General features: G+C 39.2%; 1 protein-coding gene across 1 annotated transcript; it reads right to left on the reverse strand.

Moving 5' to 3' along the window:
• Positions 1-11343: 11343 nt before the first annotated feature.
• Positions 11344-39748, reverse strand: LOC130904449 (RPA-interacting protein A-like). Its single transcript, XM_057817198.1, has 7 exons — positions 39452-39748; positions 39168-39350; positions 38996-39068; positions 23960-24074; positions 23808-23871; positions 16614-16754; positions 11344-16429 (listed from the first exon to the last, which is right to left on the reverse strand). Exons 1-7 carry the CDS (start codon positions 39521-39523, stop codon positions 16400-16402), a joined length of 678 nt encoding a protein of 225 aa, XP_057673181.1. The 5' UTR covers positions 39524-39748; the 3' UTR covers positions 11344-16399.
• Positions 39749-70004: the final 30256 nt, after the last annotated feature.

Genomic DNA, 70004 nt, shown 5'->3' on the forward strand with positions numbered 1-70004 from the left:
CTGTGGAAATCACGGGTCGCAAGGAGGGGTCAAAAAGGGCAAGTGCTGGACTGCTTACAAGAAGTTGTTTTACTTCTTCAAAACTGTGTTGTGCTGCAGGAGTCCATGTAAACTTGTCCTTATCGCTAGCACAGGCGCGCATAGGGGCCACAACTGTAGCAAAGTTAGGCAGGAACTTTGAGTACCAGGAGACTAGACCCAGAAATGATCTCAAAGCAGCAGCATCAGATGGCGGCGGAGCTTTCAGAACTGCATCGATGTGCTCTTGATCAGGAAGGATGCCATCTGCCGTAATAGTGTGACCCAGGAAGCGTAGGGAGGTCTTCCTGAAGTGGCATTTAGTCTCATTGAGCACCAGCCCAGCCTCTTTCAGCCTTTGTAGAACAGCAGTGAGGTGCTGGTCATGCTCTTCAGAATTGTTGCCGTAGACGATCAGGTCATCCAAATAGTTTTGGACGCCGGGTTGACCACTGAGGATGTCAGCCATCATTTTCTGGAAGGCTGAGGGGGCAGATGCAAGGCCGTAAGGAACCCTGCGGAATCTGAACAGTCCCTCATGTGTAATAAACGCGGTGAGGTCTCTGCTATCTTCATGAAGCGGCAACTGGTAATATGCATTAGCCAGGTCGATGGTGGAAAACATCTTTGCACCCTGTAAGCTTGCAAACAGTTCATCAACATGAGGTAATGGGTAACAGTCAGTAACAACAGCTTTGTTTGGCTCACGTAAGTCTGTACACATCCGGATTCCACCAGTTCTCCGTTTTGTGACAACAATGGGCGACACCCACGGCGAAGCATCAATTCTTTCAATTATACTTGCTTTTAGTAAACGGTCCAGTTCAGCTGTGACAGAAGCTCTCACAGCGAAAGGCAGGCGGCGTAGTTTTTGGCGCACTGGCTTCACCGCCGGATCAATTTTCACTTTATGCACATAATTTTGTGCACAGCCAATGTCTGGAGGTGCAGGAATGCAGGAAGCAGGTGCAGAGGTCGTGGACAGCACAGGAGCAGGCAAGACGGCAGCGCAGCTGACAGCAGGAGAAACAGACATGGAGGACGCAGATGCAAAGTGTGTGGATTCAGGAGGCAGGACAGCATCACCTTGAATGTGAATGCTTAATGCTTTCATAATGTCTCTACCCAAAAGAGGAGTGCCCTTTTTTACCACGTAGAATGTAGCCGGAGCAGTCAAATTTCCTCTACTCACTTTAACTTGCAGGCAGCCACTCACAGGAATTCTTTTCCTTGTATAAGTCACTAGTCGACTTGCAGGTGGAAGCAGTGGCGTGTCTTTAAAGTGCTGGACGTATATGTAGTGTGGCAAAATAGAAACTGCAGATCCCGTGTCAACAACAAGTTCATGTTCGTTGGTGCTGGTAAGAGAAGCAGGTGGGCTGATGTAGATTTTGCACTTCAGTGTGCCTGGTGCACAGCAGGGATCGCTCAGGTAGAGTACTGTCATTTCAGGTACTAGAATCTCACTTACGTCGCTTGGCGTAGATGAGCGGCAAACACGAGCAAAATGTCCAACTTTATGACACGACTTACAAGTTGCTTTGGCTGCAGGGCACTGAGAAGAGTTAGCCAGGTGTTTGTCGGAACCACACCTGAAGCAGCTGCGTGAATGTGCAGTAGTGGCAGCAGGGGTTTTATTTGGGCGAGCATGCTGTTTCTGTGTCTTTTTGCTGAAACGCGAACGGGGCTGTATGGCTTGCACTGGAACACTGTCATTTGCTGCAATTGTTTTGGCTTGTTGAACTGCTGATTCCACTTGTGATGCAATTGTCAAAGCTTTTTCCAGTGTCAGCTCTGGTTCAAGCAGGAGTCTCTCTCTTATGTTTGAATTAGCCACATGTTCAATCAACTGGTCACGGATCATTTCATTTGTACGATCGTCAAATCCGCATTTTGAAGCAAGATCGCGCAGCGCGGCAACATACTGAGCAATAGTCTCATGAGGCGCTTGTTTTCGCTGTCTGAAGACATGGCGTTCCACGACGACATTTACTTTTGGTGTGTAGTGATTTTCTAGGGCAGCGACAGCAGAGTCGAACGAGTCACCTGTTTCCGGTAATGAGTAGAAAGTCCTTTGTCCCTCGGCTCCGAGACAATGGAGTAATGTGGCTCTTCTGCGAGCTTCAGGCCAAGCAGCACCCGTTGCATTAATCACCAGCATGTAGTTTCTGAACATCCTCATCCACATTTCGAACGGTATCGATGGCTCTCCCGGGCAAGGTAAAAACGCTGGCGGGGCAGGCACATGTGCGGCCATGACGACTCACGAGCAGTCCGGTGGGTAAAAAAAAGTGTAGAAAAATATCCTTCTCGTCGCCAAAAATGTGGTGTCGGTATGGAAATAACGAGCACCGATTGAACTCAAATGGAACGCTTTACTGAGCAGTTAATGTCCCACAAAACAATACAGCAGTAGCAGCTTGTAGGCAGCATGCGTAGCACTCACAACATAGCATAGCAACGTAGCAGACTATATTGCATAGCATTTCAGACTCTTCCTTGCGTTTCTTACTTCTACGAAGGCAACATTGCCACCTAGTGTTACTTTCAGGGAACACAACAATCATATTTTGAGACGATTCGACTATATACAACAATTTAACAAAGCACAGATGACGAGAAATTAGTCTTTTAATCTGCCGGTTAGCCACGCCAAACATTATAGGGCTTTAGCGTCCCCAACAGGTGGATGACGTCAGCGGTAGACTGGGCTCATCAGTTTTACGATTCAGCCCATTGAAGGGGAATTATTCAGAACGAGGAAAACGCGACGAAGACAGCCGCAAAATGTCATTGTTTCAGTCTCTCTACTCCAATATTTTTACAGGATATTCTTTTTATCCAAGTATTTTTCCCCAATAGCTATATAAATGGCTTGAGAAGGACCAGTCAGCCCGTCAAGGGGGAACTATTCACGAGGAAAACGCGACGAAGAGAGCGGCAAAATGTCATTGTTTCGGTCTCTTTACTTCAATATTTTTACAGGATATTCTTTTTATCCATGTATTTTTCCCAATTGCTAAATAAATGGCATGGTCATGATAAATAACAGTCTTGTGCTGAATGGAATATGAAATAATAAAAATGCATTAATTCAGGACGACATAGCAAAATTACTCCATAATGGTCAAAACTGTCGATGTCACCTTTACTGTTGCACCTCCCGAACGATATTTTATGACACCTAAATCGGACATATGTCATTTCCCTTCCCCGGCTTCGGAGAATGTAAACAAACCAGAAGGCGTGACAGCTAGCCGACATGCTAACCCGAACCGAGTGATGTTTCAAAGTCTTCAAAGCGGAAAATCACACATAACTAGCCTGGATTATTTGACATGACGACCCGGTTGTCTAATGTCTTAGCGGATCGGCAAACCGCCCGGCGGAGAGCAAGTTACAGTTTGTTCCCCGGAGGAGGGTGGCTGCAGTTGTTGTGCAGCTAACGTGCTGCTGCTAATGAGCATTAGGAGAGCTTTTTACATGCCTATCAATGATCAAACGTAAGTAGTCCTTCATTTAAAGGAAGTTTGTAGTGTTTACTTTGTAACCGCTGTATTCGTATTTGACATAATACAAAAGAAGATGTTTACTCACTTCCTCGTAAATTCAATGGTCCCACAGTAAATATCCACGGTGAATGGGAACCTTTTGAAACTCCAAAAAGGCGCATACGCCTCTCCCTCATACAGAATGATTTTTCTGCAGCCGTTTGGCTGGCGTGATTCGAAAAATAAACGTATTAATCCGCAAAATCAGCTAAATCCTTAGTCCTCATACACAACAGTACACTGTAGCGTGAAGAGGACGTCTTCTACCGTACACGTCACAGCGCCCTCCTCCTCAATGCAAGACCGAAGCCGGAAGTCACTCATTTTCATGGCGTGGGATTCAAAAAACTAAATAAAAATAGCGATCGCTTCCACACACATCCAAGCAGCCCATATCATTCAGGGGCATAAAATACCACGTGTATTATGAAATAAACATGCTTTTTCGTGTCACATGCAATTTAAAGTCTTGATGAGCTTAAATTGGCTGCAGTTACGAAGTCGGAAATGCTCCCTCTGGGAAAAAAACCCCACAATTTGAGCAACATTATGCTTAACAAACTTTTCCTGCGTTATTTCATTGTGTAAATGCATTTATAATTGTCATAAAAATATGTAGACTATTTAAACATTAAGAAAATGTGCGTTTTTTTTTCTGCCAACTGAAAATTCGTCACAAAAGACAGTTAAGACATCGGGAACGCTCCCTCTGGAACAAAACGCAATATGACCAACATTGTGACAGCCGATGCCGACCATAAATGACGTAATATCCAAAAGTGATCACCAATGGACTCATTTGAAGTACATGAATGGTGGTCTGTTTTGGTGTTCAGAATCCACAATAGTTCGTTACTTAGTTCGTCGTTCCACCGACAAACGGATGCATTCCGGATGCAGAGGTGGATGGATTCTCCGTTTTGCCGGTTATGGTGGTTTGGCACGCACGAGTTGCATTTCAATTTGTAGTGCAGTGCATCGTAAAAATTTTATGCGTCATCTTTTTTATGGATTAAAAAAAAAAAAAAAAAAAAAAAAAAAAACTTTGTCACGGATATAATTTAGGTAACACTGAGATGTTCTTGAAAATTAAGACCACGGTGAAAAAAATTCCAGACTTACAACAGCTAATTTAATACTTTTAATACCTTTAATTAAAACTAAATTTAAAACTAAATTCAATGCTTTTTTAATACTTTTAATAACCCGCGGGTACCCTGTCTTTTCTCACTGAGTGACGCAGGGTTGGCACCTGGTCAAGCACATAATACTGGCAGGATCTACCAGGTAGTCGAAGATCTCGCCACCCTAAGATACGGGCTGAGCCGCGTAGCTAGTTAGCATCCGGAGTCTCGTTCGTTATCGGAATTAACCAGAAAAATCGCTCCACCAACTAAAAACGGCCATGCACCATCACCCATCATTTATGGTCGGAACTACGACAGTATCAGATAGTCTTTCGGGACTTTCGTTATTTGCGAGTGCTGTTCTTCGTCTTGCGCCAGTCCAAGAATTTCATCAGAAGGACTCGGGCCCACCCTTGTAATTTGCGAGTGCTGTTCTTTGTCATCAGGTCTTCCTGTTGACGACTCTCGTTCTGGGTTAATGAAAACTTTCTTGGCAAATGCTTTTGCTCACGCCCGTCTTGCGCCAGTCCAGGAATCTCTTCCACCGACCTTTCACCGTCCATGGACAGAGCCTCCATCAGAAGGACTCGGGCCCACCCTTGTAATTTGCGAATGTTGCTCTTCGTCATCTGGGTCCTATTCCATTATTCCTAGCTGCGGTATCCAGTCGACCGGGCCTGCTTTGAATATTCGGGAAAAAAGCACTTTTAATAATGATAATAATGATTTTCTCTCCAGCTGAGATGGGGGGGGGGGGGGTATATTTTAAATTCCTGAAAGCACACAGAAAGACATTGTTTTTGAGATTTGGACACTTCAGGTAAAGAGCTTTCCTGCAATATAGAACGCTGTTGGAAAAGTCTAAAAATAAAAATAAATTACCATATGGGGTGAAGTCTTGGATCGCGACACAATAGGAGTTACCACAGAAAGTCAAGTCCAAGTTCCAAATGATGATTATTATTCAAAGAACTGTTGAAATTACATACACAGGTTTTTTTTTTGGTGAGTTCTGAAGGCCTTGGTAAATGAGCACATATTCCTGTTTGACATTTCTGGGAATAAAAAAAAAGCACTTTTAACAATGACTTCCCCTCCAGCTTAGATGGGGGGGAGGGGGTATTTAAAATTCCGGAAAGCACACAGAAAGAAAATGTTTTTGAGATTTGGACACTTCAGGGAAAGGGCTTTACAGCAATGTAGGACAATGTTGGAAAAGTCTAAAAAAATATATATATAAGTTACCGGATGGGGTAAAGTCTTGGATCGCGACAAAGTAGTAGTTATAACAGAGAGTCAAATCTCCAGTCAGAACTCAATGCAAGAACAACATCTAAGACCTAATTTCCAAATGATGATTATTATTCAGCAATGTTGACCAATGCAAATACAATTTTTCACTCACTGTTTTTTTTAAGTAGGACATATTTGTGTCTTTATAATCTGTTTTAGTTTGCATCAAAAATAGACCATTTCAGAGTCAGTAGAGCCAAGATATGTTTTTGTCACAACTTGGCTGACCATTTTTATACACAATAGAGCCAAGATATGTTTTTGTCACATCTTAGCTGATCAATGGGTGATTGAAACTGAAATTGTAACGACTGTGAATAGTCCATTTCAGAGTCATCAGACCTAAGATATGTTATTGTCACACCTTAGCTGATGAATGGGTGATTTAACCCGGTAACGACTGAATCGATACCCGAGCGTCCAATCCCAAAACACGAGTAATCAAAAGATGCGCCCTTATCGCTGCATAAAAGCCCAACACATGGGAGGCAGGCCTCATTTCTTCCCAACGCCGAGACGTTCAGACCTTCTGCGATTCCCTTCTGCTAAGAACTTTGTTCCATCGTCATGCCTTCTGAACGGTAAGAACTTTGGTTGTAAACTGAGTTAAAATACAGCGGATTTTTTTTTTTTTTTTAATAACCCCCACCTGGAAAAAATTATTCATTTGTTAGGGTGTGCGACGAGAGGGGATCCAAATGCAGACAAGCAGGGGTTGTGGCGAATAATATTTTATTGGCGAGCACAAACAATAGCATGGCGGGCGTAGGTCGTTCTGCTCGGGGTAGCTGAGCCGACGTGGGGAGTGGAAGCTCGGAAGAAAGGCAGGCGTGGAATCCGACAGGGGCGCGCAAAGTCAGGACCTGGGGCGAGAAGATAAAAGTCGTGAGCCGGGGATCAGATAAATAATTAAGTACGCGAGATGCAAATGACGTGGTAAACAGACTAGTTGATCGGGCGACGAGGTGGTGGCGTCCACTGGCTTATGAAGATGGCTGATTGTCATTGCCAGCAGCTGTGGCCGCTCCACCCGTCTGGCGTCCAACCTGCAAATCAATAAAAACACTCACACCTGCCCAAGGTGGGCCAGGGCTCAGGAGGGAGGGGCCGAGGCCCTAACATCATTGATTTTATTTTGCCAGCGTATTCATTTTGATCATTTTAACTTTCATGAGATTGTTTATTTTTTTTAATGGAAACAGTTAGTGCAAAGAGCATTTTAATAGTTAGTTTATTTACACCCACTAAATGCTGTTTTTTTTTACCTGCATTGAAATATATCAGAGAGTGTTTTCATTTGTCACGTTTGTAATGTGGAAACCTGAAACTTTGGATAATTTTTATGTCTTAAAATGTATTGAGCTGTATTTTTTATATTGTACACTGTATTTTTCCAGTGGTAAAGAATGGGATTGATTCATTTCAGTTTGTCATTTTATTCATTCTTTGGATGAAGACTTTGTGCAAGGATCACATTTATCTTTTATTGATACTAACTAAAATTATTTTCGCAGTGACAACCACCGACACTTCTTGGAGTGCCCCTTCTGCCCTAAAAGCCAGCAGGGCCTTTTGTGCCATCTCCGGAGGACATGCATGAAAGATGCTAGTCAAAAGGACATTCAGAGGATTGTGGAAAAGGCCAAGGATTATGTGTACCATCTTCTGATGACTGGGCGGTACATGAGTTACGAGGAATACCAAAAGATTTTTGCCTCTGAGGATCCCTTCAATAGGTAATTGAAATGCACAAAAACCCACAAAATTGGAAAAATGCTAAAAGGACCACTAACTATTTCCTGTTTTTATATTTCATAGCATGCTTGAGGAGCTTTTAAAGCGGAATATTATTGTGACCGGGATACCCCCCCGAGAGGCTAGACACACCACGCCTGATCCTACAGGATCTTTAACTGCTTCGGGCCAGCCCGGGGTGAGTGAGGAGTCCACTGAGGATGGGAGTGAAAGCAGCACCGAGACATATCAACGGTAATAAAAAGCCTAATTTTCAGCTTGTGCTTTCTCACCAAATTTGAGTTGATTTAATTTAAAGACGTGTAGGTGAATTTTTATATGTTATAAATTGGAAATACAGTGTGTGTGTTTTTGTTTTGTCTGAAGGACTGCATTCAGAGAAAGAGTGGACACAGAAAAACAGAGTCCGGATGAGACAGATGGGTCTCTACAATAAACATTCTTTGGACCATAATCTGCTCAATGCATTTGCCAAACATCTCAGGGAAGATCTTGGTATCGACAATTATAACCAGGAGGTGAGAACAACTGATTTACACATGTTGCAATATCCTTCAAAGGCTAGAGGAGACTCTCAAATGAATTTGTAATTCATGTATTTGTTATACATACATATATATTATAACTACAATACTTTTTATTAATAGTGTGACCTTTGACATGGCCTCCATCCACCCCAGCAACGTGTGTTTGATCATTCCTTGTATGGTAACGTGTCTAACAAAATCATTTTTTTGGCCTTCATCGAACAGATTCCTCATACACCACACTACAAACACAAACCTCTTCAATATGGACGAGATGCTGTGCAGTAAGGCCACACCATACACTGAATACCTAAGCCAACTGCAGAAGCAACTAAGCAAAGGCGTGGCCAAGGAAATAGTTGCAAAGCGGTAAGTAACGCCTTCTGACCAAACATGTACAAAAACCTTGAGCATTTTCAAAAATGTATTTTGTCGGCCCCCCACAGAGAGATCATCCACGATGACATGGGTTTAACAATGTATGCTTGCACAGCAGTGTTAAGAGCCGCCAAGCAGGACTTCCTGGGTGTGATGGCGAAGACCTATGATAAAGAAACAAACTATAATTTACATCTGGAGAAATCATAGCAATTACTGGTGCTTTACTACCTGGAGGTGCTCATCACATTGAAACACCTCCAGAGGCCTGGCGTTGTTGAAAATATGACAGTAAGTGTCGTCGTTTGTGATTTTTTTTCCCTTTTCTTTTGAATGAATGTTTTTCATGTGTGACCGCAACGCAGAGATGATCAGTGAATGAAATGTGTGTTTGACGCAGATCAAAGAGTGGAAAAATCGCAGGGCGGTAGACCTAGAGCACAAGGCCGTCGCCGTGAAGAACCACAAAACTGCGGCGCACCAAGTGGCAGTATTTGTGCTGTGCCAAGAAAAGGAGTCGGTAAGTTGATAACATTTTGCAAGTTGCAGCTATAATGCGTTTTGGAGCGTGCATTTACTCCATTCTTATTTCTCCACACAGTGGTTCGTCAACTACTTTGACTACATCAGGGACATGTTGAAATATTCAAAGGAGACAGCAGATAAAGAAGAAGATGAAAAAGTGGTAGAAAATGATGAAGAAACGTTCATCTCGACAACTGGGGCTCCGATCCATAATGCCTCCAATGACCTCAGCAGGCTGCACAGAAAGTCCAAACGGCCAGGAGGACTTTTGAGTCGGCCACTAAGCACCTCTCGGACGCGGAAAAGTCAATGGTGGCTGACTACCTCACCCACTCAAACGCCACTGCTGAAAAACATTAAAGGATGAAGAAGACAGTACCTCAAGGATGCAATTGAGATCATCAAGAAGTTGGGTGCTGAGCCCAGAAGGTCATCATAACAAATGTGACTAAAACAGTATGCTTAGTTGCATATAAATGAGGATACTGTAGTCATATTGCTTTTGTTTTTATTCAGCAGTGAGCTTCAGTCACCTGGCACGTCCAGATGTCCGTCCAGAAATCCGGAAATGGAGATCCAAAAGAGTGTGGATGCCTTCATTCGGGACCATCCGGTCACGGTGGATGGGATATCCCAAAAGTTTCAATCCGCAAGAAATACAGTAACGCTGATGAGAAACGCCTGGAGGAATACCCAGAAGCAGATGAGAGCAGACGCTGCCATCTGTGAGTATAAAATCAAGCCGTTTGCGTTAGGAGTTGCCAATCTTAGCCTGCACAAAACTAACTTTTGTTCTCCACCGCAGCGCACTTTTCTCGCCGACTCCCCGCTGAGCCAGTAATCACAAAGTGGTTCGATAAACAACACTGAGGCAGTAACACGAGGCAAGTAAGATTAGGCAGGTGAACAAGATACTGACCAATAAAAAACACCACTTTTGTACAGTAGGTGGCGGTATGCACCTGATTGTTGCTTGCAATCTGCCATGAAGCTAAATTTGGGTTTTTCAGCTTGTTCAGCCTTTGTTCACAGTGCAGTTAATTTTATTGCTTGTTTTTCCCATTCTGTAGTTTTAAATAAAACTGAGCAGTCAATGACTTATCCGGTTCTTTCTTTAGATATTGACAGTGATCTCTATGTATATAGGTTACAGGTATATACTGTATATACACGTGCATTCCATTTTTGCATCGGGAAAAAATACTTTCACTTTTTACTTGCACAGTAAGTTTCAAAACATGTTCTTTTTGTACTTTTAATGAATTTTTTTTCTTAGATACTTCTACTTTTTTTTTCACCTGCATCTGTACTTTTTCTTAAAAAAGTAAGTACGTCAGTTGCAGCCAATGCACAGGCAATGAGGTAATTTTGGGCCATTTAAGGTCATTTACCTGTTGATTTTCAGTTACTTCCTGTTGATTTTGGGATATTTTATGGGTCACTTCCTGTTTGAGTTACAGAACAGGAAGTTACCTGGGAGTCATCCAAATGAATAGGCAGTGACTCAAACTCAACAGGAAATGACCTGTAAATGCTCTAAAATGAACAGCAAGTGATCTGTAAATGAACTGAACAACCGCTAACGTATCCATCAATGAGTTTCCTACAATGGTCTAAAATTCCATTCTTATTTAGCCAACTGCTCCAGGTCTCTGAGATTTGAAGGATGCCATTTTCAGATCTCTCCACAGGTGTTCTATGGGATTCCGGTCTGGACTCATTGCTGGCCACTTTAGAAGTCTCCAGTGCTTTATCTCAAACCATTTTCTAGTGCTTTTTGAAGTGTGTTTTGGGTCATTGTCCTGCTGGAAGACCTCTGAGGAAGTCCCAGCTTTCTCAAACTGAGCCCTCATTATGATGCAGAATTTGTTGGTAGTCTTCAGACTTCATAATGCCATGCACACGGTCAAGCAGTCCAGTGCCAGAGGAAGCAAAGCAACCCCAAAACATCAGGGAACCTCCGCCGTGTTTGATGGTGGGGACCGTGTTCTTTTAAGGTCTTGTTTTTTTTTCTGTAAAATCTATGTTGATGCCTTTTCCCAAAAAGCTGGCCTTTTGTGTCATCTGACAAGAGAACATTCTTCCAAAACGTTTTTGGCTTTCTCAGGTGGGTTTTGGCAAACTCCAGCCTGGCTTTTTTTTTTTTTTTTTAATGTCTCTGGGTCAGAATTCAATTTAATTCAATTCAATTTTATTTGTATAGCCCTCAATCACAACAGAAGTCTCAAATGGCTTTACAGAGGCAATATGATACACAATTAGAAATGAAGCAACAAAGATGAATAGATGCAGTTCAAGTCCTGGGTATCCCCTATCCTTAAGACCCTCCATGCCGGCAAGGAAAAACTCCAAAAACTCCAGAGTCAATTGGGAGAAAAATGAGAAACCTTGGGGAGTACCACAGTCAGGAGAGATCCACTCCCAGGACGGATAGACAGGAACCCCAGAACGGCTAATGGGAATTAGCAAGCGAAATTATAGTCCGTAAAAATACAGTGGAGTGAAGGTGCAAGAAGAAGTCCCTCTAGTCAGATGAGACGGGGGTAGCAGCGAGGACGTCTATCCAGCCAGGGGTCCGGGCAGTCAGGAGGCTGCAGCTGAAAAATAGCCCCTCCCCAGAGGGGAGGGGGGAAAGGGGACACCGGGTGACTAGTGATGAAGAGACTAGACAACTAGATATTAACATTGGAAAATAGAAATAAAGTAAGACAAGTGGTAGGTAGAGTAAGAAAAGGAGATAGAACTCAGCGGCTGTACTGCCCCCAGCATTATAGCTTCTAGTGCAGCTTAGACTAAACTGTGAGTCTACTCCGACTTCAACTAGCCTAACCATAAGCTTTGTCGAATAGGAACGTTTTTAATCTAATCTTAAATGTGCAGACTGTCTCGGCTTCTTTAATACTAGCTGGAAGCTGATTCCATAAAACAGGGGCTTGGTGGCTAAAGGCTCTAGCTCCGACAGTACTTTTATGAACCCTGGGAACCCAGAAGTGGGGTCTTTCTGGGTATCCTACCATAGAGTCCCTCATCATTCAGACGCTGACGGATAGTATGGGTTGACACTAATGTCCCCTTGGACTGCAGGACAGCTTGAACTTGTTTGGATGTTAGTCGAGGTTCTTTATCCACCATCAGCACAGCTTTCGTTAAAATCTCACGTCAATTTTTCTTTTCCGTCCACATCTAGGGTGGTTAGCCACAGTGCCATGGGCTTTACACTTATTGATGACACTGCGCACGGTAGACACAGGAACATTCAGGTCTTTGAAAATGGACTGCTTCCTCACAATTTTGCTTCTCAAGACCCGTTCTTTGGTCTTCTTTCTTTTCTCTGTGCTCAATGTGGTACACACAAGGACACAGCACGGAAGTTGAGTCAATTTTAATCCATTTTAACTGGCTACAAGTGTGATTTAGTCATTGCCACCACGTTATGTGCAACAGGTAAGTAACAAGTGCTGTTTATTACACAAATTAGAGAAGCATATAATTTTTCGAAAGGAGTTTTGTGTAAAATGATCATGATTTAAAAAATGTTAATTCTCTTTTGTGTTTTTTCATTCCAAGCAAAATAAATTTAGATATTACTACCAAAGCATTTGTAATTGCAATCATTTTCTGGGAGATATTGAGCATTATCTGACAGAATTGCAGGGGTGCAAATACTTTTGGCCAGCAGTGAACAAAGTTAAGTTTATGCGTATATTTAGCTGTTTTTTGTGGGAATATGTGTTTGAACGATTTGTTAAGAGCATTGGAAATAAAAAAGCATTTTAAAATATTTAAACTAGCGGACATCTGCTATGCAAGTTAGCCAATTGTTTCGTTATACAGGACTTGGATCATTTAATACCATTTGACACTAACGCAGGCATTTTATTTTTACATGACAGTGCAATTCTGCATAGTATGAAGAAACAATTTTATTTTGTAGTCACATTTAATGTTCTTTTGAAAGCGCAATCTTAGCAAGCCTTTATTTTACATCTCCTAAAATTTATTCTACAATGCATTAAATGTTCCTAATCGGATTACCCGATCATTCGAATTTACTTGATAGATTAATCGATTACTAAAATAATCGATGGCTGCAGCCCTCGTCCAATCCATTTTATGGGTGGCAGCAATTGTAGAAATGATTCTAGATTAGCTACAGCTTCCCGATTGAGTTTTATTAAGACCTGTAAATATGCCGATGCAGTAATTCAATTTATTAAGAACGAATGGACGGATGAAGAAGACATGACTTCTTAACTCAATGATTGCCTTTGACAAAGTGTGACCACTGTCACAAAAGACCAAATGTTCATTCGCTACTACCCTCCCACTTCAAATGGATTGGATGTATACTAGTGATAAACTCATTTAAAGAGTTCTAATTAATACAGGCCACAATATCAACTCATTGGCTGCGATGGACATGTCGTAATAGACGTCCAATCCAATTTGAAGTGGGAGGGCAGGCGGAGAATGAATGAAAGAGTCATTCTGTACCACCTTCTCAAGTTAAATGGACATCTGCTGTAGATACTCATTTAAAAGTCTAAATCGAAGCGTAGCCTTTATTTAAACATACATGAGCATAAACAAAAAGAAGTCTTCCAAAATCACAGAACGATGGAGAAGACACATGTCTGAAAACAGAGCTAACATAAAAGTACATTGGTAAAGTGGTTTAAATAAATAGATTTAAAAAAAAAAAAAAAAAAAAAAAAAACACTACACAGGGAGCCATTGGTTACAAGCAGGTAGTCGACTAGCGAAACTGACGACGCTGCCAGGGATTTTGGGCCCCATGAAAAGATATCACTTTGGGCCCCACCACCAGTGCCGGGACACACACACACATTTAGAGTATCAGCTACGTAATTTCCTGCATTCTGGTGAATCTTTACACACTAATTTGTGCATTTTCTGCATTAATTTAAGATGAAAATATATTTATGTAAACATACAGCGTATAGAGCAATAATGAATAGACTGATATCATCTTTAAGAAATGTACTGAAGCCCATCTTTTACAATCTAAATATATTTTTATTAGAAATATTCTCAAATACCACAATGAATGACTTAAGTTAAAACAAAACTTTTATTCTAACAATACTACAGCATACATTAACGCCAATCAAAAAAACAATCTTTAGAATGATATTACAAACAAAGCGAACACCACACATACACACACACACACACACACACACACACACACACACACACAAGCAATCACACTCACAATTACAAACAAAGCGAGTAGATTGCAGGTTGCTCAGCCTTAGTCACCAAGAGCCCAGCGCCGAGCCTTCTTGATAGCAAAGTCAGTGATCAAATCATTAAAGTCTAGCTTCCTAGCCAACTGACTTTCAATGGACAACATGGCAAGACTAGAAAGCCTGTCCTGACACATAGTGGACCTCATATAATTTTTTATGAGTTTTAGCTTACTAAAAGCTCTCTCGCCGCCTGCAACCGTTACGGGGAGTGTGCAAAATATTCGTAAAGCGATGCACACTTCTCCAAGAATGCTTTGCAGCTGCATCTTAAAAATTGCATTCAGGAGACCAAGAGAGGACAAGTTAGGGGGGAATGTAGCAGTATACACAGAGTTCAGGTGTCTTACTGAAGATGGTCCTGGCTCTGTAGTGTACATAAAATGACAAATATAATAATATTTTCTATATTATTCTAGTATCTTAATTTAATTATTAATTATGTATCATTAATTAATAATAATAATAATTATTATTAATTATTATTACTTATTACTATTTGTCTCTTAGCCACTGATATTTTATGTGTGGTGTGGCAGTGTTCAAGTTGATTCCTCACCTCCTTCAGTTGGGAGTAAAGATGAGGCTGGCTCATAAAGGGTGTCAGGAGACAGGGCTGCTGAGCCAGACGCAGCAAGAGGAGTTGTGCTTGTGCCTATTACAACAGGCGAGGGCAGAGACAACTGTTTTGGTGTGGAGAGCTTGCGAAAGGGTTAACCTGCTGTACTAATTAAATGTAAGCTAAAAGTGGAGCAAACACTAGCTAGCAAACAATTACAGTATTTCATTATGGAGTAGGCTTAGCCCCATTTGAAAACTTACAATCTCCACTATAGGCTACAGCTCCGAAGCCAGGTCCCTTCCTTGTTAACTAACTAAATTTAATTGATGACAAACTAAATTCAATAAATTCTTGACAAACTGGATTCAACCAGATTTAAAAAAAAATCCACACCAACTTTCAACATCTGTATGATACCAAAAAATGCCGTCATTATTTGGAATTCATGTTCTTGAATTGGTCAATGTCGCTCACTGAGGTCAGGAAAATCCCGTATTTCTTACGGAGTGAGCTGGGACCTGCTTCTGAGCTTTCTAATAGACGTCGTGTGAGCTAAAATAACAGGTTAATTTTCAGCACTACACAGACACAATTTACACTAACCTTCCTTTGTGAAGTACTTTTTCACATCCTGTTGGCCTTTTCTACCCCTCTCCTGCTTTGCTTTATTTTCTTTCCTCTTTTGATAGCCTGATATCTGTTTTGAAAACATTTTTGATGTAGCCTACCGCACGCATAGTACTCAGGGTTAAATGTGCACCGCTGCTCAGCCTGCGCGCGGTCTGATCAAAGGAAGGACGGACGAAACCAATTAATGAAAATACGCGGGGGGAGGGGTTGCTGGCAATACATATGCTCTCTGGATGTTTACTTTTTGCCAAAAATAAAACAAGAAAAAGAAACCCTTCGTTTTATACCTTTTAAAATTATAATGATTAATATTTAAATTTGCAAACGATTACCTAATGCTGTAATTTTCTTTGTGGGCCCCCTCAGGCCATGGGCCCTTAGAATCAGTACCACTTTTCCCCCCTATACGGCGCCCCTGCCTGCATGCATGATAATTTCAAAGTCTAAATCAAACAGTAGCCTTTATTTAAACAGATTTACTTGAGCATAAACAAAAAGTCTTCCAAAATCACAGAACGATGGGGAGGAAGACACATGTCTGAAAACAGAGCAAACATAAAACTGCATTGGCAAAGTGGTTTAAAAAAAATAAAATAAAAAATAAACACCAATGCAAAGGGAGCCATTGGTTACAATCAGGTAGTCGACTATCGAAACTGAGGACCCCTGCATGCATGATAGTCATTTCAGAGTCTAAATCAAACAGTAGACTTTACTTAAACAAAGATTTACATTAGCATGAACAACAATGAGTCTTCCAAAATCACAGGACGATGGAGAGGAAGTCACATGTCTGAAAACAAAGCAAACACAAAACTGAATTGGCAAAGTGGTTTAAAAAAGAAAATAGAACACCTATGCACAGGGAGCCATTGGTTACAATCAGGTAGTCGTGTAGCGAAACTGAGGACCCCTGCATGCATGAGTTTAGTTAAGAGAAGCGAATGTATTTTTTGAAGTTAGGAGAAGTGCTATACCTTGCAGCTTATCAGCAGGTTGGGAGAGGACTCGACATTGGGAGCCAATGAAAAAACAGGATTAAAGGAGCATCCTTCCATGTGCTCCAAAATTCTGGATTCCAGAAGATGCCGTAGGACATCTGGGGTGATGTTCTTCATCTGAAGTCGGGGTAGAAGATGACCACCAAATGTCAGCAAAAGTATCACATTTCTTTTAACCCTATATAGGGCAGGTGACTACTTCATGGAATGTTAAAAAAGCTTGAATTAATTTTTTGATCACCGTCGTTTTTATAATAAAAATTATTGTGTTGTTACAAAACATTTTGTTAATAAAAACTACAGTTACTCGAAAATGCACATTCTGGAGAAATTGCATGGGGACGCTTTATTCCGCTGGTCAATAAACTCTTGACTTCTTGTTGATTTTGGGTAATTTCTGGGTGACTTTCTTGTGCAGGCATGAAAATCTATCACCGTTTAATTATTATTATTATCATGTGATTAACTTAGAACGTGAACTGAGCACTTCAGAAATCGGCCCTTGGGCACGCTCGGGTAGGGGGTCCTGGTGCCGGGACTGGCGGTGGGGCGGTGTACGGTCGGTTGCCAACAGGCTTACATTCACAAGGGATTCACACGATTACTGGGTACTAGATCACAGTTGATTTGTGTACACTGTACCCCTCCCAATCACTTAGCTTATAGACTTCCCAACCCCCTCTCCTTTCCCTGGTCAACAGGCCACCCACATGGTATCAATCAGAAATACTAGTACATCTAGCTGACGATAGCACCAACATATCAATACTTAGTGTAGGTGTTCAATGTATTTCTTGTTGTTGTTTGAGTTTTTCTTTTTTATTCTGTTCCCCCATAACCCATTCCTGTTTACTGCTTTGTCATAATAAACGAGATATGCTGAATGATCACTTGGACTTCGATTCTCCGTGTCAAACAGCTGAACAGAAAAGGTTTAGAAAAAAAAAAAAAAAGAAATCGGCCCTTTAAAAATGACACATGATACGGTCAGCACATCCTTCTGGCTGCTTCGCCGACGAGAACCAATTGTAGGCCAAACTGTGTTCCATTATTCCAATTGCGCACACACTCTTCACGTGCTCAAGGAGCTCTTGGAGAGCCTTTTGTCGCATTGAAAAGCTGCGAAAGCGAAAAGCAGAGTGCAGCATACAAACTTGCTTGCATTTGCCAGCAGATTACATTTGGTGAATAATGGTTTCAATCGTTTTCGTATTTTGCGGTATAACAAAGTGACTGCCGGTCGTTGCAGCTTGCGTTGAACACTGCCAGAGCTAACCAAATCTCCGGTGAAAAAATGGCTCCCGTTAAGTTAGCGTCAAGCTTGTATATGTAACGGTAATATAAAAAACAGAAACACACTGTTAAGTCAAATTAAGCGGCATGGTCTCAGAAGGAGGGGCGTGCCTTGCATCGATCCCGCCGTCCGCATGAGGTGCGTAATTTTCGCCTGGGGCTAGAGCTGACGACCGGCCTGATGAGTGGTGGGCATGATCCTTGCTTCTTCAAGCTTTTCAGAAATGATGATCCCTCGGTTTTTCGCGGTTTCCGCCGGCAATGGCGCATTTACGCATGCGACCCTTTGAACTACCGAAATCCACGGAGAAGTCAGGAGAGCGGCAACATCAGAAGAGCGGCAACATCAGACGGCGAAGAATGACACATTGTATTATTTTTTTTGCGAGAAAATGCCCGCAAGACGGTCATCGAGAACAACTAAACCTCCACAGAGATTCAGCGAAGAGTTTGGCTGCGTTGGCGCAACGGGAGGAGCAACTTTTGGTGACGAAAGGTATCGATCGATCGATATGTAGTTGACCCCCGCCCCACTTTTCTCAAGCTAAGTTTTACTATTTTCACGGTACTTTATGTATAAAACATGTGTGTTGACCTACAGTACAATATGCAGTACAGCGCGTAAATGCGCAAATGTGCGCATGAATGTGCGCATGGCCATCTCCTATGTATGATGCGTGCCTCGTTATCTTAGTAACCATATTTGAACCGTGTAACATTGTCAAAGTCTTGTTTCAATATATTTATAAAATTATTATGTTCATGTATGTGCAGTTATCCATACATTGTTGGTACTATACAGCTTTAGTGACTACTACTCCTCTACAGTTTGTGGTGTGATAAGGGACAGCTATACTGTGTAAATGATATGAAATTACAATAAAATAAGTACTTGTCTTCTTCCTCAAGTGACAATTGCCCTGGAGAGGGCTGTGTAGATGATGGATCTGGAGATTCCAGTGTGGTCATAGACCGAAGCCGCTCACCACAGAGGCAAAGATGGAAGACAGAAGAGGAGTGTGATGATGGGGTCCCCAGACAGCCCAAGTTCATCCCAAGGCGTACCCCAGGTGTCCAACCTCCTCTCGCCACAGGAAACGCACGACCAGGTGAAATTTTTTCCCCACTTTTTTGATGCAGCAGTTTTCAAAGTTATTTGTGAAAACACAAACATCAATGCGGCAAAAAATCTGAAGAGGGGAAGAAAGTTCACCTGGACTGAAATTACGCCGGGTGAACTGAAGAAATTTATCGGCATGTTGCTATACATGTCGGTTTTGGATCTGCCTAAGATAAGTGACTTTTGGCGTCAGAATACCATCTTTCATGTGCCATTCCCTGCCACCGTCATGCCCAGAGATCGATTTTTGGCAATATTGTCAAACATTAATTTCTCTGACCCAGCGGAAAATGAAGAACAAGACAGGAAAAAGGGCAAAGAGGATTATGACCCCCTCCATCGTGTCCGACACATAATGGAGATTAAATGCACAAACTGCAAGGTCATCTACCACCCAAGACAGCACCTTGCAGTTGATGAGAGGATGGTTGGGACAAAGGCCAGGATCCGCATCAAGCAGTATATGAAGGCCAAACCGACTAAGTGGGGGCTGAAGTTTTTTGTGCTGGCTGACATGAGTGGCTACACCATTGATTTCGTACTCTACATGGGAAAGTCCAAGAAAGCATCAGGGAAGGGGCTGTCATTCGATGTTGTCACACACCTTGTCAACAAAGACTACTTGGGGTCTGGCTATATAATCTACACAGACAACTTTTACACAAGTCCTCTACTGCTCCAGCACTTGAGCCAGCAGGGATTTGGAGCTTGTGGAACATACAGGTAAAGTGAAATGACTACATATTGCTCGTCATATTCACAATTTTGCTCATCCAAATACTATGAAATAACATATATATTTTCATTCAGACAGGGAAGAGCTGGTGTCCCCACCACCCAGGAAAATGCCCTCACCAAAAAATCCCCACGTGGCAGTATCCGGTGGATCAGGGACGGGGATCTTCTATTCATAAAGTGGATGGACACCAGATAGGTTTCTCTGTGCTCCACCTTCCACCCAGTATACGGTGGAGATAGAGTGCAGCGCTGGCAGAAAGTAGGAGATGGGCCAAGGAAAAAGATCTCTGTCCCCAGACCCACTGCAGTGACAGAGTACAACAAGTACATGGGAGGAGTCGACACCTCGGACCAGATGCTCTGCACAAACTCAGGCCATCGGAAAACCAGGAGGTGGCCCATCACTGTTTTCCAGCATCTGATTGATATTGCCTCGACAAATTCCTTTGTCATCCACAAGGCCCGCTCTGCCAGCTGCACACCTCCTTGGAGTTGACTTGAGAAAGGCCCCACAGAGGTCCCCTGGAAATCACCTGCTAAAACCCACCAGCAGCGGACAGGTGAAATCGCAGAGAGCCAGCATGGGGCGCCACCGCTGCAAACTATGTCAGAGGAGCACTCCCTGGATGTGTGAGACATGCGATGTGGGCCTGTGTCTCCAGCCAGAGAGGAACTGCTACTGGCAGTTCCACCAAGGCCTCTGAGTAATCAAAGACTAAAAAATGTCTGGAGTTTTCATTTTTTGGCCCGTTTTGCACGTTTAGAGAAAAGTATCTAATGAAGTCTATTGTAAAAAGTTATATATATATATATATATATATATATATATATATATATATTTTTTTTTTTTTTAAATGTTGGTGTCCTGTAAATAACCTGATTTGACCATAGTATGTGTAAAGGCCAAAAACGCCTATGACCATACTTGCTGTTTTTGTTGAATTATCAAATATAAAACTATTCAGTCTCATTTTTTTCTGTTGAATGTTTTTCCTAACAAGTTGAATAAATATTATCACACTTCAAAACGTTTCGTCGAGCATGTTTGGTTGTCAATTGGACTTAGGTATTGCAAATTTTGACTTTTTTTTTTTTTTTTTTTTTTTTTTTTTTGTGTCTTTTTGCATTCAAAATGTGGATTATAATTATTCAGTGACGAAAAAAAAAGTTTGGACATGTATATTATAGTGACCTGAAAAAAGGGACCGAACCTGGCCATTGTGAACAATTTTTTCTTTGAAATATAAAGGCAACATCAAAGGCATGCAAATTCGGCCAAAATAGGCTTAGGTGTTAAAGGGTTAAATACTTGTTCATGTGCCCCTTTTGATCTATGAGCACCTGCCCCTCCACAGGTCTCTGCACGGCCCTGCTGAAACGCAGCGCGGGTCAACAGAGCTCAATATTTTGTTGGGTTGTACAGTGTACCGGAACATATTTCCTCCACACCCTTCTCACTTTAACCCCTGACCCATTTTCATGCCTGCTTGTGTATTTTGGTCATTTCCTGTTGATTTTGGATTATTTCTGAGTGACAACTGGTTTTGGACACTTCCAGTTGATTTTGGTTTACAGTACTTGTTCACTTCCCTATGATTTTCGGTAGCGATGTCCCCGATCCGATCACGTCAGACCCGGCGGCATAGGCGGGCATTAGGGAGCCGGGCTCGCCCTGAGAGACTGCTGTGCCCGCCCTAGCTCAATTAAACTGTACTGTGTAATTTTTTGTTTTGTTTTAATCTTCCACAAAAACACAAGCACACACACTGAGAGGACGAACCCTCTATTCATCCTATCTTGATCTGTCGTCAATCAATTCAACCAATCTGAGCAGCAAATGAAGGCAATTTCTAGCCAATCACAGATAAGGGGGGCGGGCCGAGTATCCGGCCATTGGGTGCTCATGTTTATCAGATATGTTATGTTTACGCTGAAGCACTTAAGTTGAATAAATGCACACAGAACTGCACCATTGTTTTTCACATACCTGTCAAGTTGTACAGTTTTGGCGTAATTTGTACAGGTGAGCACTGATTTTTAAATGTGTACGGCGTACGTTCAAAATCTGTACATTTTTTTTCTCCATTCGGATTTTGTCACCATTTCGGCAATGAGACAATGTGCGTTAATATGCGTTAGGTTGGTTGAATGATGCGAGAAAAGTTAGAGACACGGCGAGAGAAGAGACTTTGCTGTAGCAAACGCGATGCTGCGCTAGGTGGCTCCAATATTTCTTTACTGTAGCCGACAGCCTACAATCTACGCCTAGATATCAAATACTTATAGAACTACATGCGAAAGGACAGACGGCGGCGTTGATAAACAGCAGCCATTTTGAAGCAGTAGATTTCTCAGAAAGGCTCTGTTGTAGTGAAACTTCCTAGCGAACTTAACTTTTTATCCAAAATACTCCTAAATCGGCAAAATCTTGACTTGAATCTATCTTTCAATGATGAAACTGTTTTAAAACTTTAACATGTCGAAACTAGACAGAAGGGAACTACTGCAAAACGGTACCAACTTCAACCACTTTAACAGTTGATTCACAACATTAAACAATTTCCAACATAGCAAAGGTTACTATGTTTTTTTTTTTTTTTTTTTAAATGAAAAAAAAAAATCATGAAAGCTAAAACCAGTTACTTTGCCAAGTAACTAATTATTCTTACATTCAGGTAACCAAGTTGGCAGTAAGTCAGTTACTAACTCAATTACTTTTTGGGAGAAGTAATTTGTAACTAATTAATTACTTTTTAAAAGTAAGATTAACAACACTGGTCATGAAGATGAAGTCTGCAGAATGAAAAGTGACGAAAGCGGAGAGGCCATTCTGACAATTTGTTGCCGAACACAATTTGCCTGCAACTATTGCTGATCACTTCTCAGAATTAGCAAAAGAAAGGTTCCCTGACTCAAAGATTGCTTCTGTAAGTTAATTTTATCAATTGACCTTTTAAATTTATAATTAGACACACTAACGAACTACCTTCAAGTCAAGCAATTGCGAGCTGAAATGCCATGAAAAGCAGTCATCAAGACATTATAGAAATTGCCAAAAGTGCTACATACAATTATGACAAAGGTCACTGTTAAATTTTAATAATCACGACGTAGCTGAAGATATTGATTGTTCTTTGATTGCACCAGGTTATACTGTATGTTACAATATTACGAATAAATTCATATTATTTTAAAAATTGAGTTTTATTTTTATTTCATATTGCACGCTATATACAACGTTTTAAGATTAGTCACCAATTTGTAAGGGCATACGTCACTATTTGTATGATTGCCAACCGCCTCAGGTTGACAGGTATGTTTTTGTTTGTCTTACAGATTTTACGATGAACTACCACTTGTGACTTCAGTAACAGAAAATATTTCAGTGCACTGATGTAGTAATGTACGGGTAATAACGCCACTGTTCAGGCTAAATTTACGTTCAAGAAATGTAACCCCCCCCGTAAATTTCTTTCTTCAGCCAGGTCTGGATCACGTGATCGGGAAGATTGGGCCATTTTTCAAAGGATCGGAATCTGATGAGAAGGATCGGGTTTTTAATTTTTTTAAGGGCTAAAAAGTAACAAAATAATCAAGAAATACAATGGCATTGCCAAAAGAAATAATAATATAAAAGTATTATACCCTGCAACACTCCCGGAAAAAGCAGAAGAGGAAGTACTGTAAACAGTACAGTCCTGTAACACGCTTGGAACTTTTGTTCCAAAAAAATATAAATAAATATAATTTCTGGGTTCAAATTTCTAGTTGGCATCTGCTTTTAGTCTCTTCCTGTGGATTTGCGGTGATTTTTGGGCATTTGTTTCATTGTAATAAAAATCTATTTTTTTTATTTTTCTACTCGGGGTATTTATTTTATTTTATTTTTTATTTTAAACAAACACCAATTTGCCTTTTCCAGTAAAAATGGATTGGACATCAAGCAATGGGACCCCTGTGAGTGCCAATAGAAGTGGTGAAATATACAGTCTATTTTTTTTGCCATAGTGTATACAAACCTCTGTATTTATGTAGAGGCCACATGAGCAGGAGATGACATGACCGTTGATGTTCAAGTAATTCCTAGCAGACATTAGATTAGACATAGATTTAGGTCAATCCTTAAAATCTCAAAAGTCCTTACAGTTCAACAAGAACATGTTTTACTTACATGTGACACATTGGACAAATCACCTGGGCTGCTTCTTCCAACCCTTCCATAACACACGATAAGTATTGCTGCTCAATTTGTTGGTTCCTCTCATACTCTTCAATGATAGACACCTCTGACACATAAGAGCAGATAATCAATATCAATTCCAACACTCAGAAGACTAATAAAAAATAATAATAATAACGCTAGTTTACTTTAAAAATCTGTATTTTCTACGGAAAAGTGAAATTAATGTAAAACAAATATTTACAAAAACTCAAAAAGGGAAAGTCTAGCAAACCAAATATATTTAGCATAGAGGTCCACTTCGAAATTTGCGGTTTCAGTTATTTGCGAGGTTTTAAAGAGTATTCATGAAAAAAATTAATATATGCGTCGTTTCATTTTGAGGCACGAGAGAAAATGTTTCGCAGCAAAACATACTGTACACTAGTGATGGGTCCCGCAACACCAATGCAATTCCTGCACTGTGCGCGTACCGCTTTGAGGAAACCAAATGACCGATGCATGAACTGCGTCGACGCAGCCAAGACGCAGCAAACTGTGTTTAAATCAGTACTTCTCAAATAGTGGGGCGCGCCCCCCTGGGGGGGCGCAGAGCGATGCCAGGGGGGGGGCGCATGTGTCCTCGGGGAACATGCTTTTTTTTTTTTTTTTTTTTTTGGCCGTACTGGAATAACGTGTACTTGCACATCCACTCAGTGGGTGGCAGTGGCGCTCTCATTTACAGAGTGCGTTCAGTATTTTTGAACTAAGGAAGAGCACTCAGCACACAGAAAACAGATATGAAGAGCAGTGCGCCGCCGCCGTTTTCGAAAGCCGTTTTCCGACCGGACTCACTCACGCAGCGACCCACGGTCTTGTCGGGTTCTCACGTTGCCGCCCGAGAAGTGCCATTTTCGGCTTGGGATCGTCACCTCGACCGCCCTCACCTACGGTTCTACCTCGGCCGCCGAGAATGCGCTTTTTTCGTGCCGTTTGCCTTTTAGCTTTGACTTTTAATACAGTGTGTGATGAGGAAAGACCACTGTTTACTGTGTCCAAAAATATTTATAGCGGACAGCCAGAAGCCAAATCAATTAAGACGCCACTTAAAGACATTCGACCCCAATCTCATTGATAAGCCGCTTGATTGTTTTTCAGCGAAAACGTGCCGAATATTGCCAACAATCGTCCTGCTTTGTCAGTGTTATATCAGTAAACCAGTGAGCATTGATCGCATGCTCATTGCAAAATAACTCCACATCATTGCAAAGGAGGTAATACTGAGTGTGAGCAGCAAAAATAAAAACTGTCCTTCTGTCCAAGGACACTCTTTTTTTTCTTTTATTCACTTTTGTTTTTTTCGGTCAAATTTTTTGGCATATTGTCCCCATGAGTGAATGTTTCTAATCAATTCGAATTTGTTATTATTTACTGATTTTATTACATTTTATTTTTCTGTATCAAATGGTCAAAAATGTAACTAGTGTATTTTTAGTTTGAACGTTGACTTTTTTTTTTTTTTAATTCAGGCAAATTGATGCTCGTCAAGTCTTCTCTGTTACAAACAAAACAACGTTAATAAAGTTATACTTTATTATAAGTTGATCTGTTACTTTTTTTCTTTATTAGAAAAAAAGGACAGTGTTAGGCAGATGCGTATTTATGATAGTAATTTTATAGACAAATGATACTATTTACAGTGGCGGCAGATAGTTCGGGGGGGCGCGAAACATTTACGTCTTGCTTGGGGGGGGCGTAACAGAAAATAATTGAGAAGCACTGGTTTAAATGGAAGCGTATCTGTCAACGCGTCGGAGCTGCTAAAACAATCCACATTTAATGGTTCCTTCCCTGTTGTCTTAGTGCTGTGGAAAATGGACCAAACACAGGGAAAACGCAAGTTGTCTGTCGTGTAGGACTGTTTTAAACTCATCAGAGAATAAGGTATTTATTTCAATCTTCACCCGATTTTGTTTCAGATTTTCGACTCCTCATGTTCCATTAAAATAAAAATTTCAAGGCAATTTAGTTTATTATTCATATTTTTTTGGAGGTGAAATGTCGAATTCGTACTTCCCATCTGTCATACACAAACAGTAGCCACCTCCTGAATGCTGAGGAATTATTGGGCCAAGCATGAGAATGAAGTTTCTGATACAACAAGGATAAACACAGGTATATAGTCGTTACTTTCTATATAGGTATGTTAATTCCCACAGTAGCTTTGTTGATAATTAAAAACCGGTAATTAAGCTAAAATTTATTTATTGTCCACTTCAGTTTCTTTTTCAGATGGCCTACGGCAGCACTTAGACAATGAAGTGGGGAGTCAAGGAGGTAATAACTGTAGATGCAACTGCAAAAGTGCAGCGATTAGAGGTGCACCATAATTACCAGTCCGATAATAGGAATTATGACATCATCCCAATAAATTCGATAACATTATATATCAGGCTTCACTAAATCCGGACCTTAGTGCCACTTTTCCTGTCATGTTTTCCATGTCTCCCTCCTCCAACACACCTGAATCAAAATAATCAGGATCATTATCAGGCTTCTGGAGAGGTTGCTGATGACATAATCATTTGATTCAGGTGTGTTAGGGGAAGGAGACGTAGAAAACACGACAGGAAAAGTGGCACCGAGGTCCGGATTTAGTGAAATCTATTATATATAATATTGGGCCTATTAATAATATTTTTGGCATGGTGTCGGATTGGGATGTGTGCATTTGTTTCCACTCCTGTTTTGCCAGTATGCAAAGTTTTGTTACTGTTCTAGAGGCCGTCTTTTTCCTTTACTGAGTTATAAACCTTACTATGGCAATTAGCAAATGTTTGCATTTTACAATGATATGTTTAGTAGTTCTTGAGAGGCCTTTGGTTATCGATAGGCTTGCTGTTCTATAATTGCCAGGTTAAGAAAGTTGTTTCATGGACCAAGACCACAAAAGTCTCCTCTCCTGTCGCATCAAATGTTGTATTTGCTGACAAAGCAATACCTATTGGGTTTTTGTCAGTTTTAGACAAGTGCTCATTGTTCAGGGGAACACATTGTCAACGATATTGACTGATTGATTGTGATGGACTCAAATTATATTTATTTGAAAAAAATCAAAACGGGCACTTTATTTCAAGTCAAAACTGTTCTTGCCTTTGTTTTGTACATTATAATAATGTTCATGTCATCATGAAAATTCTGGTTCGGTCAAAGGCAAATCTATGCTGAATCAACCACTAGTATTTTTAACCAACAGGTGTTCAAAAACTCAGGTGAATATACATTGAAAAATTATACATACATATATTATCGGTTATCATATCTGTATCAGCCTTGAGGAGAAGGAAGTTATCGATACGGTATCAGTTTCAAAAAATGGATATCGTGCACTCCTAATGGTTATGAGGCAAAACAATCTTCTATTCATTTCAGTCTGGATTTCGGCCACAAAACAGCACGGAGACAGTGTTTATCAAAGCCCTAAATGATATTCGTCGGAATACTGATGCGGGCAAATCATCTGTTCTGCTACTGTTGGATCTCAGTGCCGCATTCGACACAGTTGATCACAACATACGACTCAGCAGATTGGAACAGTGGGTAGGGGTCACGGACACTGTTCTTCAGTGGTTCACATCTTATTTACATGATAGGGACTTCTTTGTGTGAATTGGAAGCCATCAGTCAGAACAAACCAGTATGTTCCAAGATCAGGAACCAAGCAGGGTGAGGCAGCATTTAGTTATTATGCTCCTCACCTCTAGAACAAGTTACCTGGAGGTCTAAAGTGTGCTCAAACTGTTAGCTGCTTTACATCTGGGCTAAAAACGCTTTTGTTTATCACAGCATATCCATAACTGTCAATATTTTTCAAATTTCCAGCAATTTGCTTTGTATTTCATTTTATGTATAATTTTGTTTCCTGTTTCAATTATCTTTGGTTTAACTTTCTTTAGATTTAATGTGATTTTAATGAATCATTTTATCTCTGCTCATGGATGTAAAGCACTTTGAATTGCCTTTTGTTGAAATGTGCTATACAGATAAATTTGCCTTGCCTTCTTTACATCAAAATGTTTGATATACTGTATATTGTACAGGTGAAAGGTTTTGACACACTTTATTTGTGCGTTTTCTTTATTTTCATGGCTATTTACGTAGTAAATTGTCACTATAGGTAATAAAACCATGAATGAACACATGTGGTATTATGTACTGAGCAGAAAAAAAAAAGTGAAATAACTCAAAACATATATTATATTCAAGTAGGCCTGTAGCTATCGAATATTTTAGTAATCAATATTCGACTGAAAATTCTATCGATTAATCGAGTAATCGGATAAAACATTTTTTAGTTAGAGAGCAATTATAAATATACATGAGAAAACAAGGCATTTCATTAATATTGAACCATTTTCAGTCAATCAATGTCTTTATTTTCGATGTACATTTTTGATGTGACTAGATAAAAAAAAAAAAAAAAAAAAAACGTAATTCACCTCTTTCACTCAAACTTCTAAATCTAAAAAAATGTTTATTTCTTACCAAAAATGTCATTACGCATGATAACCCACATCACTTAAAAGTTCGGTGTTTTTCCCACGTGTTTCAATTGAATTTCCATTTGTGTCAAGCTATTTTTAAGTTCTAGTTAAGTTTTAAATTAATCTAAACTTTAGGTCCAGTGGCCTATACTACGAACGGAGTTCAACCTCCCCAGAAGTAATCCTGCTTACCAGCAGGTAACCGGAGTTGACAAAACCTGGTTAACAGTGCTACTTGGCGTTTTGTCCAACAATAACTACTGAGCTAAAATTGACAGGTAGCTTTATTATGTTTTTATTTTACACCCTCATCAGTCTACAGCGCCATGTTTTTACAGATTAAATAAAGCCTATATGTAAGACACGTTAGCCTTGCCTGGTATACCAGAGTCACCGCTGTTCCAGCGAAAGTCCGGCGGATCAAATTCCGAGGGCGGAGCAAGCCACAGCAAACAGACAGCAGAGTGGACCAATCAGCGACGGGCAGACGTGACGTTGTTAAAGCGATAAGTAATTAGCGTGAGCGGAGAATGGTGACGTTTATTCAACATGGCTAGCTCGAGCCATGTTGACTGTTGTCAATGACATGTTTCGATGTGTTTTTGGTAATTTAAAACTGGTTTTACCGCGGATTGGAACATATTCTTGGCTCTCCCGTTCACCATCTGTGTTGTTGTAGACACGACCTTCGGCGCGCAAGAGTGACGTTACTCGTTAAGAACAAGTCACGCAAATAAACACATCTGATTGGACGATTGATTTTGTACCTTGCTCGAGAGGCCGTTAATGGGCTGGGTCCCAGACTATTTCTCACAGTGTTTGAAAAATACAGGGAGAATAGTTAGCCATGCATCGACAGTAGTCATAATGAATAAAAACCTAACCCTCCGCAGGGCTAATGTTACGTGAGCAAGGGACTGTAACGTTATCCTGATTTATTAGCACTGAGAAGTCAACTGCTTTAAGATGGCGGCTGTTTACCAACACCGCTGAGTGTCATGTCGCATCTAGTTTTATATACATGCAATATCTATGAGACGCATCAGACACTACCTACTACCGCCATAGCATCTTGCGGGTGTAGTTTTTAGCAATGTTGGCATAGTTTGTAGCGGCTGTCAGCTACAGCATTGTCTCGCATTAAAAGTAGCCCGGGCAAAACGTGATGCTTAGAGCTGGCAAAATTAAACGGGTCAGTTTTTAAACTCGAGTTACTTGTTACTTGTATTAGTTTCAGCTCTATATTCTTGTATCTTCAAAGTAGCCATCCTTTGCTCTGACAATTTTTTGCACACTCATGCCATTCTCTTGATGAGCTTCAAGATGGAGTCACCAAAAATGTTTTTTGACTTCCCAGGTATGCCTATTTATAGTTGATTAGTGGAATTACTTGCTTTATCAATGGGCGTGGGACCTTCATTTGTGTTGCATTGAATGAGGTGTGTCCAAACTAGAAATGTGCCGGTTACCGGTTTCAAGGTTTACCGTGGTATGAAAATGCCACGGTTTCAAAACCACTAAAATTTTCCGTCATATCGCAGCACAGTATTCGCTATTTTACATGTCCCAAAAATGCAGCCAGAAGTGTCTTGGAGCGGTAGCGCTCACTCCTCCCTCTCCTCCGGTTGTTGTTGTGTGTGTGTCAGTGTCAGTAACGCTATTCTGCTAGACATCTAGCAAACCAAAAAAGAAACACTCCAAACAAAAGGCGTACTTTTCTTGAATTTATGAAGGTCTCATATCATGGTAACTGAAATATACAAAATGTATACATTTAGTATTATTAACACGTGTGAATAGCTTCATTAGCACAAACACAACAGAATGTGAGGAAGTTATCTCCATGAACGCCATGAAAAAGTTCGCTATAAATAAAACACATTTTCCTTTCAAATTCAAAATACAAACTAACCAAAATCTTACAAAGACGAATGTTAGCTTAGTCTTAGCTGGGAGAGCAACTTCGTCGAGGTTATAACCGCTGAGAAACGAGCTTGAACAAAGGGGAAAAGAATAGCGTCAAAGATTGCTAATTGCGACAGATGAGCTGGCCCTAAGCACAAATCCACGTCCGCTGGACAAGGAGAGGTCTCACTCCCAATGTTTTTTTTAAGATGAAACCTTTACACCACAATATTTATATTTTGACTAACTTATACATTTTTAAGTAACTTAATAACTTATGAATTCTTTATGTCATTTTAACAAAAAGGCATGACATGTAGACTAGAGTTGACACAATGGCTAAAAATGGTGAAACTTCACTTGAGCTCCCCCCCCTCCAAAAAAAAAAACAATAAAGTCGTGCAGTGTATAATTTTATTTAGAAGTGTTTTTACTTTTTCATAGCAATTATTTTTGTTATTGCTCTAATCTTGAGCAACCTGAGCTGTGGTTAGTCTATAAGTGCTATTTATTTTAATTTTATTTAAATATATATATATATATATATATATATATATATATTTGTTAATTAATTTATCTATTTTCACATTACATTCATGGACCAATTTGCAAATATGTTCTGAAAATTAAAAAAAAAAAAAAAATCATTTTCAATCGAAAAAGGTTTTTTAACCCATACATCTCAAAAGAACACATTTTGGAACTATAATTGCAATACCGTGAAACCGCAGTATTTTTGCTTAAGGTTATCGTACCGTCAAAATCTCATACCGGCACATGCCTAGTCCAAACGTTTGGCCTGTACTATGTAAATACTATATTTTAGAGATGTGTATAGATTGAAAAGTGATGTCAACTATGTCAGATGTCAGTAATCCACATCCACCAACAACAATAACTCTGAGCTGGTTTGCATTGTTGCAGTATGTCACTATCCACTTCTTCCTCCTCCCTGACCCTTACCCATTGGTTGACGACCAGTAGGGCTATAATTGATTATACTTGATTAACTTATCTGGGTTTTGCACTGATTTATGACTGTTTTTAACTGGTATATTTTTGCTCTGCACTTTAGCACTGACATCACCTCATGCTGCTGTGGAATCTTTGTTGTACATACCATGTCTAAAACTGTGTCAATGTTTACACTGGGTACTGAAGGGTATTTATTTTATGGGTTTTGCACTTTACCAAATTAGCTGCATGAGCTGTATGGATGCTCCAAACAAAGTTTCAGTGTGCTTTTTGTAACAATGCCAATAAATATTCTGAATCTGAATTTTGTTTGCAAATAAACCCCATTCCGTTTCAAGTAAGGGTGGGAAATATGGCCTAAAAATAACATTTCCAGTATAAAAATTCGATTTCAGACATTTTTCAGATTTTTTTTTCTCTGCTCAAATTTTTTTCTAAGGAAAACAAAAGACAAAGCGCCAAACAAAACATGTAAAAACTAAAAAAGTATATAAATATTTCATCATAAAATTTTGTGTACTACAAATGTGGATTACCGTACAACCCAAAATGTCATGTCCATGTATGTGGACGCAAAGTCTTAATTATACAATTAGTTAGAGCTGAAACGAATACTCGGGCAACTCTGGTAACTCGAGTTTAAAACTGAGCCGAGTAATTTTATTTACCTCTTTGAGGAGTTTAATTTTGCCGGCTCTAAGCATCACGTTTTGCCCGGACTACTTTTAATGCGGGACAACGCGCTGACATCACGTGCGTAGAGTAAGCGATAGGGGGGGAAAAAAAATAAAAACCTTACTGCAGCCGACAGCCGCAACAAATTACGCTGACGTTGCTAAAAACTACACCCGCATGATGCTACGGTGGTAGCAGGTAGCGTCTAATGAGTCTCATAGATATCACCTGTATGTAGAACTAGATGCGAAATGACACTCAGTGGAGTTAGTGAACAGCCGCCATCTTAAAGCAGTAGACTTCGCAGCGCTAATAAATAGGATTAACGTTACTGTCACTCGCTCTCGTAATGTTAACACTGTGGAGAGCTAGGTTTCTATTAATTATGACCACTGTCGAAGCGTGGCTAACATATTTTACATACAGGCTTTATTTAATCTGTGAAAAAAATAGCGCTGTAGAGTGATGAGGGTGTAAAATAAAAACTTCATGCTAACTGTCAATTTTAGCTCAGTAGTCATTCCTGGATAAAACACCAAGTAGCACTGGTCCCTAATGTGCGCCAATACAGCAGGTATCATACATTTATTTTGAACACTTCAAAAACTCAAAATCCTATCAGGACTTACAGTTTAGACTAACTTAAAACTTAACTGGAAATTAAAAATAGCTTTTAGGTAAGAAATATATATATATATATATATATATATATTAAGGGTGTAACGGTACGTGCATTTGTATTGAACAGTTTCGGTTATGGGTGTTCGGTTCGGAACGGAGGCGTACCGAACGAATTTCTGACGTAATGTAACCATTACTTTTCGAGGCTGTGAGTCGATCGGGTTACAGTTTCTTTGTGTAGATTATATTTACTCAGTCTTCTCTACTATAATGAGGACCAACACGGTAGGGCAGTAAGAAACATCAACGGCGCGACAACGTGGCCGCCGCGAGAACGCAGTGAAACGCGGGCGTAAAGTCAATCAGCCAATGCACACCAGTCGCAGAGCGGCCACGTGGTACGCATCCCAGAAGCGGTTCTACGCGACGCACGAGAAAAGAACGGCAGTATATTATTTGACGCGAGACGCGGCCCTCCAGCGTCAATACTGCTAGCTAGGCTCGGGCAGACCGGAAGTCACTCGTGTAAAAATACGGTGGATCCGGTCTTTTTTCAAACTAATTTGCAATCATAACCCACTTTTGAGTCCATCAGATCTCTTGAGTGGTAGATCGGGGCACAGTTGACTTGTCTTTGATGATTTACTGCTGTCTTCTCTGCTATAATAATAACCAACACGGCCCCGCGTTCAAAACAAAACTCACCTACCACAACAAAACAACTAGGAACTAATATTCACATAGGAACTTAAGTTATACAAAATAAATTATAAAATATAAATGAATACTACACCACATTTGTAAAATATAAACACATAATAAAATAAATAATAGCCCATTTAAATAAAATAAATTGAACTGAGCTAAAACATCTGTAATTAAATGATCAGAATAATATACAGATCCTGCTTACACAATTAAATTTATTAATTTCTGTGTGGCGCTTTAACTTGAGAAAATCCACCAATAAAGTTTTTGAAAACCGTTCATAAGAAAAAAAAGATTAATTGATGCATTTCATTTATAAAATACATGTTGAAATATTTGTCATTGGGATTGCTTTTCTCTTTAGCACAGGGCTTTTTTCTTCTTTCTGAAAGAAAGCTGACCAACGCACGGGGTCTGAAAGGCAAATTGTTGGTGTATTATCTTTAAATACCCGCTACTTTTTGAGCAGAATTCTAGCTTTGTATAGGCTAATGTTCCTATTGTTGAAAGCACAAAGGTGTGTAATAAACAACTAGCACATTTATATTTTGCATTTTGTTTTATTACTGCACCGAAAATGAACCGAACCGTGACCTCAAAACCGAGGTATGTACCGAACCGAGATTTTTGTGTACCGTTACATCCCTAATATACATATATATATTTATTTATTTATATGGTGGAAAACACAGACAAGGCTGAAAAAGCAGTTTCTGCACTTGCACTCCACTTTAAAAGAAACTGCTGTATTTCAAGCCAAAACAATTGTTGTGTTTCATAGAGCAATATGTCTATATGCTGCCATAGCAGATTTATGGCGCATTAAGCCGCCGAACTATTTTTAATTTGCCAGTTTTACCCTGGAAACCCCAGTTTACAGACGTCGCACGACCGTTTTTGTTTCGACCCAGCCATGAAAACAAGTTAGTAATATTTATTGTTCAAAATGTCTGTCATTTTTATCTTGGAATCATTAATTGATATCTATAATGTTTAAAAAAAAAAAAAAAATTCACTAGCATATTTTAAACAAATTACTTCACAATGAAAAAAATGGCGTCTGTAAAAATGTCACGGATATCTACGTCATAACTATCGCTAAATTGTATTTTTTTTTTGCATTTTCCCCAATATGTTAGATGATGAATAATCGATCCAAACAAAGAAAAATTTGAAAAAAAAAAAACCCAAAAAAAGGTTTAAAAGGGTAAATATATGCAAAGGAAAATCTCGACCACTCCTTGATGTCCGTGATTTCTGCATCGCGATCCTTGTTATATTACCATATTTCACCCATAAAATCCCCCCAAAAATCCGGCTGTGGCCATTCACAGTTGTGGCTTGACACTCAGTGATACATGCGACTAGGGATGGGAATCGAAATCAGATTCCAATTCGGAACCGGTTCCGAGTGTTTCGAGGCCTCGACATCACAATGAAAAAGCCTTAACGATCCCTTTAAAGATTCCTAAAGACGCGTATTGCGTCGTGACGTGTGTTGTTGTCCAGACGCATCAAACTAGCATGGCGCAAAGAACCACTCGCTCCAAAGTTTGACTACACTTCACCAGGAAAGAGTGTGAAAATGAAAGGTTACGACGGGTAAGCACGAGCATTGCAGCCATAAACATAACAATGACAGCACGTAGGTTCAAACGCTCGAAAGTGTGTCTTCACTTGACGAGGAAAAATTACAACAAAGCGACTTGCAGGCATTGCAAGGTGGAGATAACTGCATCGGGAGGGAATACAACTGCACTGTCCTCACAGAAAGGCTAAGGCTCAGTCCTGGCTATACAGTTAGCTAAACTCCCAAATGACGATGCAGAAGACGTTGGTATAATTTGCTGACTTTATTCAACCATCACTTGAAGAGTGAAACTAAGAATAGAAATGTAACAAATCAATTTCGTCCCCAATAACAAACAGGTTTGCATCAACGTAAATCAGCGATGATTAGCTGCTAATAACAGTAATAACAAATGGTTAGCATTCGTTCCCTAGCATTAGCACATCGTTCAAACCACTACACAATTGGATTTAAGTGTCCGATCGCGAGTGGAAACAACAACAACAACACAAAAGATGATACATACAGGGGCTGCCTCTGTATATATTAAAGAGCATATGACACGAGAAAAAAAAGTCTAAAATGTCATTATTATGTGAATTAGAATCATATTTTGAGACGATTCGACTATATACAACAATTTAGCAAAGCACAGATGACGAGAAATTAGTCTTTTAATCTGCCGGTTAGCCACGCCTACCATTATAGGGCTTTAGCGTCCCCAACAGGTAGATGACGTCAGCGGTAGACTGGGCTCATTGATTTGACTATTCAGCCCATTGAGGGGAAATTATTCAGAACGAGGAAAACGCGGCGAAGAAAGCCGCAAAATGTCATTGTTTCAGTCTCTCTACTCCAATATTTTTACCGGATATTCTTTTCACCCAAGTATTTTTCCCCAATAGCTATATAAATGGCTTGAGAAGGACCAGTCAGCCCGTGGAGGGGGAACTATTCACAACGAGGAAAACGCGACGAAGAGAGCGGCAAAATGTCATTGTTTCTGTCTCTTTACTTCAATATTTTTACAGGATACTCTTTTTATCCAAGTATTTTCCCCAATTGCTAAATAAATGGCATGGTCATGACAAATAACAGTCTTGTGCTGAATGGAATATGAAATAATAAAAATGCATTTATTCAGGACGACATGGCAAAATTACTCCATAATGGTCAAAACTGTCGACTTCACCTTTACTGTCGCACCTCCCGAATGATATTTTATGACACCTAAATCGGACATATGTCATTTCCCTTCCCCGGCTTCGGAGAATGTAAACAAACCAGAAGGCGTGACAGCTAGCCGACATGCTAACCCGAACCGAGTGATGTTTCAAAGTCTTCGAAGCGGAAAATCCCACATAGCTATCCTGGATTATTTGACATGACGACCCTGTTGTCTAATGTCTTAGCGGATCGGCAAACCGCCCGGCGGAGAGCAATTTAAAGTTCGTTCCCCGGAGGATGGTGGCTGGAGCTAACGCAGCTAACGTGCTGCTGCTAATGCATTAGGAGAGCTTTTTACATGCCTTTCAATGATCAAACGTAAGTAGTCCTTCATTTAAAGGAAGTTTGTAGTGTTTACTTTGTAATCGCTGTATTCGTATTTGACATAATACAAAACAAGATGTTTACTCACTTCATCGTAAGTCCAATGGTCCCACAGGAAATATCCACGGTGAATGGGAACCTTTTGAAACTCCAAAAAGGCGCATACGCCTCTCCCTCATACAGAATGATTTTTCTGCAGCCGTTTGGCTGGCGTGATGCGAAAAATAAACGTATTAATCCGCAAAATCAGCTGAATCCTTCGTCCTCATACACAACAGTACACTGTAGCGTGAAGAGGACGTCTTCTACCGTACACGTCACAGCGCCCTCCTCCTCAATGCAAGACCGAAGCCGGAAGTCACTCATTTTCCTGCCGCGGGATTCAAAAAACTAAATAAATATAGGGATCGCTTCCACACACATCCAAGCGGTTCATATCATTCAGGAGCATAAAATACCGCGTGTATTATGAAATAAACATGCTTTTTCGTGTCACAGGCACTTTAACATTAACAAAGAACGTAGGCTCGTAGAAGTGTTTCCCTCTCTCACTAACTCGCTCATTCACTTGGATGCGGCATTTCTTCTTTGGGTGTATGCGCAAGGGCGCCCCCACTTGAGCGTGTAAGCGCCACAAAAACTAAAAGGCATGCAATTCAATGTAATGGTAAAATAATACACGTTAACCCAGCAGTTCCCAAACTGCGGCCCGCGGCCAAAATACGGCCCGCCTCCACATTTGGTCCGGCCATTTTGAATTTTTTTTTTCTCCCCTCAATCGTGTTATTTACTGGCCTTTTCCTTGAAGAATTCAGAGAGGGTTATTTGGTTATTATCTATTTAATTAATAATAATTAATAATAAAAACACTATTATTATTATTATAAAGAATCCAGAAAGGGTTATTTGATTGTGGCTTTCTGAAAAACAATATTTTTTTACATTTATGCACTTCTGCAATCGTCACACTTTTTCTGTTACAAACTGACCCCGGCCCCTCATCAGAGAAGGGAAAAGTTATGTGGCCCTCACAGGAAAAAGTTTGGGGACTCCTGCTTTGACACATATTGCCAAAGGCAGAACAACAACCTATCTGCCAATATATACCAATATTTTTTATTTCTATTAGATAAATGTTTCAGTAAAATGTTACACATTCTTGTGTATTTGCCACTTATTGCCACAGTTAACATTGAGGCTTTGGGCCTCTTTTGATTTCGTGAGTTTGTAAGGTTGTGACTTCTGATTAAACAAACTCGATGCCAATCAAAACTTTTGTTCTTCTTTTTCCCCAAATTGGAATCGATAAGAGAATCGATAAAGAATCGAATCGTTAAGCAATATCGATAATGGAATCGGAATCGTAAAAATCCTATCAATTCCCATCCCTACATGCGACATGGAGTTTTTGGATCGAAACAAGTTAAGTACGCGATAATATTTCCTTAAAGTCACGCCATCTGTAATTCTGCTCTCCCTTGCTCTCAGCTCCAGATAGGGTTTTGCTGTTTAAAAAAACTTTTTTATTTTCCCTTTTTTTTTAAATGCCCTCCTGTCCCAAATTTTTCTTCCCCCAGAAAATTTAAATTTTAAGCTTCCAATGATGTATCACACATGCATATCGGACAGTTTTGAAATTTGGCCAAATTGGGGGTCTCAGAGCGGAACTTCAAGTCACCTGAGTGTTTTCCGCAGCATATATATATATATATGTTTGTTTTGTAAGTTTTTTGAATGAAAGCAGTGAATTAGTCTTTTTGCATTCTAGTCACATCTGAGAGCAATTGTTGGCTGTTTTCAACAATGTACATCGAAAATAAATACATTCATTGACTGAAAATGGTTGAATATTAGATGAAATGTCTTGTTTGTCATATTTATAATTGCTCTTTACCTATAAAAAAATGTTTTATCCGATTACTCGATTAATCGATAGAATTTTCAGTCAATTACTCGTTTACTAAAATATTCGATGGCTGCAGCCCTACAATTGTTTTCAAATTTATCATCATCATTTGTATACATTTTATGTGTATATATATAAGTATAATGATAAATAAAATGTTATAAAATACATAGCATGAAGATAACATTTTCAAAATTTCCTTTTTTAAACATTTCAAATGAATGAAAATAAAGTTAGCCATTTAGTCTTTTGTATTCAGTCTCGTCCATTTTTTTTTTCAAATAAATTAAAATATGAGAATTTTTTCTTTTTTTAATTTAAAAGAGGTATAAATGTTTTAAAGAAATGAAAATATAAGTATTTTAGTCTTTGATTTTAATCTTTAATGAATGAAAGTATAAGATCTAACGTTTCTTCTATTTTTTATTTTAAAAAATTATGAATATATATATTTTTTTATGAAGAATAATTAAAACTAATGAGTAATTACAATTAACTGTGGATGAGCTGTGAATGCTCAAAAAATATTTGGTTTTTCTCTTTATCGCTAAAGAAAATGTTAGAATTGTAGTTGCTAGTGTGCAAAACATTACCGTCAGATTGGAGCTCCTGCTGGATTTCTTCAAAAACTGCCTGTTCATCGTATTCCTTCATAACCGTGTGCAACTGTTGAGAAGAATATTAATAAGGTTTAAAAGTGTACATTTTGTAATTTGGAGGCCATCATATATGAAAAAAGACAAGCATTGAAGATGGAGTGTTTACCTCTGCAATGCCATCTTCTGAGCCCCAAAGGGATGACCATCTCCGATTCTCTGGCTGTGGAACAGTCCACTCTTTCTCCTTGACCTCCTGGGCAATGTAGGAGGCTGTGGGATCACCGTCACCCGTCTTTCGATATCTGTCAAGCAACCTCGCCCGGCTCCCATCCAACCTATCTACACAGCGCTGTTGAAAATAAAACGAGAACATTACAAAAAAAAAAAAAAAAAAAAAAACATCGTTTTTTCACAATGACGATGTAACTTAAAGATAGCAAATTATAGTACCTTGCGAAATACTTCCTTCCATGGCGGGGTTGTTGCTTTATAAAGCGAGCGATGTCTCTGCAAAGAATCCATTTGAAATTTTACAAAACTACACCACGAAACAGCTTGCCGATAAAACTCGCATGGCGGTACGCTAATAACTCCCGCAAAAAAAACAAACTACAGCCGCTTTTATTACGTAGGACAGGAGGTATGGGGGCAACGCATTGCATTGTGGGACAAGAAAGTTGATCAGCATCATAGATTTTATATATAGAGAGAGAGAGCTAGACTAACAACATGAAACTACGCCTAAATGTAGCTACGGTAGCGATCACATGTACAGGAACTAGATATAAATGATAGTCATTGCGGCATTAGTTAAGAGCCGCCATCTTAAAACTGCGGTCAAGCCACCCTCCACTCGTTAAAACGAAGTCAAGCTAGCCACCCCTCATTTGGATCATTGTGTGCATTACGGTAATGCAACGCGCTGGCTTCCTAATGGTGCAACTTGCTGTATTCATAATGGAACGCGGTGGCTGCCCATTTCCGCTGTCATTTCGCCTGATTTCAAAAATTGATTAAAAAAAATCTGGCTGATATCCCGGGACGGTTCCACTTCTGAGGTATACTAGAGTACCCCAAGACTCGAACTAAAGTACTCTGATAAAATTCTGATGTATCATTTCAAAATAAAAGTACTTTGAAAATTGTCAATTTTTGCTCTCATTTCGCCTGATGTCAAAAATTGATTAAAAAAAATCTGGCTGATATCCCGAGACGGTTCCACTTCAGAGGTATACTAGACTACCCCAAGACTCGAACTAAAGTACTCTGATAAAATTCTGATGTATCATTTCAAAATAAAAGTACTTTGAAAATTGCTTATTTTGGCTGTCATTTCGCCTGATTTCAAAAATTAATAAAAAAAAATCTGTCTGATATCCCGAGACGATTCCACTTCTGAGGTAAACTAGACTACTCCAAGACTCAAACTAAAGTACTCTGATAAAATTCTGATGTATCATTTCAAAATAAAAGTACTTTGAAAAATGCCCATTTTTGCTGTCATTTCGCCTGATTTAAAAAATTGATTCAAAAAAATCTGCCTGATATCCCGAGACGGTTCCACTTCTGAGGTATACTAGACTACCCCAAGACTCGAACTAAAGTACTCTGATAAAATTCTGATGTATCATTTTAAAATAAAAGTACTTTGAAAATTGTCAATTTTTGCTGTCATTTCGCCTGATTTCAAAAATTAATTTAAAAAAATCTGGCTGATATCCCGAGACGGTTCCACTTCTGAGATACACTACACTACCCCAAGACTCGAACTAAAGTACTCTGATAAAATTCTGATGTATCATTTCAAAATAAAAGTACTTTGAAAATTGCTTATTTTGGCTGTCATTTCGCCTGATTTCAAAATTTGATTAAAAAAAATCTGGCTGATATCCCGAGACGGTTCCACTTCAGAGGTACACTACACTACCCCAAGACTCGAACTAAAGTACTCTGATAAAATTCTGATGTATCATTTCAAAATAAAAGTACTTTGAAAATTGCCCATTTTTGCTGTCATTTCGCCTGATTTCAAAAATTAATTAAAAAAAATCTGGCTGATATCCCGAGACGGTTCCACTTCTGAGGTACACTACACTACCCCAAGACTCGAACTAAAGTACTCTGATAAAATTCTGATGTATCATTTCAAAATAAAAGTACTTTGAAAATTGCCCATTTTTGCTGTCATTTCGCCTGATTTAAAAAATTAATTTAAAAAAATCTGCCTGATATCCCGAGACGGTTCCACTTCAGAGGTATACTAGACTACCCCAAGACTCGAACTAAAGTACTCTGATAAAATTCTGATGTATCATTTCAAAATAAAAGTACTTTGAAAATTGCCCATTTTTGCTGTCATTTCGCCTGATTTCAAAAATTGATTCAAAAAAATCTGCCTGATATCCCGAGACGGTTCCACTTCTGAGGTATACTAGACTACCCCAAGACTCGAACTAAAGTACTCTGATAAAATTCTGATGTATCATTTCAAAATAAAAGTACTTTGAAAAATGCCAATTTTTGCTGTCATTTCGCCTGATTTCAAAAATTAATTTTAAAAAATCTGGCTGATATCCCGAGACGGTTCCACTTCTGAGGTATACTAGACTACTCCAAGACTCGAACTAAAGTACTCTGATAAAATTCTGATGTATCATTTCAAAATAAAAGTACTTTGAAAATTGCTTATTTTGGCTGTCATTTCGCCTGATTTCAAAAATTAATTTTAAAAAATCTGGCTGATATCCCGAGACGGTTCCACTTCTGAGGTATACTAGACTACCCCAAGACTCGAACTAAAGTACTCTGATAAAATTCTGATGTATCATTTCAAAATAAAAGTACTTTGAAAATTGCTTATTTTGGCTGTCATTTCGCCTGATTTCAAAAATTGATAAAAAAAAATCTGGCTGATATCCCGAGACGATTCCACTTCTGAGGTATACTAGACTACTCCAAGACTCGAACTAAAGTACTCTGATAAAATTCTGATGTATCATTTCAAAATAAAAGTACTTTGAAAAATGCCTATTTTTGCTGTCATTTCGCCTGATTTCAAAAATTAATTTAAAAAAATCTGGCTGATATCCCGAGACGGTTCCACTTCTGAGGTACACTACACTACGCCAAGACTCGAACTAAAGTACTCTGATAAAATTCTGATGTATCATTTTAAAATAAAAGTACTTTGAAAATTGTCAATTTTTGCTCTCATTTCGCCTGATTTCAAAAATTGATTTAAAAAAATCTGGCTGATATCCCGAGACGGTTCCACTTCTGAGGTATACTAGACTACCCCAAGACTCGAACTAAAATACTCTGATAAAATTCTGATGTATCATTTCAAAATAAAAGTACTTTGAAAATTGCTTATTTTGGCTGTCATTTCGCCTGATTTCAAAAATTGATAAAAAAAAATCTGGCTGATATCCCGAGACGATTCCACTTCTGAGGTATACTAGACTACTCCAAGACTCGAACTAAAGTACTCTGATAAAATTCTGATGTATCATTTCAAAATAAAAGTACTTTGAAAAATGCCTATTTTTGCTGTCATTTCGCCTGATTTCAAAAATTAATTTAAAAAAATCTGGCTGATATCCCGAGACGGTTCCACTTCTGAGGTACACTACACTACCCCAAGACTCGAACTAAAGTACTCTGATAAAATTCTGATGTATCATTTCAAAATAAAAGTACTTTGAAAATTGTCAATTTTTGCTCTCATTTAGCCTGATTTCAAAAATTGATTAAAAAAAATCTGGCTGATATCCCGAGACGGTTCCACTTCAGAGGTATACTAGACTACCCCAAGACTCGAACTAAAGTACTCTGATAAAATTCTGATGTATCATTTTAAAATAAAAGTACTTTGAAAAATGCCCATTTTTGCTGTCATTTCGCCTGATTTCAAAAATTGATTAAAAAAAATCTGTCTGATATCCCGAGACGATTCCACTTCTGAGGTATACTAGACTACTCCAAGACTCGAACTAAAGTACTCTGATAAAATTCTGATGTATCATTTCAAAATAAAAGTACTTTGAAAAATGCCTATTTTTGCTGTCATTTCGCCTGATTTCAAAAATTAATTTAAAAAAATCTGGCTGATATCCCGAGACGGTTCCACTTCTGAGGTACACTACACTACCCCAAGACTCGAACTTAAGTACTCTGATAAAATTCTGATGTATCATTTCAAAATAAAAGTACTTTGAAAATTGTCAATTTTTGCTCTCATTTAGCCTGATTTCAAAAATTGATTAAAAAAAATCTGGCTGATATCCCGAGACGGTTCCACTTCAGAGGTATACTAGACTACCCCAAGACTCGAACTAAAGTACTCTGATAAAATTCTGATGTATCATTTTAAAATAAAAGTACTTTGAAAAATGCCCATTTTTGCTGTCATTTCGCCTGATTTCAAAAATTGATTAAAAAAAATCTGTCTGATATCCCGAGACGGTTCCACTTCTGAGGTATACTAGACTACCCCAAGACTCGAACTAAAGTACTCTGATAAAATTCTGATGTATCATTTCAAAATCATATCTGCCTCATAGTTCTGAGAACAAGGGTTGGTTCAAGTCATGGCTCCGGCCTTGCTGTATGACACTTCTAAAATACAGGATTGGTGAAAAGGTGTCTCCTTGTACAGTAGGAGTGAAATCCTCCACCCACTGCGGTCCTTTGTGGAATTAGTTTGGTGACCGCTGATCTAAAGTCCCTTTTGAAAAGCGAGGACATTACAATTTGCATACTTTCTATGTTATCCGTGTGTGTGTTGTTTTTTATGGCCCTCTACGGTTTCCTTGCACGATCCTAAAAACAAACATGTAAGGCAAATTGAACACTCCAAATTGTACGTATGTTTGTTTAATAGTGCAAGTTCAGGGTATACCTTTCTTACTGTTAATGGTGAACTGACAAAGGCTCCATCACCCTGGCAGCCCTCGTAAGGATAACCAGCAAAGAGGATGAATGAATTAAAAAAAACAAAAAACAAAACATGATATTACAGTTGTAAACAAGGGTGAAAGTGGCTAGAATTTCTTGCTGGAACTCCCCGACGTGAAGGTCGCTACGGAGCCAGAAATTTTATTTAATTTTTTTCTTTCATTTTATTTTATTTTATTTTTTTTGGGGGGGGGGGGGGGTGTCAAACCTCTTAAACTACTGAAATGCAAAGAAAACTGTTTTAGCACAGTTATTTGTATAACACATACAAAAACTGATTTTCATTCAAAATTGTATTTTTTCAATGATATGCAAAATAAAAGTTAACAAAAACAGCTAAAACCCCAACCTTCATCTTCTAATTTTTATTTTCCGTTATTTCCTCACATACTAAATGCCAAATCTCAATTTTAACTAGTAAAGAACATAGGAAACATTAAAATTGAAGTCAATGTAAACAAATACTTATTTTTAAATGATAATAAAGATATAAGTAACATACATTCAGAAAAATAAGTACAAATGACTTATATTATGCAGAGTGAAATTAAATATAGTTTGAACATTGACTTTTTTAAATCATAATGAAATGAATGAATGAATAAATGAATCAGTAGCCTAAAATAAAAGAACAAATATAAGTCCAAAGGGCACATTGACAGCTAAGATGTTCTGTACCTCCCCATCAGAGCAAATAAAACTAAATATGATAAATAAGCCTCCTCAACTCTTTCGTTGCTCTTAAAGATTTGATCCATTTTATGTTGCATTGCCTTTTTTTTGTCGCATCAATTCAACGACTTTTTATTTTTTTTATTTTTTAATTGCTGTTCCAGAAAACATGCACATTTGTACCAATCAGAGCTAACTACCTCTGCTGATAACATGTCAGTATGTCAGCCAATTGAACGGATAAATGAGTACAGCCGTTTTGCTTTGCTGCGTGCATTTTCACATTGACGTGACTCATCATCGTCAGACTCGGATAACTACAGGAGCTGGGGAAACCTCCATGCCGTCCGCGGAATAAAACAAATTATAAATATTGGTGGAAACGAATTACGCTACACAAGCACTTTATTATGCTTGTTGTTAACACTTGTGTATGTAAATCTGATGTTGGTAGATTGTTTTCTTCTTGGCATGTGTGGCAGCTTAGCATTTTTTTTTTTTTTTTTTTTTTACATAGCGTTTTGACAGTTGCCGTCATATTTTCGGAATCAAAGCAGAGTGTACCAGAACAGCATTCCGGCCCTGAATTTAATACCAGAACTGCGTTCTGGCCCTGAATCTTATACCGGAACTGTGTTCATGACCGTTCTGGCCCACTTTCACCCCTAGTTGTAAATGATGTTTTGAATTTTAATTTAAAAGTGTCACATATAAAAGACAGCAATTTATGAATTCATCCTTGTCTAAACTTCCCACCCAACATAACATGACACCCAATGATATTTTTATTTTGACTGTTCTTTGATAGATCCAATGAATATATATACATATACATATACATATATACATATACATATATACATATACATATACATATATATATACATATATATATATATATATATATATATATATATATATCAATGACACATAAAAAGCATGCTTATGCACAACATATAATGCATAATAATTGTTTCCTTTTGGCAATTTTCAACTCCTGTTCATTCGTTCCTAGGCGCTGTTAATGGTACCACTTATTGAAGCCATCCCCCTGGATCAAAGAGCAGTCAAAATAAAAACATCATTGGGTGTCATGTTATGTTGGGTGGGAACTTTAGACAAGGATATATGCATAAATTGCTGTCTTTTATATTTGAGGCTTTTAAATTAAAAATCAGAACATATCATTCACCACTGGAATTCATGTATTTTTATGTTATGTGTGATACACACACTCGGATAACATACAAAGTATGCAAATTATAGTGTCCTCGCTTTTCAAAAGGGACTTTAGACAGTGGCGCCTCCAGAAATTTTTGATAGGGGTGGCCAGATGGGGCCACTTAAAATCTTGGGGTGGCCAAAACTAAAAGCCATAATTTCAGGTTTTCATTATATTATTGCAGTACAAAGGTCAGGAGAAAACTATCAGAAAGACTTAAGGACACGGCTACTGATATACTTTGGTGTATTGTGTAATATTTGATGCTACTAATGATTTAATGTGCATTGTCCATAACTGGCCAGTCAACATTTTAAGTTCCACAACAATTCTGTTTTATTGTGTTATGTATATATTAGGCATAAGGTGTACATTTAACTAGGGCTGTCAAACGATTAAAATTTTTAATTGAGTTAATCACAGCTTAAAAAATAAGTAATCGCAATTCAAACCACCTCTAAAATATGCCATATTTTTCTGTTGAAAATTGTTATTACTCCTATTTATTTTTTTATTACTATTGTTGAAATGGAAAGATAAGACAAGACGGCTACAGTGGGGAGAACAAGTATTTAATACACAGTCAATGGGAAAACCCATTGGCAGTGTATCAAATACTTGTTCTTCCCACTGTATATACATTCAACATACTGTACATAAGTACTGTATTTTTTTATTATAACAATAAATCCACCAGATGGCATTAACATTATGAACATTATTTCTGTGAAAGGGATCCACAGGTAGAAAGACTTGTAATTCTTAAAGGATAAATGTGAGTTTGTATATTGTGACTAAATATTGCCATCTAGTGTATTTGTTGAGCTTTCAGTAAATGTTACTGTAGCGACTTAACTGTCCTGCCCAAATGCATGATGGGAAGTGGTGCAACCATGACTGTGTGTGGTGCCTGCAAATGCTATATCTTCTCTGCGTAAGAAAAAGATCAACTCCTGTCATTCTTCCCCACGTTGCTTCCCACAATATTTATAGTTGCTGTGGGAGAGATGACTAAGCTTTTGGCAATTAAACGCACGGCCCCAATGAATGCTTGTATCTACTCCACTCACTTGACACTGCCTCTTTTCTCTGTATATAAGTAAAACGGCGCCATTGTAGGGTGTTTGCGGCAATGCTTGAATGAGTCCTACCGCAAATGCGTTAATTGCGATAAATACAGTATTTTCACGTGATTAATTAAATTAATTACCGCCCATTAACACGATAAATATGACAGCCCCACATTTAACAAAACAAAATAAATGCATTCATTTGGGATGAAATGCATAACTGATGCTACAACAATTCAACGATATACTGGCAAGCGGGGTGGCCAGTGGGGTGGCCAACCAATTTATAGGGGTGGCTGTGGCCACCGCTGGCGGCGCACTGACTTCGGCGCACTGACTTTAGATCAGCGGTCACCAAACTAATTCCACAAAGGACCGCAGTGGGTGGAGGATTTCACTCCTACTGGACAAGGAGACACCTTTTCACCAATCCTGTGTTTTAGAAGTGTCATACAGCAAGGCCGGAGCCACGACTTGAACCTTGTTCTCAGAACTATGAGGCAGATATGATTTTGAAATGATACATCAGAATTTTATCAGAGTACTTTAGTTCGAGTCTTGGGGTAGTCTAGTATACCTCAGAAGTGGAACCGTCTCGGGATATCAGGCAGATTTTTTTAAATTAATTTTTGAAATCAGGCGAAATGACAGCAAAAATGGGCATTTTTCAAAGTACTTTTATTTTAAAATGATACATCAGAATTTTATCAGAGTACTTTAGTTCGAGTCTTGGGGTAGTGTAGTGTACCTCAGAAGTGGAACCGTCTCGGGATATCAGCCAGATTTTTTTTAATTAATTTTTGAAATCAGGCGAAATGACAGCAAAAATGGGCATTTTTCAAAGTACTTTTATTTTGAAATGATACATCAGAATTTTATCAGAGTACTTTAGTTCGAGTCTTGGAGTAGTCTAGTATACCTCAGAAGTGGAATCGTCTCGGGATATCAGCCAGATTTTTTTTTATTAATTTTTGAAATCAGGCGAAATGACAGCCAAAATAAGCAATTTTCAAAGTACTTTTATTTTGAAATGATACATCAGAATTTTATCAGAGTACTTTAGTTCGAGTCTTGGGGTAGTCTAGTATACCTCTGAAGTGGAACTGTCTCGGGATATCAGCCAGATTTTTTTAAATCAAATTTTGAAATCAGGCGAAATGACAGCCAAAATAAGCAATTTTCAAAGTACTTTTATTTTGAAATGATACATCAGAATTTTATCAGAGCACTTTAGTTCGAGTCTTGGGGTAGTCTAGTATACCTCAGAAGTGGAACCGTCTCGGGATATCAGGCAGATTTTTTTTAATCAATTTTTGAAATCAGGCGAAATGACAGCAAAAATGGGCATTTTTCAAAGTACTTTTATTTTAAAATGATACATCAGAATTTTATCAGAGTACTTTAGTTCGAGTCTTGGGGTAGTGTAGTGTACCTCAGAAGTGGAACCGTCTCGGGATATCAGCCAGATTTTTTTAAATTAATTTTTTAAATCAGGCGAAATGACAGCCAAAATAAGCAATTTTCAAAGTACTTTTATTTTGAAATGATACATCAGAATTTTATCAGAGTACTTTAGTTCGAGTCTTGGAGTAGTCTAGTATACCTCAGAAGTGGAATCGTCTCGGGATATCAGCCAGATTTTTTTTTATTAATTTTTGAAATCAGGCGAAATGACAGCCAAAATAAGCAATTTTCAAAGTACTTTTATTTTGAAATGATACATCAGAATTTTATCAGAGTACTTTAGTTCGAGTCTTGGGGTAGTCTAGTATACCTCTGAAGTGGAACCGTCTCGGGATATCAGCCAGATTTTTTTAAATTAATTTTTGAAATCAGGCGAAATGACAGCAAAAATTGACAATTTTCAAAGTACTTTTATTTTGAAATGACACATCAGAATTTTATCAGAGTACTTTAGTTCGAGTCTTGGGGTAGTCTAGTATACCTCTGAAGTGGAACCGTCTCGGGATATCAGCCAGATTTTTTTAAATTAATTTTTGAAATCAGGCGAAATGACAGCAAAAATTGACAATTTTCAAAGTACTTTTATTTTGAAATGATACATCAGAATTTTATCAGAGTACTTTAATTCGAGTCTTGGAGTAGTCTAGTATACCTCAGAAGTGGAATCGTCTCGGGATATCAGCCAGATTTTTTTTTATCAATTTTTGAAATCAGGCGAAATGACAGCCAAAATAAGCAATTTTCAAAGTACTTTTATTTTGAAATGATACATCAGAATTTTATCAGAGTACTTTAGTTCGAGTCTTGGGGTAGTCTAGTATACCTCAGAAGTGGAACCGTCTCGGGATATCAGGCAGATTTTTTTGAATTAATTTTTTAAATCAGGCGAAATGACAGCAAAAATGGGCAATTTTCAAAGTACTTTTATTTTGAAATGATACATCAGAATTTTATCAGAGTACTTTAGTTCGAGTCTTGGGGTAGTCTAGTATACCTCAGAAGTGGAACCGTCTCGGGATATCAGGCAAATTTTTTTAAATTAATTTTTTAAATCAGGCGAAATGACAGCAAAAATGGGCAATTTTCAAAGTACTTTTATTTTGAAATGATACATCAGAATTTTATCAGAGTACTTTAGTTCGAGTCTTGGGGTAGTGTAGTGTACCTCAGAAGTGGAACCGTCTCGGGATATCAGGCAGATTTTTTAAAATTAATTTTTTAAATCAGGCGAAATGACAGCAAAAATGGGCAATTTTCAAAGTACTTTTATTTTGAAATGATACATCAGAATTTTATCAGAGTACTTTAGTTCGAGTCTTGGGGTAGTGTAGTGTACCTCAGAAGTGGAACCGTCTCGGGATATCAGCCAGATTTTTTAAAATTAATTTTTGAAATCAGGCGAAATGACAGCAAAAATGGGCATTTTTCAAAGTACTTTTATTTTGAAATGATACATCAGAATTTTATCAGAGTACTTTAGTTCGAGTCTTGGGGTAGTTTAGTATACCTCAGAAGTGGAACCGTCTCGGGATATCAGGCAGATTTTTTTTAAATTAATTTTTTAAATCAGGCGAAATGACAGCAAAAATGGGCAATTTTCAAAGTACTTTTATTTTGAAATGATACATCAGAATTTTATCAGAGTACTTTAGTTCGAGTCTTGGGGTACTCTAGTATACCTCAGAAGTGGAACCGTCCCGGGATATCAGCCAGATTTATTTTAATCAATTTTTGAAATCTGGCAAAATGACAGCGGAAATGGGCAGCCACCGCGTTCCATTATGAATACAGCAAGTTGCACCTTTAGGAAGCCAGCGCGTTGCATTACCGTAATGCACACAATGATCCAAATGAGGGGCGGCTAGCTTGACTTCGTTTTAACGAGTGGAGGGTGGCTTGACCGCAGTATCTTAAAGCAGTACACTTCTCAGGAAGGCGCTGTTGTAGCGAACCTTCCTTACGAACCTAAGTAACTTTTCATCTAAAATACTTTAAATCGGCAAAATTTTGACTTTAACCTATCTTTAAATGATGAAACAGTTTTAAAACTTTCACATGTCAAAAGTATATTGATAGGAAATAATGCAATTATGGGAGCAATTTTAACAACTTTAACGGTTGATTCACAACATGAAATGACTTCCAAACATAGCAAAGGTTACAATATAGTTATCGCAATATCCGCAACACTCCTGTGTAAGCTGCAACGATTAATGGATTAACTCGAGTATTCGATTAGAAAAAAAAGATTCGAATTAAGTTTTGCTGCTTCGGCTATTCGTTTAATTAAAGTGGCGTTGTAATGGGTTATTTAGAAAGTGTTTGCATTTAGTTTTATTGATTTTGGGTGGATACACCGCCCTCGTCTGCCTCATTTCACATTCCTGAATCGAGCCGCTCCGTGTTAAGACCAACATCAGCCAAGTTTTTGTTTGAGCTAATGCATTCGTAATTTAGTGTATTGGTATATTTAGCCGTTATTTTTTTAATCATTTTTTGGGGAGAATATGTGTCTGAACCATGTGTTGAGAGCAGTGTTAAAAAAAAAAAAAAAAAAGTGTTAGCGTTTTATAGCATTTAAGCTAGCGGACTTTTGCTATGTAAGTTAGCCATTGTTGTTTGTTGTACATAGATCCTTTTTTTTTTTTTTTTTTTAAACTGTTTTTCATGGTCCTTATCCGATTACTCGATTATTCAAACTAACTAGCTCATCGATTAATCGACTACTAAAATAATCGATAGCTGCTGCCCCACTCCTGTGTCTAAAGTTCATGTGACACGAAAAAGCATGTTTATTTCATAATACATGATGTATTTTATGCTCCTGAATGATACGGACCGTTTGGATGTGTGTGGAAGCGATCGCTATATTTATTTCGTTTTTTTAATCCCGCGCCATGAAGATGAGGGACTTCCGGCTTCGGTCTTGCATTGAGGAGGAGGAGGGCGCTGTGACTTGTACGGGTGAAGGCGTCCTCTTCGCTGAACAGCCGTACTGTTGTGTATGAGGACTAAGGATTCAGCTGATTTTGCGGATTAATACGTTTATTTTTCGCATCACACCAGCCAAACAGCTGCAGAAAAATCTTGCTTTATGAGGGAGAGGCGTGTGCACCTTTTTGGAGTTTCAAAAGGTTCCCATTCACCGTGGATATTGGCCAAGCCCTACTACTCTGGGACCATTGGACTTACGAGGAAGTGAGTAAAATCTTGTTTTGTATTATGTCAAATATTAATACAGCGATTACAAAGTAAACACTACAAACTTTCTTTGAATAATGGACTACTTATGTTTGATCATTGATAGGGATGTAAAAAGCTCTCCTCGTGCACATTAGCTGCACAACAACTGCAGCCGCCCTCCTCCGGGGAACGAACTGTAAATTGCTCTCCGCCGGGCGGTTTGCCGGTTCGCAAAGACAATCGACAACCCAGTCGTCATGTCAAATAATCCGGGATAGTTATGTGTGATTTTCCGCTTCGAAGACTTTGAAACATCACTCGGTTCGGGTTAGCATGTCGGCTAGCTGTCACGCCTTCTGGTTTGTTTACATTCTCCGAAGCCGGGGAAGGGAAATGACATATGTCCGATTTAGGTGTCATAAAATATCATTCGGGAGGTGCGACAGTAAAGGTGAAGTCGACAGTTTTGACCATTATGGAGTAATTTTGCCATGTCGTCCTGAATAAATGCATTTTTATTATTTCATATTCCATTCAGCACAAGACTGTTATTTGTCATGACCATGCCATTTATTTAGCAATTGGGGAAAATACTTGGATAAAAAGAGTATCCTGTAAAAATATTGAAGTAAAGAGACAGAAACAATGACATTTTGCCGCTCTCTTCGTCGCGTTTTCCTCGTTGTGAATAGTTCCCCCTCCACGGGCTGACTGGTCCTTCTCAAGCCATTTATATAGCTATTGGGGAAAAATACTTGGGTAAAAAGAATATCCGGTAAAAATATTGGAGTAGAGAGACTGAAACAATGACATTTTGCGGCTTTCTTCGCCGCGTTTTCCTCGTTCTGAATAATTTCCCCTCAATGGGCTGAATAGTAAAATCAATGAGCCCAGTCTACCACTGACGTCATCTACCTGTTGGGGACGCTAAAGCCCTATAATGGTAGGCGTGGCTAACCGGCAGATTAAAAGACTAATTTCTCGTCATCTGTGCTTTGCTAAATTGTTGTATATAGTCGAATCGTCTCAAAATATGATTCTAATTCACATAATAATGACATTTTAGACTTTTTTTTCTCGTGTCATATGTTCTTTAATATATACAGAGGCAGCCCCTGTATGTATCATCTTTTGTGTTGTTGTTGTTGTGTTTCCACTCGCGATCGGACACTTAAATCCAGTTGTGTAGTGGTTTGAACGATGTGCTAATGCTAGGGAACGAATGCTAACCATTTGTTATTACTGTTATTAGCAGCTAATCATCGCTGATTTACGTTGATGCAAACCTGTTTGTTATTGGGGACGAAATTGATTTGTTACATTTCTATTCTTAGTTTCACTCTTCAAGTGATGGTTGAATAAAGTCAGCAAATTATACCAACGTCTTCTGCATCGTCATTTGGGAGTTTAGCTAACTGTATAGCCAGGACTGAGCCTTAGCCTTTCTGTGAGGACAGTGCAGTTGTATTCCCTCCCGATGCAGTTATCTCCACCTTGCAATGCCTGCAAGTCGCTTTGTTGTAATTTTTCCTCGTCAAGTGAAGACACACTTTCGAGCGTTTGAACCTACGTGCTGTCATTGTTATGTTTATGGCTGCAATGCTCGTGCTTACCCGTCGTAACCTTTCATTTTCACACTCTTTCCTGGTGAAGTGTAGTCAAACTTTGGAGCGAGTGGTTCTTTGCGCCATGCTAGTTTGATGCGTCTGGACAACAACACACGTCACGACGCAATACGCGTCTTTAGGAATCGTTAAAGGGATCGTTAAGGCTTTTTCATTGTGATGTCGAGGCCTCGTTCGGGAGGTGCGACGGTAAAGGTGAAGTCGACAGTTTTCACCATTATGTCGTAATTTTGCCATGTCGTCCTGAGTAAGTGCATTTCTATTATTTCATATTCCATTCAGCACAAGACAGTTATTTGTCATGACCATGCCATTTATTTAGCATTTGGGGAAAATACTTGGATAAAAAGAATATACTGTAAAAATATTGAAGAGACAGAAACAATGACATTTTGCAGCTCTCTTCGTCGCATTTTCCTCATTGTGTATAGTTCCCCCTCGACGAGCTGACTGGTCCTTCTCAAGCCATTTATTTAGCTATTGGGGAAAAATACTTGGATAAAAAGAATATCCTGTAAAAATATTGGAGTAGAGAGACTGAAACAATGACATTTTGCGGCTCTCTTCGTCGCGTTTTCCTCGTTCTGAATAATTCCCCCTCAATGGGCTGAATAGTAAAACCGATGAGCCCGTGAACCGCTGACGTCATCCACCCGTTGGGGACGCTAGAGCCTTATAATGGTAGGCGTGGCTAACCGGCAGATTAAAAGACTAATTTCTCATCATCTGCGGTTTGCTAAATTGTTGTATATAGTCAAATCGTCTCAAAATATGATTGTAATTCACATAATAATGCTATTTAAGACATTTTTTCTCCTGTCGTATGCTCTTTAAGTTTAAGGTAAAGAATTCAGTTTAGGGCCTATAGTCCCAAAAACCCTTTGAACTTCACATAGCACTGTAAACGAATTCTTCGCACCACCGTACCAACAGCAGGCGTGGTTTGGAGGGGCGTAGTTTGTATGAGGCTTGGTTTGTAGCGTGACTGCGGCTGCAGTCAGACCCTTCTCACGCTGTGAGCCAACCAGGACTTCCGTTTCCATCCATCCAATTTATCCCGCTTATCCGAGGTTGGGTCGCGGGGGCAGCAGCTTCAGAAGGGAAGCCAAGACTTCCCTTTCCCCAGCAACTTCAGCCAGCTCTTGTTGGGGGATCCCAAGGCGTTCCCAGGCCAGCCGGGAGACATAGTCTCCGCAGCATGTCCTGGGTCGGCCCCGTGCTCTCCTCCCTGTGGGACGTGCCCGGAACACCTCACCAGGGAGGAGCTCCGGAGGCATCCTAATCAGATGCCCGAGCCACCTCATCTGGCTCCTCTCGATGTGGAGGAGCAATGACTCTACTCTGAGCCCCTCCCTGATGGCCACGTTTCTCACCTTATCTCTAAGGGAGACTCTGGACACGCAACGGAGGAAACTCATTTCGCCCACTTGTATCTTTCAGTCACAACCCACAGCTCGTGACCATAGGTGAGGGTAGGAACGTAAATCGACCGGTAAATAGAGCGCTTCGCCTTTCGGCTCAGCTCCCTCTTCACTAACTGTCGATCTCCCGTTCCATTTTTCCGTCACATGTGAACAAGACCCCAAGATACTTGAACTCCTCCACTTGGGGAAGGACCTCCCTGACCTGGAGAGGGCATTCCACCTTTTCCCGACTGAGGACCATTGTCTCGGATTTAGAGATGCTGATTCTCATCCCGACTGCTTCACACTCGGCTGCGAACCGCTCCAATGAGAGCTGAAGGCCACGGTCCGATCAAGCCAACAACACCACATCATCCGCAAAAAGCAGAGATACAATATTGAGGCCACCAAACCGGACCCCCTCAGTTTCTCAGCTGCGCCTTTGTAACAGAGTTATTAGACATGTGTGATTCCACTTGTCCACATTAGAAGGCATAATAGCGCCCCCAACTCCTACGGTGACTATGAATAGCTGGGCGCGCTGCAGATGGCACCAGCTGTAATTTGTCATCAGCAAAGGTGATTTGGATAGCATTGCTAATTTGCTATTAGCTTAGCACCAAAGAGCTAACCATGTTTAATTGTTCTTTAGCACGTTGTGGCGAGGCCTGTGAGAATGACCAGCCCGCATCGTGTGCATGTGTTGTGCAGGTACAATTATCGTTCATTATTATTTGTTCAAGCCAGTTGTAATTTGTCATCAGCAAAGCAAGTTGTGGCGAGGCCTGTGAGAGTGACCAGCTCGCATCGTGTGCATGTGTTGTGCAGACTATAAAAAGTCGAAACCATCCACGTCTCCTGGAACTATCTTAAAACACAACACAACGCAGAGTCCAGGAATTCAATGCTCCAAATCGCAGCAGACAAAGAAAAAGGGGTTACACCTAGCTATTCTGTCCATAAATTTAAAAGAGACATTGATATGAATGGCGTACCGCAAGCAACACGTCACTTTTGCTCATTAACATTCATGACGTTAGCAATTGTTGCTAGGCCGGTGAACCTCCCGTTTGTCCCCAATAGTAAATGAATGGAAATAGTGTACGAACAAGATGTTTACTGAGCTAAACATATCAATTTCTGAAAATGAAAATGTCTGAAAATGATGTCTGAAAATTATGTCCCTGGTGCCAAATTCACTGGTAAAGATGTCGAAGAACATACATATGTTCAGTTGACAAGATGGTTTGAGTGTGGCAGGCCGAAAAAAAGCCAACCTGATCCGGAGTTATCTTTTTTATCGACACCTTTTTCTTGTGTGCATTGCCACTGACAATTGCCACGTTTACATGGCGCCAAATATTCCAATTACAATCGGTTTAGATGTTCAAACCGAATAAATGTGATCCATATAAACACCTCATTTGGAATGAACAGGCCCAAACCGAATGGAATTTCATTCCGATTCACGGGGGTGGAATATTCCTTTTCCCAAACCGATTAGAAGTAAAATTATATCATGTAAACAGGGAAGCGGAATGGTGTCTGGTTGCGTTCTTTCTGCACATGCTCCGTACTGACGTGGTGACGTAAGTAACGTCACTTGCAACATGGCTTCCAAGCACAGCACGCCTAATTGGAGTCCGGCGGAAAGATTGTATTTAATTCAAACTTTAAAAGAATTGAATATACTTGCTCGCTTAGACAGGCGTAAAATGAGGAACAGTGAACTATTTAAAAAAGTTCACGAGAGGTTACACGAAGCCGGAATAGACCGGAGCGTTGACCAGTTTAGAAACCGGTGGAAAACGCTAACAAGCGGCTACTACAAGGCAAAAGAGCAAAACAGCAGAAGCGGATACGACCCCACAAACACAACAAGTGGGTTAAAGTTAAAACAGCAGCACTCTGACGATCGATCTCCATGTTTTGCAACGTGACGCTTTGTTTTGATTAATCTGCGCATGTCAGACGGCAGTTGTCAAACGTCCTTTCGGAATAAAGGCAGACACATGTAAACGCTGGATCGGAATAGATGAAGTGACATGTAAACAGCTGATCTGAAATTTCCATTCGGAATGATTTGAATCGGTATGAATAAAAGTCAGCATGTAAACGTGGCTAATGATATTCTCCTATTTAACAATCTATCCTTTACCACCATATGCCCTGTCTTTATTTTATATTATATCCTCTGGTTGTCTTACATCTCTGACCGTTCTTGGGGGCAATTTACATTGCTATTTTTGTGTAGCGATCGCAAATGCTATTCAGACACAGCCAACGAACAGTATTACATTTTTCATTAATAACAAATCTTGAATCTAAAATTTATTTACACTTCCCCCTTACTAAAGTTTTTTTTTTTACAACAGAAAAGGTAACAGTGGCAGTCAATTACCATTTTAATTTTTTTCATTCATTTTCAGACAGAGGCAGCATGGCAAAACGCCACGCTAAAAAATAAGTAAAAATTTCAAAATGGCTTACCTCTTCGTCCTCTGTAGGACCTTGGCGCCCAACAAAATGCTTACTGCATATGAAATGTGAATGGCTTCCCCTTGCTGGCGTAAACTGGTCTTTTCAATGTCTGCGCAAGTTGATCCATTCTTCACGTTTTCATCCGAGTTTTTGGTTTTGGGAAAAATATGAAGAAAACATCCTTCATATGTCCCAATGTCTAGAGTCGTTTCTCCAAGTTTCATAGCAGCAGTGTTTGATCGGCATGTTTTTTTTTTTTTTTTTTTAAAGATTATTGGAGAAAACAAGCAGAAATAACATGGGTTGTATGCGAGGGCGTGTCTATAATGTCCCACATCCGCGTTACGATGGCGACGTCACGGTCTAGAAATAGCTTTTGTGTGGTACGCTATTGTCCATTTTGTAAAGATCGTCCAGCCCACTTCTTTTGGGCTTTGTCTTTCTCCAAGAACCTTTGGAAGGAATTTTGCAATTTCATCATCAGAAAGCAGAATGTAGACAAACGAAAAATTATGTTTTTGTTTATGTATTTTCTTACGTTTTTTTGTGTGTGTGTCATTTTATGTTTTTTTTTCATGGGTAAAAAGTAGTAATAATTAAATAATAAAAGCAGAAAGAAAAAGAAGAAGTAGAATTGTAAAAAAAACAAACACCCGTTCTCACTTGTCAGGCGTCTTGTGTCAGCCCTAATTGCTTTTTCACAATGTCAGAATGCCCGTTGTTATAAACAAGTTTCCTTAGCGAAAATTGGGCGGCGCCAACTTTGACATTTTCTGCTGCAGACTTCCGGTTTAGACAGAACACCATGAATTGCTATTGAAGTGGACAAAGTTTTAAAATGCCAAATCAAACGAGAGGCACCCACAGAATCTCCAAAAATTTATTGTTATGTACTTCCTATATCTAAGTGCATGAACGGCCGAGACTTGAATGGAACAACACTTCTTTATTCAGTGCGCCTCTCATCATATGTGCCCCTGACACATCACAGGGATTCCTTTTATATTGTAATACCACACCCACATGAAGTGCACACTATGACAATAGCCGTGTGACATATATATGTTACAGATTCAATACGACGTAGATGAGACTCCGGGGCTTTCTGTGCTGGGCTTGGTTGTACGAACTCCAGGAGGCACCTACTGGTATATGCTTACAAGTGGAATATTTTGAACAGCATCCAGCTTTAAACCGCCAATGTGGGTCTACCTCGCCATACGCCTCAAATCGAAGCCAGAAGCAAATTAAGGATGTGGCTTGCAGCTTTAGCCCTAAAAGATCGCATATTTGTTTTTATCACTTCTTTGATTGTTCATTGACAAAATTCTAACAATCTGTGCAGCCTGTGTTAACATAGGGTGTAAATTGATACGCCGACCACTTGAGTGACCAAAAAGAGGCAAAATTACAAATAATATTACAGTTGCTGAATGCAGAAGGGCTGAAACCGATTTTGTTATTACAAGGAAATACTACAGGATAGGTTATAGTTATGGTGTTAAGAGCTTATCACACATGTACATAAAAACACAAATAGTATGTCAGTGTTTTTTAATTGCAAATATTGATGGCAAAAAAACTTTGACAACATGATTCCATTTCTTGTTTTACTTAAAACAATTGGTGCATGTGCAAAACAGGTCGATGAATCACAATTTATAAAATATGAAAAAGGTGGAGCATAAATTGAGCCTTCCATCATCAAAGTAGAATGCATGTAGTCTCGATATATGTCCATCAACGTCAGTGTTGTTGTGAGGCACATCAAGTTGTCTTCCCCTGCCTAACTGCATTTTCCACCTGTAAACAAACTAACAAAACATGTAACACTTGAATTAATACATTTACGGTAAAAAGCCCATGTATGACTTGTAGTAGATGAGTGTTTGTTTTCCATTTCTTTATCGTTGAAGTAAATGCAAAGCCAATGAGGTTTCAGCTGTGACGCAGCACACAGAATTGTAGTCATATTGAACATAATTGTACCTGCTATTGCTTTGTGGTGGCACTGTCTTGGAATATATAGCAGAAATGTCTGGAACTGCCAGATATCTCGCCAAACCGTCAACCCAGTAGGTGGCGGTAATGCCCCACCATACGAGGAGTTAACTGCCAATAAACGGGAAGAAGAAGAAGCATTCGTATCATTACCCGATCATGACGGGCGAATCGATTGTGACAGTTTGCTACTGCGCACGCGCAGATCGACGCCATTTCCTCCCGAGGGATGACGGGAAATATAGGCATATACATGATAGATTCAACAATGATGCACGATAATTATCGGTCCGATAATAGGAATTATGACGTCATCCCAATAAATTCAATAACATCATATATTATCGGACCTATTAATTTTAATTTTGGCACAGTGTTGGTGGATTGGGATGTGTGCGTTTTTGTTACTGTTCTAGAGGCCTAATTTTTCCATCACTGAGTGATGAACCTTACTATGGCAATTATCAAATGTTTGCATTTTAGTGGTATGTTTACAAGTTATTGAGAGGCCTTTTGGTTATTGATAGGCTTGCTGTCCAAGACTTGCTGACCAAGCAGACAAATGCCTCTTCTCTTGTTGCACCAAATGTTTTCTCTGCGGACAAAGCGCAATACCTATTGGGTTTGTTTGTTTTAGTTCTGTGTTTATTGTTCAGGGGAACACCTCGTCAATGATATTGACTGATTGATTGTGATTGACTCAAATTATATTTGGAAAAAATGGTAACACTTTATAATAACTATCCGTTTTACTAGTTAATAGATTAGTAAACTGTTGATAAATGATTTATTGTTGATTTGTGAAGTATTTGTTAACAGTTTGTTAAGGATTTACATGGTGTTCTTAACCTGAAACACAGTTTGTGTAGAAACGTTTCAAGTTTTTGTGTGTAAAGTTTGGCATTTCTATCTTTTCAGGTTAAGAGATGTCGTTCACTTCAAAATAAAAGGCATTTTGATAAGGCATTTTGCAGGCAGCGCTCATGTTGCACATTTATGAAATCTGCCGTAAAACCAACAAATATTTGTACTTTTCTTTGTATATTTAACCAATAAAACTTATGACCTTCAACATAAAGTGTATATAGTTTTATTAAGCTCCATCAACTAGCTTGGGCATTGAGAATGGGGTCAACCATATTGGAACACCCAGTAAATGCTTAACAAACTGTTAACATACTTCACAAATCAACAATAAATCATTTAACAACAGTTTACTAATGATCTATTAACTCGTAAAACGGATAATTATTATAACGGGTTTCTGAAAAAATTAATATTGTTCATTATAATAATAGCCATGTCAGCATGAAAATTCTGGTTAGGTCAAAGGCAAATCTATGCTGAATCCATCACTAGTATTTCTGACCTACAGGTGTTCAAAAACTCAGGTGAATATACATTGAAAAATTATACATATATTATCGGTTATCAAATCGGGATCGGCTTAAGGTGCAGGAAGTTATCGATATCGGTTTCATAAAATGGATATCATGCTCCCCTAAATTCAGCGTTTTAAATACATTTAATTTTTTTTTTTTTTTTTAATCGGTAGAGTGTGAGGTACACCCTGATCCAAACAATGCATGTGTACACATAAAGAAAACCGGATTACTTTATATTTAATCATTAATAAATCTGAGGCAGGCTTTGAAGGGTTCTGCGCATGCGCGTAATGCACTGCCTGCACTTGAGCTGCGTTGCCCTGAGTGATTTATGTGGTAGATTCAGACATATAAAAACTTTAATAATCAACCCACACGCCAGATTATTCGAAGAATAATTAATTTAGATGTCAGAATCTTTCACGTTTATAAGCATAAAGACTTCGAAGGAAGTGACGTAATGCAATCACGTGGTAGCCAGTCCCGATCGGGTAGCTATCTACGCATGCGCGTTAAAATTCTTCTTTATTTATTAATTGCAGATTGCAAACAACTTTTAGGTGCATAATGCCATCTACTGTACAAAAATGTACTTCACCTGTGCCTCCACCCTTATCTGTACAGCCATAGGCGGATCCACTATTCAGGAGAAGTAGGCGATCGCCTTCGGCCCACAACCAGTAGGGGGCCCGCAACCAGCTGCCCTTGCCCCAACGAGCAAGGGCTTTGGCCACCGCACACAATGGACTGTTCCACGACGACGGACTGAGTATCAGTCGCTTAGCTTCATTTAGCACCATTTAGCTTTGCTTAGCTCCGTTTAGCATCGCTTAGCTGTTCGTTAGCTTCACTTAGGGGCGTGAAAAAGGCGGGAGCGCTAAGATAGCCATTTTTACTGCTCACTTGCTACTTTGCACGTCTGCTATCGTTTATTTCGAACACATGAGCAAGTGTGCTCTCCATAAAAGCCAAAGTGCAGTGAGGGAGAAGTTGAGCACAGGCCGCAAATGCCTCTTTTGAACTTTCTTCTTCTTCACACCGAACATAAAATACATGACAGCATACCCTGTGGCGAAACAATGCATTACAGTTCCAATCAGTCATACAATAACACTCAACAGCAGGTTAACAGCATTTGCTAACGACAAAAAAAAAAAAAATCTATTAGTGACACCACAACCGATGACGAAGAATATTTTTTTACGGAGTGTAAAGCTTTCGGTTAGTGGTTTAGGGAACATACCTCCGGTGAACATTTCAAAATAAAAGCACGTCATGTTCGTCATATAAATAACGATTGTTGGCGTTAATACCACATACTTCAGAACTAATACTATAATATGTAGAGTAAATACTACAGAATACAGATTGCAGTATTCTCTAAGAATAGTTTTCAAATGACACTCTTTATGACAAATATGATTGGCAATATATAGTTATTATAATTATTATACTTCTATTATATATAGTCGTATACTGTAATAATTATGCAAGAATTTTTTTTTTTTAAGAATTGTTTTGAATAATGTTGGGAAGGCAAAGTCAGTGTTCTGAATCTGTTTACTTTCCATTCTTTTGCACTCGTGAAGGCTATCAGCATTTAACCTCATTGTTTATTTGTGATTAATTATTGTTATTTAATAAAGACTTTAAGTGTTTCAAAATGGTTTTGTGAATTAATAAGCGTCAACAAAAATGTAATCGAATTTATTTTTCGTGAAAAAAAAAAAAAAAAAATTATTAGATTAGTCGACTAATCGTAAAACTAGTAAGCTGACTAATCAGGAGAAAATTTGTCGTTTTGGTCAGCCCTAGTGTACCGGAACATATTTCCACTACACTCTTCTCACCTTTTTAACCCCTGACCCATGAAGAGGGCCCCTGGATATGTTCGCCTTGGGCCCAAAAATTGCCTAGTCCGTCACTGTGTACAGAGTCTTTAAAGAATTTAAACAGTGCTTACCTCACATACCTAATCATCTTACTCTCCCCTCACCCCAAATAACCCCTTCAGACACCATTCAACCTGGTAAAATTTAAAAGAAAAACTTTAAACGTTACAGACTTTGTTATATCATACAATGTTTCACAATGGTATTACAAATATCAAAAGATTAACAATTACATTTTTAGTCAGATAAACCTGAAGAAACTGTTATTGTAAAAATGTACGAAGGCTTCAGAGTCCTAGATTTGTATATGTTGTTACTATTAAGGACTAAACAATTCTAAAGAGAGTCTTTTTTTATATTTAGTAAATATACACAATTTCGTTACATCCTGTCATGATTTACTTTTGCAGCTAAATCCTACAATAAAATGTTTCTTTGTATATATTTGTGAAAATTTGTAGTGTCATGTAATTTGCTGTGATTTCAAAAAACATTCCCTATCACTGTCAAATTTATTGTTGTAATATTTCGACCATTTTTATGAACAGAATATTTATCAAAACACAGAAAACTATGTGGAAGACATTGTATAGTCAGAAATGCATAATACAAATACATAAATATGGTCTGGGACTGTGGCAACAGTTTTAACTGTGTCATTCACCCGGCAGCGGTGACAACACTTGACCTGAAATTAAAACAACAAATTTATTTGGAATACTTTTACAATTATGAAAAGCAAGATGGTCCAATACTGCAATCTTTGTTGAGAAGTAAAAACAATCCATTTGTGCTTGAGTATAAATTACTTTAGATAAAACAAATTTTATGTAACACCTTTGATTTAACTTATTTGCTTATTTATCCATCCATTGATGTCCTGAATCATTGTTGGTCAGGAGAAGCTAGAAATGGCTCTGTTGCAGGTGCCCCAGACGCCACTGTGGTTCCAAGTACCAGAGTTACTCCATGCTTCCCTTTTAACTTGATGACCAGGCGCATATATGTTCTTGGAGGGGCCAGTATAGAGGAGTCTTTTGTCTGTTGGAGGAAAATTTAAAATGCAAAGAGAATCTTAAACTGCAGTAGATTAAAATGACCACCACATGACAGGGATAAATAAAAAAAGAAAACACAGCACTGGACCTTCTCCTAACAGAGATTCACAACAGTTTCTCTTATTTTTATTTTAACATCTTATATCTTTCTCATTCTCTACTTAAAGAACAAAAATAGAAGACGTGCCTTTTTTTCATTTATTCAAATATCTTTATAAACAGCTTATGGAGCTGCGTTTTTTTAAATGGCCAGAAATAGTCACTTGGCCTCCTATAAAGGATAAAAAAACATAGAAGCCTATGTATTCATGAACCCTTTTCAGACTTATAATACAAATAGTCAGTGTAACATTAATTTTATTTACCTTTAACATTGAAACCCTGCACCATTCGTCGAACCTTACTGCGCCCCACTTGAGTAGTTGGAAGCGTTCCGTCGACCAGGTACATTAGAAGATGCTAGATATCCACATCCATCTTCTCGGATCACTCGAAGTATGTATTAAGATGATTCAAGAATTTCACGCCACTGTAAGAATTTTACGTACCACACAAGTTCGATGTATATGTATCCACTAGTCAAGTCAAAGTTTCCAGTAACCTCTGGAAGGATGTGGAGGAATACTTCGCGCGGCGCACACACACGCCAGAAAAAAAAAAAAGCAAATCCTCCTATACCATCTTTATCTCCAGTCATCCCTCGGGAGAAAATTGCGTCGTTCTGCGTGCGCAGTAGCAATCCGTCGCAATGAGGTCGGCGTCACGATCGGGTAATGACAATTCATTGAGAAAAATCTGAAGCGGGTCACACAGCCAACATGTCTTGGAGGCAGCAGACATCTACGGAGCATCTCTTTAGTAAAGTTGTCAAAATCACCATCAGTCGAGACGGCGACGAAAGGTAATTTAAAACATACCTGTCAAGTTGTACGGTTTCAGCGTAATTTTTACAAGTGAGCACTGATTTTTAATTTTTTAATTTAGTGTATGCTGTACGTTAAAAATCTGTATGTTTTTCGTGCAATACGTTTTCATTTCTCCGTTCGAATTTGTCACAGTTTGGGCAACGAGACAATGTGCGTTAGTACGTTGGTTAAATGACGTGAGAAAAGTCAGAGACACGGAGAGAGAAGAACAATAGTGGGAAGCAGGAAAGAGTGTTGTGACGCTGTTGCAAACGCGATGCTAGGCTAGGTGGCTCCAATATTTCCTGACTGTAGCCGACAATCTACAATCTACGCCCACTTGATGCTACACTAGATATCACATGCATATAGAACTACATGCGAAATGACAGACTCGGCGGCATTAGTAAACAGCTGCCATTTTTGAGGCAGTACACTTTCCAGAAAGGCTCTGTTGTAGTGAACCTTCCTAGCGAACGTAAGTAACTTTTTATCTAAAATACTCCTAAATTGGTAAAATTTTGACTTCAGTCGATCTTTAAATGATGAAACAGTTTTAAAACTTTCACATGTCGAAAGTAGACAGAAGGGAACTAATGCAAAAACGGGAGCAATTTTAACAACTTTAACAGTTGATTCACAAAATTAATGACTTCCAAACATAGCAAAGGTTGAAGGGAATAGTTACCTTTCTCGCACACACCATATAACTGTTTGCATTACTCTAACACACAGAATATAACCAATCAGGGAATAGTATCATTTCTCATATTTACTGTAGGACTGTTTGTATTACTCTAACACACCTAATATTATAAAATCAATAGCACTTACACCATAGTTTAATGAAAAGAAGCAGAATAGAGGGCATAAAAGATACACAACGCCATCTTATCACAGAAGCCCAACGCGTCATGAGCAAGATTGATGCTGTTGCAATCAGTTCTCCCAGGCACTCCATGACAAAGAGCAGGGCACTCTGTCTTAAAATAAATAGCATCGAAGAGCACCCTCGCCCAACCAGGATAAAAAGTTGATAGCGCGGGCGCCTTGGACATCAAGACCTGTGTCGGTCGCCGTGGCAACCACGCCCCAGCCACGAAGGATGACGCACAAACCTGACCTGCCACAAAGGGATGATCCCAACAACACCCAGCCATGCCTTCGGCCCGGCCCACTCCACCGCAGCTTTCAAAAAGAACTGAACATTTAGATAACACGGCCACTGCTCGGGAACATTTATATGTAGACTTGTTTTGCCGACCCTGGAGCCAGCAGGGTCTCTCTGTCGTCTGTTTTTGCCTTGTTTTTGAACATTGTCGACGAATAAATTGTCAACCTGTTTTTGGTGAGCCTTCTTCAAACTTTTGGAACATGGAGTCAGTACGAAGGGTTAACACGGGAGTGAACGCGCGGAATTTTGGCCCCACTGGACATTTACCATTAAAAATGAATGGGCAAGTTTTTGGCAAATTTCAGGGGAACCGTAAGTTTTATTCAAATTCTGTATATAACTTTTATGCCCCTCACCGTTACGGACTTTTTGAAATTTCGTGATTTGGTGAAAAATTGTAGGACTAGATACATTTTGCATTTTTTTGTTTCCCATTAAAAAATGAATGGGCAAAAGTTTGGCAAATTTCCGGGAAACCTTAAATTTTTTCAAAAACATTTTCTCCGTGACTTTTATTTCCCTCGCCGTCCCGGAATTTTTGACGCCAAACTGTGTGTTTTGGTCAAAGATTGAAGGACTGAATACATTTTGAAACTTCTCTTTTTTTCCCCATTAAAAATGAATGGGCACGTTTTTGGCAAATTTCCGGGGAACCATACATTTTTTCCAAATTCTGTGAGTTACTTTTTATGCCCCTCACTGTCCTGGAATTTTTGATGCCCAAAATGTGTGATTTGGTCAAAGACTGTAGGACTAAATACATTTTAAAACTTTTCTTTGTTTCCCATTAAAAATGAATGGGCAAGTTTTTTGGCAAATTTCCGGGAAACCGTACATTTTTTTCAAAAACATTTTCTCCGTGACTTATTTCCCTCGCCGTCCCGGAATTTTTTACGCCAAATTGTGTGTTTTGGTCAAAGACTGAAGGACTGGATACATTTTGAAAGTTCTCTTATTTGATCATTATCATTTTACGCAAAACTCTAAAAATGGACCGAAAAAGTAATGGCACCCTCAGCCTAATACTTGGTAGCACGACCTTTAGACGAAATAACTGCGAACAACCACTTCTGGCATCCATCAATGAGATTCTTACAATGCTCTGCTGGAATTTTAGACCATTCTTCTTTGGCCGACTGCTCCAGGTCTCTGAGAATTGAAGGGTGCCCCCTTCTCCAAACTGCCATTTTCAGATCTCTTCACAGGTGTTCAATGGGATTCAGGTCTGGACTCATTGCTGGCCACTTTAGAAGTCTCCAGTGCTTTCTCTCAACCAATTTTCTAGTGCTTTCTGAAGTGTGTTTTGGGACATTGTCCTGCTGAAAGACCCATGACCTCTGAGGGAGACCCAGCTTTCTCACAGTGGATCCTACATTATGCTGCAAAATTTGTTTGTAGTCTTCAGACTTCATAATGCCATGCACACAGTCAAGCAGTCCAGTGCCAGAGGTAGCAAAGCAACCCCAAAACATCAGGGAACCTCCGCTATGTTTGACAGTGGGGAACATTTTATTTTCTTTGAAAGCTTCGTTTTTTTTGTCCTGTAAACTCTATGTTGATGCCTTTTCCCAAAAAGCTCGAATTTTGTCTCATCTGACCAGAGAACATTCTTCCAAAATTGCTTTTGGCTTTCTCAGGTAAGTTTTGGTATACTCCAGCCGACGGATAGTACGGGTTGACACTGTTGTACCCTTGGACTGCAGGACAGCTAGAACTTGTTTGGATGTTCGTCGAGGTTCTTTATCCACCATCCGAGCAATCTTTCGTTGAAATCTCTTGTCAAATTTTCTGTTAATTTTTTTTTCTGTCCACATCTAGGGAGGTTAGCCACGGTGCCATGGACTTTACACTTACTGATGATACTGCGCACCGTAGACACAGGAACATTCAGGTCTTTGGAGATGAATGTGTAGCCTTGAGATTGCCCATGCTTCCTCACAATTTTGCTTCTCAAGTCCTCAGACAGTTCTTTGGTCTTTTCTCTTTTCAAGTGCTCAATGTGGTACACACAAGGACACAGGTTGAGTCAATTTTAATCCATTTTGACTGGCTGCAAGTGTGATTTAGTTAATGCCACCACCTGTTATGTGCCGCAGGTAAGTAACAGGTGCTGTTAATTGCACAAATTAGAGAAGCACCGCGTTTTTTCAAAGGGTGCCAATACTTTAGTCCAGCCCATTTTTTTTTAGTTTTATGTAAAATGATAATGATTAAAAAAAAATTCATTCTTTTTTGTGCTTTTTCATTGCAAGCAAAATAAATGAAGATATTACTACCAAAGCATTTGTAATTACCATTATTTTCTGGGAGAAATTGAGAATTACCTGACAGATATGCAGGGGTGCCAATACTTTTGGCCAGCACTGTATAGAGCCTACCCACCGACGTCATAAAACCACGTGCTCGCTGTATGGTTCCGCCCACTTGTCCGTCATTTTGTCTCTGTATTAGCATTGGTTTCAATTGATCGAGGAATTTAAAATGCATTTCATGGAAGACCCGGTGCTTTCTGATGCCGTAAACTCACTGGATGTGTTGCATAAAAGGCGTTATGTGGAAAAGCTTCGTTCTATACAGTCGCCAGATCCATATTTGATGCCTAAATCGATGATTTTTGACCGGCTGCCTTCACCGTCTCTGCCTGACCCTGATATTTACAACTATCTTGTCCACACAAAATCAGCCTATTCTCACAAAAGTTTGAAAAACTTTAAGAGCTTGGAGGCTTATAAATGCTACGTTGCTGGTTGGGTGAAACAGGTCCTCGTACACGAAAATTCGGCAGGAATCTTGTGCTCGGAAGGTGAGTTACGAAATTTTCAATTCAAAATCTTTTGTTCTTGCTAACATCCACTGTCAAGTCTAATGTATTTCATGTCATTTGTCAATGGAGCTAGGGCTTTTAATGTTTATATGGTTTAGCGATAGCACTCACTACATACATACGTGTATGTTGTCGGCGATTAGCCTAGCAATGATCTTAATTGTGGTTGTCAGCCCAAAACCCTCTAAATATATATTAAATGCATCTTACCAGATATAAAATGACTACTACATAATCTGTGGTAATCGTTTGGAGCCCAGTTTTCTCGTCGAATTGCAGCAGCCCATCTCGCTCTCTCCTCTCCGTGTCTCTCGGAATCCGGTAAAACTTCAAGTCTCTCCGTCTATCTTCTCTGTTATTGCAACCGACCGCCACACACGCCTTCACCATTTTGATTATTAATGTTAACGAGCAGAAAAACACGTCGTAAATAGGAGGAATGTACGTAGCCGTAACAGGTCAACACGATGTGTTGCCGGACAAGTGGGCGGCACCAGTCAGGAGAGCGGAGTTGTGACGTCACGTGGGTAGGGTCTATACTGCCAAGGCTCCACACTTTTTTGCACTGGTTGCATCTAACGTTTTCCTTAAGGTGCACCAGCACAAAACTTAGGCATACCCACATTTTTCATTGCATCACCTTTAACGTCATAGTTGTAATCACTCTCCGTAACATATAATTCATATAATTCCTTCATTCATCAGCTAACTCCAGGCATAAGGCGGGGTACAACCTGAATAGGTTGCCAGCCAGTCATAGGGCGCATATATACACACAAATACACACACCTATGGACAATTTGGAGTGTTCAATCAGCATACTATGAACTTTTTTTGGGGGGGGGGGGGGAGGGGGATAGTGGCAGGAACCCGTGGAAAACCCCAGCAGGCATGGGAAGAACATGCAGACTCCACACAGGAAGGCCGGAGCCGTAATTGAACCCACAATCCCAGAACTGTTTTGTGGACGTGCTAACCACTGTCCCAACTTCATAATGTGAATAATTTTTCAAACAGAATAATGTAGAAAAATGCTTGTCTTTTCCAAATGCTTCAGTGAGTGAGTCCACTCAAATTCACTCACGCTTTGACGCTCACGCTGCCGAGAACAGCTGCTCACTTACACAATAAGTTGCCACAGCACACGTATGACTTGGCTGCAAGTTTAACGATAATTAACACATTTGCGCCTTTGATCGTGGCACTACAGAGGCTGCTCCGGCCAGATCAAAGTTACAAACCCTTCGATCATCGTTAACGTTAAGTACCAAACAGCAGCTGCAATGGTGACCAAGAAAAACAGTTTGGTTGCAGTGCTTAGCAGGTGGGAGGGTGAGAGTCTGTGGCACTTTACGAGCATGAAGAAGAAATAGGCTGTATTGGCTGAGCGAAATTGTGTTGGTTCCTTCCACTCAAATGGATCTAAATGAACTCTGCTTTATAATAAAAATATGTTGCTAATTAGTACCCTCAAAAAGTTTTATTTACGGTTTCCAGTCATTTTTTAGTAATTAGCATTTTTGTGTCGGTCTTTTTTTTTTTTCCCGTGGCGCAGTGATATTGATACGGTGGAGTAGTATCGTCAGTGTGTGAAACTTTTTTAGGTCACGTGCACCAATGGGAGGTGAGGATTGATGCCATTGTTTCGAAAACAAACAACATGGCATCCACCGCGTCCAGCTACGACA

This window comes from Corythoichthys intestinalis, chromosome 16 (assembly GCF_030265065.1).
Source record: "Corythoichthys intestinalis isolate RoL2023-P3 chromosome 16, ASM3026506v1, whole genome shotgun sequence".
Taxonomy (NCBI): Eukaryota; Metazoa; Chordata; class Actinopteri; order Syngnathiformes; family Syngnathidae; genus Corythoichthys; species Corythoichthys intestinalis.

Coding starts and splice junctions, on each gene's coding strand:
- LOC130904449 (XM_057817198.1), bottom strand. CDS start 39,523: ATGGATTCTTTGCAGAGACATCGCTCGCTTTATAAAGCAACAACCCCG. Junction 23,872..23,959: donor ATTTGTCCAATGTGTCACAT/GTAAGTAAAACA, acceptor AATGTCTGCTAG/GAATTACTTGAACATCAACG. Junction 16,755..23,807: donor GCCTCTACATAAATACAGAG/GTTTGTATACAC, acceptor CCCCGACTTCAG/ATGAAGAACATCACCCCAGA.